The following is a 72,089-nucleotide window of genomic DNA, read 5'->3' as shown; positions in this document are numbered from 1 at the left end:
TGACTGATTACTAGATAGTCAGGTAAGTCTTATGCTTAAGCTGAGTCTTGAAAAACTAACATTTGCTTGTGGAGAGAGAGTGCTAAAAGTAGAAGGAGCAATATGCACATGGACATGGTGAGAACCTAACCTGGCTTAAATAGATCAGAGAATAAGGGACAGAGGAGAACTCAGCATTATCTTAGCAGAAGAAAAGGAGCAGGAGCCAAGGCAAGTTTGTAAAATGATTAGTAGAGAGAGATCTTTTAGCCCTTTCTTCCCACATAGGGGTGGTGAGATGGGTCAGGCAGGGCCTAAAGGTACAATGGCAGAACCTCTGATCCTTCACAAACTGGTGACCTTAGCAGGCATGGCTGAACAGGGACTGGAGGCTTCTCACATGTAATTAAAGCTTCACTAAGTGAGGGAGGAAGGGGTCACCTTCAATTGTCACTAGCCCAGCTTGGTAGATCCTGCTTAACTGGAAAGGCTGAAGACTCAGAATATGCTTGACCTCACTAGGTATCTTCCTTAAGAAACAGAGATTTCAGCATTCTTGCACTGTCAACAACTCTGTCTTCAAGTAGAACACTCTCATCTCTTAGTAATATTACCTAGAGCTGGCCAAGAAGCAGTGGGAGTTATAGGGGGGCCACGCAGAAGGGCTGATTCAATTGTTTTAATTCAATAAGCACTTACTAAGTAACTGGAGCTGGGGATACAAAAGTGAGATAGTTCTTGGCCCTCAAGGAATCTAAATTCTACTTAGAGCTGGCCCGGCCTTCAGGCTCTTTCTGTGGTATGATCTGCAGATGGTTCTTGAGGACTGGTGGAAGAACTGGGGAGTGGATTGTCACTCTTTTGTACCTCCTGGAGTTTGTTGCATTCCATTCCCAGATGTCCTCATGTTTAGCACCTCTTTTGTGTTCCTGCGGTTATGCTGTAATCAGATGGAAATATATACAGAGATTCGTTCATTCATTCATTCATTCATCAGTCAGTTGTCATATGTGTTTACTGACTAAGGAGGAGACATTAGCTTTTTCCTTGGGAGGCCACAATCTGACTGGAGGGTTAAAGCTTACACAGCCTAAAAATGATGAAGTTTCAAATCCCTAATTTTACTGAGGAGGAAACTATAACCACTTTGAGAAGAGGATATCTTTAGGTTACAGTTTTCTCCTCAGTAAAATTATGAATTTGAACTAGATGAACTTTAAGGTAATGTGATCCTAATTTTTAAGAAAGGGGAAAGAGGATAGATTCTTCAAATTTCAGACTGGTGAACTTGAATTGAATTACTGGGGAAAAAAATTAATATGTAAGGGAACTAAGGATATTTAGCCAGGATTAGGCAAGACTTGAAGGGAGAGATGAGGATAATAGCTTTGTTCAGGAATTGGGGGAGTTGTTATGTGGAAGAGGATTAGAATTTTTCTATTTTATTGTACTATGTTGTGGAAATGCTTGTTTTATTCCATAAATTAAAAATTAAATAAAAATTAAAAAAGAAAAAGAATTATTCTACTTGTTCCCAGAAAAGAGAAGTAGCAACATGTCTTTCCAACTCCAGCCAGATTTTGCTTTAATCATTCAGTCAACCAAAATAAGGGGGAAAAAACAAACAAACTTCCTAACAACAAAAATGGTTTGAAATATGGGATGCATTGTATTGGAAGTTCTTGTACTTTAAGTAGAATCTAAATAATCACTTGCCTGGATTCTTGTTCACACATGAATTTGACCAGATGGCACCCAAGTTTCTTAGAGATTCTTTATTATTTCCAATGTGGTGCCAGAGCTCTTCTGACAGTAACCATATCTCCCCACACTTTTTTTTTTTACTTGCCCTAGTATTGCTCTCAAGACATGCAATTATTTATTCATTAATAAAGGTGGGAGATATTTAAGCTAAATTCATTTATTCATCTGACCTGTTCTTCATTTGCTTATTCATTCAATACATATTTATTGAGTCTTTGCAAGTGTTAAGAGGTTTTGCTAACAGCCTTGGGAGTCAGTTTGGTATAACAGATAGAAGAATCAGGAAGCCCTGAATTTGAATTCTTCTAAATATACTTCCTAGTTGGGTGTGTATAGAAGTATGAGTAAGTCATTTAACTCTCTGAGTAACAGTTTACTTATCTCTTAAAAGAGGATAAAAATAGCCATTTTTAAGCTGTATTTTATATCTGATGGAGTTTCTGTGAGGCTCAGAAGAGATAATGTATATAACTACATAAATGTCATTTATTGCCAGTCTCCCCTTCCCTTAACCTCTCCCTTAACCCTACCCCGAGGCATAGTCAGTGCTTTGCAGGTAGTAGGCACTTAATAAATGAGTTTTACATTCATTTGTATTGCTACAAAAATGAGTAAGACAGGTTCCCTGCTTCCAAGGAGCTTATGATTGAATTTTATTGGAGGACACTGCCTTACAGCAGCCTGTTTCTTTTTTCTGATGGACTGGAAGGCTTTTCTCACCCCTACCTCCCACCCCACCTCACTGGATTGCCCTGACTATACCATTCTGTAGCCAGTCACTCTCAATCCATAGCCAAGCAAAAAGTAATCAATAGTTTTGTCCTTAAGAGAACTTGAGTTTTGTTTAATGTCCGATATTCACATCAGGAACAGTGTCCCTAAAATTAGATCATGATGAGTGATGCGGGAGGCCTATCTTGTTCATGATGTTCACTGAAAACAGACCAGCTTGAGAGGAAAGCATGTGATCAGTTGCTCCTTATCTCTGCATAGAGTCTGCAAAGTTTGGGAGGGTCATGGCATCCTTTCTGGAACACTGTTCCAATAATTCATGTCTTCCTCTCTGGCTTTAGCTAAAGAGCTGTCTTCGAGCCTGAGAAATTTTTTTTTTTAATGCTGCAATGAAACAGAACACACAACTAAGGAAATTAAAGAAATGAAAGTGAGCTGCTACCACAAATGTTCCTTAGCCTGTGTCTATAAATAGGTACCTGATGTTCTTAGGCAGTGAGCATATAATTGCCTCTTTATGTTGGTGGTAACGAGCATTCAAACAGAAGTGAGGCATTCTAAACACACTTAAGAGGGAGAAACTATAATTTTTCTCCCCCCTTTGGGGACTCATTTAAGCCACTATTAAGAAAAGTAACTCACAACTTTTCTTGAAATGCCTTAAACTAGTGAAAATAAAGGATCAGGGAAGCTGATACCAGACTAACTTGGGCAGTTCCTTTTTTTTCATGTTTATCTCTTCAATATTTCAAGAAGAAAGTCAAAAGAGATAATCTTCCCTCCCCCTCCCATAATCTCTTTCCTTTTAGTACTTTACGTTTTCTGCTTTGAAATAGCAAGTGTCCCATTAAAGTCCCTTCTCTAATGCCTTATCACATTTTGGAGATAAGCCTGGGTTCTTGAAGGCCATGGCCAGTGAAATACAAGCTCTGGCCATTCAAAGATGGACAGCCTTTGGGTATGGGTCAGGTGACAAACTGTACATCTATTGTTTAAGTGCTAGCCTACTAAAACTTGAGCAGATTCATCATCCATCCTAATAAAACCACAAATCCTTGAAGTATTGAAGAAACAACAACCATTGTTGACAGCAGTGTATTGTGGAGGCAAAAAGTGCTTTATCATTATCTCCTTTCAGGGCAGATAATGTCAGTGAATAACAACATTCATATAGCACTTTAAGGCTTATATACTCATTTGATCCTCACAACAACCCTGTGAGGTAGACGCTATCTTCATTTCTATAGATGAGTAAAGTGGGGGCAGCTAGGTGGCATAGTGGATAGAGCACCAGTCCTGGATTCAGGAGGACCTGAGTTCAAATCTAGCCTCATGCAGATAACACTTACTAGCTGTGTGACCCTGTCCAAGTCACTTAACCCCATTGCCTAGCCTAAATAAATAAATAGATAAGTAAATTGAGGCATAGAGAGGTTAACTGACTTTCCCAGGATCACACAGCTAAGTGAAGGTCCAAGGCAGGATATGGACTCTGATCTTTTTGACTCCAGGTCTTACACAAGATAAAAGGTAAAAGTGGTATATTTTCAGCTTATCATGACTAGGATATGGCTTAGTTTCCTCTCATTTTCCTCATCTCCTTCTCTCTTCTAGTTCATTTGGGCTGGAAATACTAGGCTGTGGCTACCCCCAAGGTATCCACAACATTGTGAGGTTGTAAGTAGACAACTTATCAAGGTACAAAGCTTCCTTGTCCTTTTTTCCCTATACCAAAGGCTCTTTAACCCTGCAATCTAAAATGTAAAGGAAAGAAATATTATATGTAAATAACACCTTTTCAACCTATTAAAATCAGCTTCCTTAACTTTCCCTCTTTTAATATCTTACAAATACTCAGGAAGCCTTTTAAAGTAGGCCTTTAGGGACAGCTAGGTTGCCCAGTGGATAGAGCACTGGCCCTGAAGTCAGGAGGACTTGACCCGATTTGAAATCCAGCCTCAGACCAAACACTTGACACTTGCTAGCTATGTGACCCTGGACAAGTCACTTAACCCCAATTGCCTTAAAAAAAAAAAGTAGGCCTTTACTCTAAGTAGCTGTTTTCAGAAAAAGAGGAAATTGATAAAGAAAAAGTGAAATTTTGGGAGATCTATATTGCCACTTACCCATACGTAAATGACCGAATTACTGATTGCAGGCAAAGGTAGGGTGACATAGATCAGTGAAAGATTTTTAGAGTGACACAGATCAACAATAATTATTTCAGCTGACAGTTATGTAGGATGTCCCAAAAGTCTTGGTTTTAAAACTGCACTAAGATTTTTGGGACACACTTTATAGTATTTTAGAATTTACAAAATACTTTAAATAATCTCATTTGATTCTCACAGGAACTTTGTGAGGTAAACAAGACAAGTATTTTTATCCTCATTTCACAGATGAGGAAACTAAGGATTAGGGATACTATCTTGCCCACAGCCATACAGCTAATAAGGATGGGAGACAGATGCAAATCCAGATGTCTTCTTGATTCTAGGTTTAGTATTCTTGTAACTATTCTAAACTGTCTAAATATATATGTGCTTACAAAATTCTTTTATTTTCCCAATTGTTTTGGAGAGGATATTTGAGATAAAACAGGGAAAAATGACACGCATGAACAAATATTTTATATCTACAGCCTAAAAATGAAATATATCTCAAGGTTTGTTACAATTGGCAGGATTATATATATATATATACACACACACACACACACACACACACACACACACACACATATATATATATATATATATACACATAGTTAAAGAGGAACTAAAATCAAAGTAGATGCTTTTAAAAAAAAACTGATTTCAAGGGGCACCTAAGTGGCTCTGTGGATAGAGCACTCACCTTGAAGTCAGGAGGACCTAAATTTAATTCTGACCTCAGAAACTTACTAACTGTGTAACCTTGTGCAAGTCACTTAACCCCAGTTGCCTTCCCCCCTACCAAAAAAAAAAGAAAAAAAATGATTTCCAAAGTATAGCCTGTACTCTGTCAATAGTCCATCTAATAAAAGTGATTTTAGTCCATTTCCAATTGAGATAAAAATAATCTATTACAATGATATGGTCAATGAAAACTGTGGATAGAGACTATTTATATGTCAATGTGTAATGATGGATTGGAAACTAATCAGCTTATTTTCTAGTGTGGAGAAGTCAGAGAATTGTATAATGTTAATATGTAGGGCAAGCCTTAACACAGTGGTTCATCATTATAAAACACTACATTTTCTTTCCCATTTTATCCTTTAAGCAACCTTAATATTAAGAACTATATTTTTAAAGATGAAGAAACTGAAGCTCAGAGCCATTAAATGATTTTTCCCTAAGGCACAGCTAATAAACAGTAGAATAGAGAATCAAACCCACATGTTCTAATTCAAAGGACAGTGCTCTTACTTTTATGCTGCCTCTATAAAAGTTGGGAAGAGAATTATGAAAAATGAGACCTATTACCATTATCAGTGTTTGTTCCATGAAAAAATGTTAAAAGAAATTTGTTGAAAGATATTATTTTCAGATGATTGGGGCCATAGCAAGGTTGGAAATTGGGGGCTACTGTAAACCTCCAAACCTACATCATAGTGATAGGTATATATGTGGGGAAGCAGGGGAGGTGGCTTCAAAGTTGGCTTCTTAGCTTTGTCCTTTAGTAGAGAAGAGGTCTGCTCTAACTTGTTTCCCCATTTTTTATTGCTTCTCAGAGGTTCTGGAACAGTGACTGGTGAAGATGAAGGTACTGTCACCTGTGCTTCCATATTTATGTTTTGGGAACTTTTTAAAAAAAATTATTTTATTCTAAATGTAAGAAATAAAACAAACATTTCCATAACATAATAGAATAGAAAAAAAAATGATTGGACGTGAAACTACAAATCTATTATGTACAACTTGCTATTCCTTTTAAATTTATAATAAAGTTACTATGCAACTTTTCCCCCCTTTTTTTCTTCCCTCTTTGATCTTTGAGCATCTCAATTGGTTGATGGGGTAAAGGCGAAAGAAAATAAAGGAAGAAGGGAGCCTGACTTGCTGGAAACATTCCCACAGCCCAGAAGCTCATCATACAGCTGGCCATTAGATTCAAAATAGCCCTCTTAGGAAAACAACAACAACAAAAATTGAAGGTTCCATTAAGTTTGTTCGCAGCATGAATTTTGTGCTCAGTTTTAAGCAAGCTCAGTTGTTTATGCTTTCTTTTTCCACATTTTCAAGAGCTGAGCTAGACATCTTTCTTGTTCATGTAATGTCTCAGTGAAATTTTAGCTCAGGGCAGTAGAATAGTCAGGAATGTGCTGATAAATGTTTAACAACCAGCTCTCTAGGAGAGGGGATGTGCTCACCACATGCTTTTTAAGTTTAATCTGCATTATTAACACTTTCTAAGTCTAGACAATCACAACAAAACAATACATCAAGACCTGATTGTAGCATTTGCAGATTTCCAAGTTATAAATGTTCACACTGACAATTGAACTACATTCTCTCTAAGCTTGAGATGACTCTAGTACATCCCTGAGAGCAGTCTAGGACTGTTGAACTAGACACTGCAACAGGATTTCTAGAACTGCTAGATTATATCAGACATAGGTGCATCATAAGCAATCATAGTCAGTGTGGAATAGGAGAAAGAATGATGCATGGAATTAGGAGATCTGAGTTCAAATCTTGGCTTTGGCACTTATATGACAAATGGCATCTCATTTCCTTTCTCTGAGTCTCAATTTCTTTATCTGTAAAATGGGGAAAATACATGTACTCTCTGTCTCACATGGGTTGTCATGAAGAAAGTGTTTTGTCATATTTAAAGGTATTCTAGACATGTGGGCTATTATTTGTGCTGTCGACAGAATGATCTTTTGACTTGTCCATTCTGTTTCATATTTTATCTCACCACTTCAATTTTAAGCCTCTTGGGGTCAGGGTATGTGTTTCAAACATCTTTTTTTTTTTTAAATTTTTTTTTTTAATTCCTCACAGCACTCATCACAGTAGAAGCTCAGTAATTCCTTAGTGACAGAGTTGGACTCTGCTATGGGTATTGAATGTGTCAGACTAGCCAGGGAAACCACCTCCCAAGTGATTGACTTGAGTTGACTGAGGAAAAGGGAAAAAGGGAACAGTTCTGGGAAGTACCAAGAAAAAGAAGGAACTTGAACCATGTTCAGCAGAGTGTAAAGAAGAAGTGATAAGGAAAGTGGAAAAGTTCTTCAAGTCATACCATCGTGAGTAAAAGGGAAATGTGTATTACCATCGGCTCTACAAATGAGCAAGGCGAAGGGCAAAGGGATTCTGGGGATCACTGGCAAAAGATTACAATGAGCAGAATTCCATCTCTCCCTTCCTCTTAAGTCCCAACGCCATTACCCAAGTTTAGGTTTTTATTATACTTCTCTTGGTGTCTACTAGCTTCATATGTGGTCTCCCAAACTCCAGTTATTTCAGTTATTATTCTGTTCTTTCGGGTCCATCCTTCAAAAATCTGACAAAATAATTTTCCTACTGCATTGGTCTACCCACATCACTTCCCTGCTCAACAACTTTCTATGGCTCATTGTTGCCACTAGGATAAACTGCAGGCACTGTAGATAGCTTGGCATTCAAAGCACTTCAGACTAGCTTCATTTTATCTTTCTAGTCTTATGTCATGCTATTCCCTTTCAAGCGCTCTGTCAGACTAAGAGCTGTTCCTTGATCTTGTACTCTCCTGAATCTGTACATTCATGCAGGTCAACTGATACTTAGAATGTAACCCTTTTTCTCCTTCAAAGCTTAGTTCACGTGCCACTTTCTCCATGAAGCCTTTTCTGATTTCCCAGCTGAAAGCAATCCCTCTCAACTCAAGTTTTGCTAGAGCACCTTGTTTAAATCCTTTGTTCCTATTACATTGCACATTGAAGCTAACTAACTATAGTTGTTGTTGCTGAGTTGTTTCAGTGATATCTGACTCTTTGTGACCCTATCTGGGGTTTTCTTGGCAAAGATACAGGAGTGGTCATTTCCTTCTCTAGCTCATTTTACAGATGAGGAAACTGAGGTAAACATGGTTAAGTGACTTGCCCAGGGTCACACTGCTAGTAAGTGTCTGAGGGAGGATTTCCTCACTCCAGGACTAGTGCCCTGTCTACTGCTCCACCCAGCTGCCATAGCTATGGTATCACATGTCTAATATCTTAGCTATAATCAAAGCTGGTGGATCTCTTGAGCTTGGGAGTTCTGAGTTTCAGTGGATTGAGTGTCCACACTAAATCAGCATTGGCATGGTGAGGACTGGGGAGTAGGGCCTATTAGATTGCCTAAGGAGGATCAAACTGGCCTGGGTTTGAGATGGAGCATGTCAAAGCTGTAGTATTGGTCAGAGTGTGATTGGCTCCATGAATAATCCCTGTACTTCTAGCCTGGGTGAGATAGGGATATTGACCCAGTTTAACACAAACAAACAAACAAAAAGCATTGTATCCCGAAGCATATTTGTATACACGTGTACCTACCCTTCTTAGATTAAAAGCTTTTTGAATCCAGGACAAAACTGTGTCATTGTTGTTGCTCTTGGTACCCCTAGAACCTAGTTCAATATCTAGCATATACTAGGAACTTAATTAAAAACCAAAACCAAAACATTTTTTGTTATTTTGAACTTAATAAAGACTTGCAAATATGTATATTTCTACATAAAAATACTTCCATGTACTACTTGAAAGAGTATATAAAACCATGAATCTCTATTATATATCTTGTTTTTTCAGTATATAATACCTTCAGTAAATTAGTAATGAAGCTATTCCTCTTATCTATATTTCCCTCAGAACCTCTTTCTAGTCTCTTCTGCACACTTTAAAAAATGCTCAAAAAATGCTCCGTTGATGTTTTTATTATTCTATTTTTATCACTATCACTTCCCCTCTCTCTGAATTCTCACCACCATCTCCCCCAAAAAGCTCTTTCTCTGTTAACAATAAGTTTAGTCAAGCAAAATAAAACCACACATTGGATAGGTATTTAATAACTACTTGTTGAACTGAATTGAATTATTTGACAGACAAGTTGTATGTGTACCTATTAATAATTGATAGGTGAAATATAATTATGTATATTGTGTGCTCATATTTAGTCACAGCATAGAATGTCACCACAGATGGGATGATTGTGAAAGGGTGGTATAACTACTGCTCAAGACAGTTTCAGACATCCTCCTTCTCCATGGGAGACAATGTTGAAGTGGACATCTGGAATGAGAGCTTGGGTGAGGAAGGGGGTGGGGTGGGATTTTTGCAAGGCACCCACTTATAGAAGCTACTCAGAAAGGGAAGCAAATTTCTATTGGCTGCAACAGAAGGGAAGAGTCAGTGTTGTGAGCAGGACCACGAATCTTAGGGAAAGACCGGAATTCCTTTTTGGGATGAATCTGTGTGTGCCTGAGAGGCTTAACTCTTCTAAACTTTCTTAAGTGGGGGCATTTGTTTGAGAACTACGTTAGGTTCAGGAACCAGCTTTTTTATTTTGTCTTTGTATCTCTCCTCCCAAACTCCAAACCTAGTTTAGTCCCTGGCTCATGGAAGGCATTTACTAAATGGTTGTCAAAATGGGTAATTGCTAACACTCGGGCAAAAGGGGTTTATTCCTGCTAGAACTATGTGCCTATTAAAAGTTATAACTCATATTTTTATAGTTGTTTTAGCACTTTCCTCACAACAACCCAATGAAGTAGATTTTATTTGGCCTGGATTTGCAAGTTCATTGCTGCTGGGAGCTCCTGATGAGGATTTTCCTTTACCATTGGCACCAACTCGGCAATATTTAACCTTAGAATGTAGCCTGATACCACGGAGAGAGAGTCTACCCTCAGCTAGTGGGCATCAGAGTGAAATGGAACCCAGGTCTTCCTAATTCTGAGGCCAGTTCATTATAAAGATGTTGACTTTCATAGAGTATCTGTATTATCACCATTTTTTAAAATGGGCAAACTGAGGCTCAGAAAATATAAGTTACTTGCCCATAGTTCCATAACTAGCACTATTATAGAGAGGATGTGTACTCAGGCCAATCCTGACTCCAAGTCTCACGTTCTTTACACTATAATGCACGATATCACACTCTCTATCCTGAGTTGGGGAGAATAACTGCTTCCACCAAGGCTGCCATTTACCTAAAGGGATGGCCTTGAGGGATATTGCTCCTAGCAGCAGAGATGGGCTACTTTAGGAAATATCTATGATGCCTACTCACAGGGAGAGCTGTATTGAGAAATCAGATGTCTTTGTTATTTCTTCTCCAATATCTAATACATTATCTTAAAACTGGCAGATATGGCAGATAATTATAAAAAAAAAACAAAGGGGTGCATTCTTCATGAATGGGACCACATCATATTACAACTTTAGGAGAGAGGAGAGCAAAGTCGGGTATAGAACAAGTACCCTGGATTTGGAGAGATCAGATTTTAAGGAGTTAAGTAAAAGGAAAGGTAGGATATCATAGCCTAAGATTCTATAAGAGATGTAAGATGAGGAATGATGGATGAGAAATTCTCAAAAAAGAAATTCTAAAGACATAGAAACAATTCCATTGAGTAGGACAAGGAACTATCTAAAGAGACCACTATGGATGCAGAGGGAAATTATCAGCCAAGTTACATTTTTTTTAAAGTAATCAAGGAATGTGGAAGCAAGGACAAGAAAGGAAGGACATATAGAAAAGTCTGCCACAGGTATCGAGCATTAGGGGTGCTAAAACCCAGAGTGGGTTGCAGGAGTCAAGAAAACTAGCAATAACAAAAGGGTAGGTTTTCTTCTTCTTAAAAAAAAACCAACAACAAAAACAGAACAAAGTTATGTTGGGATAAAGAGAAGGATGAAAGAAGGAATAGTCATGAGAATGGCAGGGCATCTAGATAAATTAGAGGTCTGATAATACCTACCAAGGGATATGGTAGCAGTGACTAGCCTTATCTATGCGTGCCCTTCCTTCTCTGCTCCACCTCTGGAAGTATGTGTACCCTTCCTCCTCTGGAATAATTCTAGAACATTTTACTAAAAGGATGACTCCACTTATTGTTCCTAGATCTGCCCTCAGGAATCAGAGTGGAAAAAACTCTAATTCCTTTTTTTTAATATGATAACCTTTTCAAGCTCTTGTAGCTAGCTATCAGATGGACTCATTTCTAATTTCTAATCTAATAATTTCTAATTAAAAGTCCATTGAAGTGATTTAGTTGGTGGAAACTGGAGATGGAGATGCCTTTTTTTTTTTATAATCCTAGTGAAGGGATGTATTAGAAATCAATCAGTTCATTTGGTCAGAGAATTCGACAAAATTAGTAAATATAACCATTGGTCTGCTAGTAAATGTTTAACAACATACTCTCTGGGGGCAAAAGTATGCATGACACACTTTAAGATTAATCTGCATCATTAATATTTTCTACATTACTTTCTTAAGTCTAGTTAATCAACAAAATGACTGATTTGTCACATTTGATAATTTTGGAGGTGTGAATTCTCACACTGAAAATTTAACAATAGGCTCTCCCAAGCAGTTTAAGCTGCCTCCCACACATCCCTGAGTGTAAGCTCATATTGATGTAAGATCCACATTTATAAAACAATTAATACATATTCTCCCATTTTATATTGACAATAACCCTAGGACGCAATTACATTCTGAACACAAACCTTTAAAATGAGGAAACTGATGGAGACGCTAAATCATTTGTTCTAGATCACAACTAATAAGTAGTGGAGTAGCAGCAAGATGGTGCAGTGGATAGAGCACTGGCCCTGGAGTCAGGAGGACCTGAGTTCAAAGCTGTCCCAGACATTTACTAGCTATGTGACCCTGGGCAAATCATTTAACTCTGTTTGCCTTAGTTCCTTATCTGTAAAAATAGCTGGGGCAGCAAATGGCAAACCCTTCCATTATCTTTGCCAAGAAAACCACAAATGGGGTGGGGAAGAGTTGGACACAACTGAAACAACTCAACAACAGTGACAAAAGAGAATCAAATCTAAGTTATCTCCTCTCTAGGCTAAACATCCCAAATTCCTTCAACCAATCCATTCTTACATGGCATGATCTTCAAGTTCTTCCCTATTCTGATTCTTCTTCTTTGGATACTTTCGTTTCCATCTTGTCTAGATGATATACTATCTTTGAATTATTCATTTTTGTATTTGTTAACCAACTTCCCAGGGAATCAAAAGTTTGGTGCAATGTTCAGTGTAACATTCAGTGCTGGGTTTGGGATCAGAGGAGCTAGGGTAAAATCTGGGCTCTACTACCTCCTTTTATGAGTCATTTAATATCTTTGTATTTTAGTTTCTTCATCTGTGAAGTGGACGAGCTTAGACTAAATAACTTCTGAGATCCTTTTCAGTGCCAAATATCTTAAGGTCCCACAAATATCTAGAAAGGAAGTGATAATTACAAACAGCAAGTGTGGCTTGATCAAGACTTGACAGACTAATATTTCTCTTTATGAGGGGGCTACTAGACTAGTAGATGCTATAGCATAGTGAGTATACTACAAGGTCAATATAAGTCAATTAAATGATATGCCAACAAAAAAATTTGAATGCATCCTTGGACTCCAATATTTCAAGCATAGGATCCAGGGCTAGTACTCTTCCCTGCTTGGACTGTATCTAGTGCATTGTGTTCATTTCTGGGAGGCTCATTTTAGGAAGGACAAATATGATTTGGAGATCATAGAGAAGAAGACAGCTATGATGATTAAAGACCTCAAGATCATGCTCTATGGAGCACTAGTAGAAGAGGAGAGAATAAACATTTATTAAGTACTTACTCTGTGTCAAGCACTGTGCTAAGCACTGTATAGATTTATTTAATTGCAGATTTGATTTAATGGCAGAAGACATTAGATATGGTTAGGAGAAGAGAAGACCAGAGGGTAGGGGGAACATGGAAGCTTCTTTCTATTTATTTACCTTCCATTTATCTGTCTATTTATTCATCTATCTATCTATCTATCTATCTATCTATCTATCTATATCTATCTATCTCTCATCTATCTGTTTATTTGTATTAGAAGGACAATCATTGTTTAGACAAAGATGATAGAACCAACAGCAATGGGTAGAAATAGGAAAAGGTGAATTTTGATTTGGTGAAAGGAAAAACTCCAAAATAGAAATCCAGATGTGGAAGACTGAGGAGGTGGTGGATTCCCTTCTCCTTGAAGATATTCAAATACAGACTGGATGGTCATTTGTCAGCTATGCTGTAGAAGGAATTATAGTCCATGTTTATGTGGGACCTACATGTTCTCTGAGGTCATAACTAACTCTGGCATTCTATAATTTTTTGAAAGCCAAAAATGCACAATCTCAAACTATCAAAATTTAATGTATATTTAAAAGAACATACAAGATTTTAAACAAATTGGGAAAAGCCTTTTCTCCCTCTTTCTTCCTTTTAAACCAACTAAATATCACAGAATATTAGAGCTAGAAATAACCTTAGAGGTCATACAGTCCAGCCTAACCATTTTACAGAAGGTAAGTGACTTGTCTAAGGTCACACAGGTAGTCAATAGCAGAACTCATCAAGACAGCATTTTTTAGAAATGCATATTTAGAAGTCTTGTTCACAAGCACTTTTTTTTTCCCAATTAGACTCTATTGGCTCTTTCAGCACAGTTAATTGTACTCTTGAAAGTGAAAGAACTAATAATAGCCCCTTGAGCTCAATGTCCTTCTTTGTGCCAGGATGCTTGATGTAAGAAGAATTCCGGCAATCTGTCTCTAAGTGCTCCAAATTGGACTTTGGCCAGATGAATCTAGAGTGCCATAGAATTGCCCACACTGTTTTCCTCCCCTAGATTCTCTGTTATTTCATGCAACAAACTGCATCAGAAAGAATCTCCGTACTACTGTTTATAACACCTAAAACATCCTCCTGACTTCACTCACTAAAGGTAAATAATAATTTTCTTCAGTTGAGGTAAATAACAGTTTTGCCCAATGGTTGCAACATACAGTGAAATAATTTCCCTATACATAGTTCTACTCATTCACTTATATCAGTCTCTGTATTCAGTACTTTTAAAAAATATTTCATTTGAGTTTTAGATATACAAAATGTTGCTGGGCCCATTAGTGAGGCATTGAAGACTTTGGAAATCTGCCTTCCTCTTAGGGGATTATGGGTTGAAATTCAATTGTAGATTTCTAAACCATTTTCCTATTAAAAGAATCCTGGTCATGTAATCGTATTAGTCACTGACTGGCCTCCATCTGGGCAAGGCAGAATGCCATAGTAATAGAGAAACTTGGCACCCACAAGCTCCAGGGAAGGGTTCATTTTTAAACAGCTTATCCTGGGAACAGCTCAAGCTACAGTAGGGAACAGATGTGCTTGCCCATCCACTGGATAAATAAATGCCTTTGCATGGCATAGCCAGAAAAACAATTCACAACCATTTGCGTGGTTTCTGTGTTCAGATTGGTGCATAACTGAAGCACCATTGTGTATGGAGGATAATATATGAAGGAAGCAATCTCAAGTTGTTGTTTTAAATCAAGGAAAGTTATCTGGGCTAGTTAGAATGATGAACGCTTTCTTTAAAGTTATTAGCTATGGCATTTGACACTGGCAGATCCCAGAGATTATTAGGCATTTTTAATATTCTTTAAATTATGCTAAATACTTAAATAAAGGAAGAGTATTAATAATAGTGATGATGATGATGATGATATCCAATAATGATATAGCATCTATTATGTGCCAGGCACTGTGTTAACTTCCTTACAACTATTATCTCATTTCATCCTCACAATAGCCCTGGGAGACAGGTGATATCATTCTCATCTGACAGATGAGGAAACTGAGACAACCAGAAATTAAATGACTTACCCAGAGTCACACAGCTAGTAAGTGTGTGAGGTTGGATTTGAACTCAGGTGTTCCTGACTCTAGGCCCACACTCTATTCACTTCGTAGGATCAAGGATATATTTGTGAACCATAAACTCTTCATTATTCAGGGACTGTGATTGTACATTTATGGTATTATTCTGTCCATTCTTGCTCAACCTTCTGTCTCTAAAGTTTTTCATTCGGGTCTCTTTGATTAGCACCTGTCTGAGAAAACAGTGAAATAAAATGAGAAGAAACTCAAAGTATTCCATTTTGTGAGCAGCTCTGATGATCACTTTGGTAAGTAGGGGATGGGAATGAATGGCTAGAAAGAATTTTGGGGCCTTAATTGTAGATCTCATGTACAATAACGGCAAGAGACCTGGAGGCAACAGGGAGTCACTAGAGTTTTGAGTAGAGGGGTGACATTAGACCTGCAGTTCAGCAAAATCATTAGAAGGCCATTATAAGAGTCCTTGTGAGAGGTAATGAGAGTCTATAGTAAGGTGATTTTGACAAAAGATTGGCTATGTAAATATGAGAAAGGAGTTGACAATGGCACTGAGTTTGAATGCCCAGGTAATTGAGATCATTCATTCATTCATTCATTCATTCATTCATTCATTCATTCATCCATTCTTTCTCTCTCTCTCTCTCTCTCTCTCTCTCCTCCCTCTCTCTCTCTCTGTCTGTCTCTTCTCTCTGTCTCTCTCCTCTCTCTCTCTCTCTCTCTCTCTCTCCTCTCTCTCTCTCTCTCTCTCTCCTCTCTCTCTGTCTGTCTGTCTCTTCTCTCTGTCTCTCTCCTCTCTCTCTCTCTCTCTCTCTCTCTCTCTCTCTCTCTCTCTCTCCTCCCTCTCTCTCTCCTCTCTCTCTCTCTCTCTCTCTCTCTCTCTCTCTCTCTCTCTCTCTCTCTCTCTCTCTCTCCCCCTTCCTTCTTCTCTCCCCCTCCCTCCCTCCCTTCCTCTCTCCCTTCTCCTACTTTTCCTCCATCCCCTCTCTCTCCCTTCTTTTTTTCTATGTATAGGTATAGGATTTGGATAAGAACCATGATTTCACTGGAAACTCTCTATTAATACTTACTATGTTGGCATTACTTGTCTATGTGTATAGACAGTTGCCTGGGGTATTAAGATGTTAAGTGATTTTGCCAGCATCACATAACCACTATGTCAGAGGCAGAACTTGAATCCAGGTCCTCCTGATTCTGAGGCTGATTCTCTTTCTATGGTGTTTATGTACACATATAAAATCACACACATGTGTTCATATGCATATATGTATGCATAACTATACATATATACTTATATGCACATATATACATATATATATAGATATGCATGTGTGTTTATATAATGAGAGTGTGTGTGTACCTACACATGCACAGACATACACAGAGACCCTCAAAAACATCCCAACCATGATTAGATGGGATATTTGGAATATGTTTGGCATGTAAAGAAAAAAAAGCATTGTTACATAGTAGGTGGAGAAACAGCTTTAGACTTAGGAAGTCCTGGTTCAAGTCCTGACTCTGGTATATTCTAGGTGACCTCAGACAAGTCATTTCACCTCTCTGTACTTCAGACAATTCTTTAAGCCCTAAGTTGCTGAATGAATTCATTGGGTGATGTGTATTGAAATATGAATATATACATATATATGTATATATTCATATTTCAATACACATCACCCAATGTGTGTGTATATATATATGTGTGTGTGTGTGTGTGTGTGTGTGTGTATACACACACACACACAGAGGTGAAATCACAAGTCACATACAGGTGTGTATATAGATGCACACAATTATTTATATAGAGAATTTAGTCATGCATATGGTATATACACTATAGAATATGTATGTATACATAAGTGCATATGAATTCACAATATGTGTTCACACGCATGTGTATACAGATATACAAAAACATTGGCAAAGACCCTGTGAATACTACAGAATATCATATGTGCTACCTTTTGGAGGTAGATTAACAAAGAAAAGATAGGCAATGTAGTATTCTGGATAGAGAACTGGTCTTATAATCAGGAAGACCTGGGTTCTAGTCCCATTTCTGATACATATTACCATATGATCATTAGCAAATTATTTAACCAGTCAGTGCCTCAGGAAATTTTCTAAGACTGTAAATTAAAGAAGAGTAGCTGGTCTGCCTTTCACATGATAAGTTTCTACACCATGGAAATCATAGGTCTGGACCTCTCCCTCAAGAACAATATTACAAAAAATAAAAATTCTCTCTTGATTAGCACAGGAATGATAGTAACAGAAGACTTTTTATGCCATAAAGGATCACCATCACATTCCTGATGGAAGTACAAAACACCAAAGAAAACATTACTTGCTATCATCTGATAAAGGACTCTAATCATTTCATTTCTTGAAGACTTATACTTTAAAACTTGAATAATTGGTTCCTGGTGAGTTTATTAATTGAAAGAACTATTTTACCTGGGGTTAATGATCTGCTCTGTTGTCATATGCACATCTATTCCTTTCTCCTCATCTTTCTTTTGTATAGCTTATTATAATCTACAGTTTAATAAGTTATGGCACCCCCATTCTTTTCTTTGCAAAAGTTCTTATCAACTTTTATTTTCATCCTTTCTCTGTTATAACAAACACTTTTAAGGAATGCACTTGGAAATTACCCGGCTGAATCTGTTCTACATTGTCAGCTTAGCTTATTTGAATCTCATGCCTGAACATGCCCATTTCTCACTGTCATATTCTCCATTCTCTTATAATTTTGTAGCACGAATGTGTGTGTGTATGTGTGTGTGCTGGCATGTGTATATGCTTGTGTGAGAGACAGAAGCATCTGTTATTAGCAGTTACAAATGCCATGTTCACTCACCAGGAAAATAATCCAAAGTTGGAAACCAAAGTCTGTTTAAAACATGTAAGTTTAATTCAATATTCTCCTAATTCAAGGCAAAACAGTCAAATGCTTCTAGCTTTTCATAAGAAAAATTCTCTAATTACTTATATACTGAACATTTGCTCACATGAGCAGTAATGGGAAAATCCCAGTATATGTGGCAGAAGGCAGCATTTTGCAAAGTAGAACATAAAAATAAAATTACCGATACAGAAAATGGCTGAATGCAATGATAGTTTTCAGAGCTATGGGAGTGATTTTCAGGGCTCATTTAGTGGGGAATATAATACAGAGGTGGAATGTTGTTGTCTAATTTTAAGACCAAAAGAAAATAGCTTCACCTCCAAAAATCTACTTAGTGATTTTCACTTTTGAAGTTGTGCTGTACAGTATCTCCTCAACTCCTCTCAATCTGGCTTCTTTCTCTACCACTCTCCTGAAATTGTTCCTTTGGTCAATGATGAATTTTGAGACAACTGTCAAATTCAATGACTTTTTAAAAGTCCTTATCTTCCTTGAACTGTCTGAAGCATTTGACACTGGCTATCACTAGTGTCCTGTCTCTTCTGCCAATTTTTCACCCTCTTCTCTACCTCTTACAGTTCTGCCCTTATTATTCTTCTCTTGAACTTTCTCCTTCTCAACTTATTTGTTCCTGTGGCTTCAATGATCAACTTTTGGAGCTGGGTGTGGTGGTGCACTCCTAGAATCATAGCTACTGGAGACACAACTTTGGGAGTTCTGAGCTGCAATGGGCTTTACTGATTGGTGTACTCACCAAGTTGATGTGGTGAGCCCAGGGGGATGAGAGGCCACCAGGTTGCCTAAGGAAAAGGTGAGTTACCCCAGGTTGGAAACAGCAGGTTCAGTTTCTTCTGCTGATTAGTAGTAGCATCAGGTTGCTTCACTTCCAGGCTGGGCAAGATAAGGAGACCTGTTCTTAAAAAAAAAAATCACCTTTAGGCATTTTACATTATGTATTTATGTATATATGTATATGAACATTTATGCACATAAATGTGTAAGTATACACATATAAGTATACATTCATGTGCAAATTATAGATTAATCTCTGTCTCTGTCTCTTTCTGCCTCTTTATCTCTGTCACACACACACACACACACACACACACACACACAGCACACACACACACACACACACACACACACACACACACACACACACACACAGCCCTTACCTCCCTCTGAGACCCAGAATCACATTTATAACTGGAAACAGCCACATGGATATTTTGTTAGGCACCTTAAATTCAGTATGTCCCAAACTGAAATTGTCTTTCTCTTCTAAACTTTCTTCAAAACCACCATTTCTGTCAATGGTACCAACAAACATTCAGTTTCTCATGTTCAAGAGCTTTTTTGCTACCTTTGATTCTTCCCCCTCCCCACCTTTAATATTCATTCATTTACCAAGCCTTGCCAATTTTATTCCCATTATATCTCACATCTATTCTATTTTCTTTACTCCCAATACAGTTACTCTAGAACAGTGTCTGTTATCTCTCATGAGTATTGCTATGGCCCAACAGTTTTTCCTATATTTGTTCTTTACTTGCTTTAAATCATTACTCACAATACCACCAGATATTATAATAATAATAATAATAATAATAATAATAACAACAACAATAAGCTAATCTTTATATAGCACCTACTATGTGTCAGGCACTGTGCTAAGTGCTTTACAATTATTATTTCATTTAATCCTCACAACAATCCTGAGAGGTAGGTACTACTATCATCCCCAATTTACAGATGAGACAAGGCATTTAGCTAGGAAGTGTCTAAGGTCAGATTTGAACTCAGGCCATCCTGACTCCAGGCCCAGTGCTCTGTCCACTGAACCACCATTTAGTTTCCTTGTACAAATATCTGGTCATGTCGTTCTAATTTAAAAACAAAACAACAAACAAAACAAAACAAAACAAAGCAAACACTTCAATAGTTCCCTACTGCTTACCAAACTCTGAATTCCTTTTTTTCCCCCCATTTAAAGCCTTCCATATCCATTAAAGCCAGGATACTTTTCCAGCTTTTTCATGCTACTCTTCTCCACACTCTAGACAAACTAGATTATTTGTCATCCTGTGTATATAATCTTGTACGTTCTGCCTTTGTCCACGTTACTCACCATTCTTGGAATCCTTTCTCTCTCTCTCTCTCTCTCTCTGTCTCTCTCTGTCTCTTTCTCTGTCTCTCTCTCTCTCTCTCTCTCTCTCTCTCTCCACCTCTCTCTTTCTTTCTCCTGCCTATTGCATCCCTACCCATTCTTTAGCGCCCACTCAAAATCACCTATCCTCAAAGGAGACTGGATCACTACATTATTTCTTCCTTTAATCTCTGATAAAGATGTAGTCTTTCTCTTTACCAAAAGAAATCCTTCTATGTGTGGACTTGATTCCATTCTTCCCTAACTTCTTCAGCAAATTGATCCCACTGTCTTATCTTCAATCTCTCACTACATACTGGCTCCTTCCCCACTGTCTCCAAATATTCCCATGTTTCCTCATCTTTAAAAAGTCTTTGCTTGATCTATTTCTGCTAGTTCTTGTTCTATACCTCTCCTCCTTTTCATGGGCTTGCTTATTTCCCTTTCTTCAAAGTTAGAAACATTTGTCCCTTTTCAGTTCTGAAGTACCTGTCTCAATCACTACAATATATCAAATGTGAATTACAGCACTTAACCTTTCTAGCCTTGGGCTCCTCATCTGTAGAACGGGAATAATAATAACACATACTTCAACAGGTTGTCAAGAGGATCAAAAGAAATAATCTATACAAAGTGCTTTGTAAACTTCAAAGTGTATATAAATGCTACTATTATTATTATTGTCATTAACAGTTTAAAATTCATCCTTTGAAAACTATTTATTGCTATATTTTGGCCATTTATTCATTAATTTTGGTCACCTGGCAGCATTAGTCCCCTAAACAGCATGTCCCAAAAGCTTAAAACTTCACTAAGACTTTGGAACACCCTGTGTATAGTGGGGAAATTTTTTTTTGGTGATGAGGCAATTGAGGTTAAGTAACTTACCCAGGGTCACACAGCTAGTAAGTGTCAAGTGTCTGAGGCTGGATTTGAACTCAGGTCCTCTGACTCCAGGGCCAGTGCTCTATCCATTGCACCACCTCACTGCAAAGGGGAAATTCTTGATGAAGATTTTTAATAAAAACTGAGGAATTAACTCCAACATTGCCTCAAAGGACACTCTGCCCTTGACATTCTTTGGGGTAAAAATTTTTTTCTTTTGTTTGCTCATTTTCCCAGTCTATTTCTTGACCTTTAACTCTTTGTTGAAGTGGGGCTCTGCTTCCAGCGTTTTTGTGCCGCTGTTTTCAGAGATACTTCTAGGGACATTTAAGTCTTCAGTTCTTTCAAGGTGGCATGAACTAAGGAAAGGCGTGTTTACTATTCTCCTGGACTGTAGTATGGTTTGTGAGTGATCACAAACACTTTTTTCTGCCCTGGAACTGTGATGAGGGTCTCTGTTCCATTGCAGCTGCAAGCTCTTCTGTGCTAATGCTCTTCCTCACCCTGGAACTTCCACCCAGATCTGAGTATGGGCAAAATGACAGAGTCATGCCCACAACGGCAGCGAAGAGACCCCAGTCATCTCCTTCTGACCAGTTGTTTGACCCCCTTGCTGTCTCTGAGCTGAGAGCTCTGGAAGCAGCTCTTGCTGCTGCTGATTCAATAGCTCCCAAGTTTGCTGGGCTGGGGCTGTGCTCCACTCTCACCTAGGTGCAACAGACCCTTCCTGCTGAAATTCTAAGTTGCCTTTGGCCAGACAGTTATTTTACCCCATCCTTTTGTGGGTTCTGCCACTTCAAGAATTGTTTCATAGCATTACAGATAGGTGTTTGGAGAAGTTTGGGGGAAAGCTCAGGTGAGTCATGGCCTTTTCTCCACTGTCTTGGCTCTGTCTGCAGCAGGACTTTTTAAGAATGATTTTCAAATTTCTTTCCAGAGTAGTTAAATCAATTCAGAGAGTTCATGAATGTGCCTATCATTCCACAACCCCTCCCACACTGGCTCTTTTTCTCTTTTATCATCTTTGTTCATTTTCTGGGAGTGATGTGAAATCTCTGAGTTGTTTTATTATTTAGAATGGTCGAGACAGGGACTATAACAATGACAATGTGTCCTTCTTTCTAGAAGAGGACCATGACATCAGGGAGGTGACGCGAATGAATTGGATGTAAGTGAGGGAGGGCTGTGCAAAGTTACCAGCCTAACTTTCTCCTCTGAAGCCATCTGGGCCAGATATAGATGAGGACAACTGGAGATGGCCAGGATGCAGTGGGAGACCTTGGCCTTTTTATACTAAGGTCTTTAACACTGAATGTAAAATAGCAATACTTATGATTTCATTAGCATAGAAACTACCAGGTGGCAGACCACCTCTACTAATGGAGGTCAGCATCTTTTCCACAACTTATAACTTTTGAGAGTTGCCTAGACCACTGAGAGATTAAATGATTTGCCCAGGCATCACCAACAGCATTTGTCAGAGGCGAGACTTGAAACCAGGCCTTCTTGCCTTCAAAGCTAGCTCTCTAATGCACCATCCTACATCATCTTTCCACTAACAATAGCTAACTCACATTTACAATAATAATTAATGAAACTTTATAGCCCTCTATTTGGATTAAAAAAAATCTACTGAACAAATGCTCTGCCCTTGTCAGATACATGGAATAGTATGCCAAGTTGGGGGTACTATATTTCATTTATTTATTTATTTTTGTCAGCATGGATTTCTCTTTATTTTGATATGTGGCTACAACAACCTTCACTGGAAAGAAAATTAGCGCCCACATGAATCAAAAGAACAAACTCCAAAAATCTGAACTAGTTGCCATACCTTCCCAAAGAATGGAGTAAAGGACTAGGTTAAAGCAGAGGGCAACTAGGTGATGCACTAGGGGCAGTGGATAGAGTGCTAGGCCTGGAGTCAGGAAGACTGATCTTCCTGAGTTCAAATCTGGCTTCAGACACTTGCTAACTCTGTGAACCTGGGCAAGACTCTTAACCTTGTTTGCCTCAGTTTCCTCATTTGTAAAATAATCTGGAGAAGGAAAAGGCAAACCACTCTAATGTCTTTGCTAAGAAAACCCCAAATGGGGTCACAAAGAATTGTAAACGATTGAAATGACTGAACAACAAAATAGGGAGGGTAGGACCCTACATTTCAGAATCTACATTGACCAGAAGAATACCCAGAGGTATTAAGAGATATTAGCTTCCAGAGGAAGTTAATCAAGATGGTGAGCTGATTTGAAATCACATCATATGAGAATCTTTTAAAGGAAATATGAAGTTTGGCCTGAAGAAACATATAGCAGACATGATGTCTTTTCAGTATTTTGAAAGCTGTCATATAAAAGGATTATCTTTTTAAAAAAATACTTTTTAAAACTGTGAACTTTGAAAACATCAGAAAAGTCCCTTTCAGTATATAAAGTAGAATAGAAAAAGGAGAAACAGAACAGAAAACCTTGGAAACCTTGAATCTCTATTATGTGGTTTGCTTTTTAATATACACCTATCTAGATAGATATGTAATAAATTCTACATTGTACTTTCAATCTAATCCTGTTCATCTGTGATTCCTTCTGTTCTCTTCTTATGAGTAAAAAATAGTTCAAAGACCCTATTTTCTTTATTTTCTCTTTTTTTGGCCATACCGTCCAAGCTTTCTCCATGGGCTGAGGGGTAGAGGAGAGAAAAACACAATCCTTATAATAAATAAGCATAGAAGGAAGAGAGACTATCTTGTTCTGCCTGGCCCCAGATGGCAGAACTAGAAACAGGGTGAAAGTTATGGGAACTCAAATTTAGGCTGAACCTAAGTGAAATTTTCTTGACTGATAATGTAATCCAAAAAAAGAATGTGCTACCTTATGAGGGGTAGTAAGTTTTCTTATCACTGTAGGTTTTCACGAGGAGGGTTAGACTAAATTATATCTGTGTCCCTTTAGCCTCAGAATCTTTAATTTTACTAATCCATTTTAGCCCTTGTTAGTTCTTAACTGGATTACTATAACAAATTCCCAAATGTTCTCCTTCCCTCCATCCTTTTCACTCTCCAATTATCCTTGACAGAGCTGCTAAAATAATTATCCTATTGCACAGGTCTAACCATCTCACTCCTTTGCTCACAAACTTTTAGAAGCTCATTCGTATTCACTGAATAAAGTACAGACTCCTTAGTCTGGTTTTCAGGTTCTCCATAATCTTTCTCTAACTTTTTTTTCCAGATTTACTGCATATTTCTTCACCTTAACCTACAGCCAAACTGAACTACTCATTATGTTTCCTGTGCTTTCTTGAATCTGTTCCTGTAGTCAACCTGCCCTTTCTTGCATCTGCACTTTTATGACTATCAATCTCCATTTTAGTAACAGTGTGTGCTGCATCTCCACTAACAAAAATCTTTTTCTTTTACAAGACTCAGTTCAGGCACCCCTTCCTCCATGAAACCTTCCCTGATTTTGCCCTCTCTGGTCCCCATGGAAGTGACCTCCCTTCCAGAATTTCTCATATCTCCTGGTTTGGATCTCTTCTCTGCATTGATCCCATTATAATTTTCATTTCAATTATTTTTACATTTGTCTTAGCACCTTTCTCTTAGATTGCATTGTTCTATTAATCTCAGAGAGTGGTAAGCATGCATGGTGATAGTAGTGCCCCAGGACCCAGATCATTCTACAGATCATTCCTTAGGTACACGGTGTCTACCAGTCCAAGGCTATTGAAGTAACACTTAAGTTACCCTCGTAACAGATTCACTCATTCACTCTGCCCCAACTACCACCCCATCACTTTGTTCTATGTATACACCTACTGACAAAATGACTATATTCATATCTTTCTTTCTCTGCACTGATTCAGCCACTGTGACCACACATTCCGGCACCTTCTTTAAATACCCTCAGGCAAATCTCATTACACTTTACATCTAACATGCACTCTAGGCTATTTCTTGAGGCTCTTAAAAAGTAAGCTTTTTCTTCTGGCAATCTCTGCCATACCTCAGTTTCTCATTTTCATTTTTGACTGTACAAAGCCTGCAGGGCAATCCACAAGCATATTTAAACATCTACTCTGGGTCAGGTACTGTGATAGAGAAATAAAGACAAGATTGAAACAGTTCCTGGTCTTGAGCTTATTTCTAATGGGAAAAACAAAAACAATAATAATGTTTAGCATTTATGTATGGCTCTAAGATTTGCAGATCATTTCATATCATTTGACCCTCGGAGAAACCCTGGGAGGTAGATTATTATTCCCATTTTTAAAAAAATGGAAACTGAAACTGAGTGAGATTAAGCTATTTAATTTTAGTGTTTTCCTTTTGAGTTTCTCTCATTTTTTGCTTTATTTGTTCATAGTTTGAATAGACTGTGAGCTCCTTCAGACCAGGGACTGTTTCTTGGCCTTTCTCTGTATCTTCGTTTGGAATAATGCTTGGCAAATAGTAGGCACTTAATAAATGCTAGTTGACCTGACTACTTGACTGTGCTTGAAGCATAAATCCCACACAGGTCTTCTTGACTCTGGGTACAACATCATACCTACTGTTACCTAACTGTCTCAGTATGCACATAATATAAATGCAAAGATGGGGGGTTATAAAGAAAGTTACGAAGACAAAAGGAGATCACAATAAGGCATCTGAAAAAAAGAAAAAGGAAATCAGTCTGCCCTGCTCCCTTCTCCTTCTCCCTCCCCCAATAGGGATAGAGACTTCAAGTGCCCAACTTCCCAGGTCCTAGGGCCAGTTCGTTTCAAGGCTTGTTGCTTGTCTGAGGCCAGAGAAGAGGGACCCCTTAATAGGAGAAAGAGAGAGCAAATGCTTCCCCCCACCCAGGGTCTGGGTTGTTACACATAGACCAAGATAAAGTGGTTGTTTTCTCACCTGAAGGTTAAGGGGGTGGCTTTCAGGCGACCCCTTGTCTTTAATCACAATGAGATGCATTCCAGCTGTGCTGGGCACTCTGTGCAGACCAGGCTTTCCCTCTGAGACTCTTCTGTGACTAATATAGCTGAGATGGATGGGAGGGAGCCATATCTTCTCTTCCTTAACATAGCTATATACAGGGGCAGCTAGGTGATGCAGTGGATACAGCACTGGCCTGGAGTCTGAAAGACCTGGGTTCAAATACGGCCTGGGATACTTACTAGCTGTGTGGTCCTGGGCAAGTCATTTAACCCCGATTGCCTCGGCAAAACAAAAAACCCAACCCCCCCAAAAAAAAAAACCACAGCTATATACAAAGCACATATAAAACAGATACAAAGGTAACCTGCAGTGAAGGAGGCAATAGTAACTGGGGGCAAGTAGGGCATGTGCTCTCTGGGGTGGGGGAGAAGCAGAGAGAAGGTGAGAAAAAGCCCCATGCAGAAAGTAGTGCCTGAGCTGAATCTAGAAAGGAGGTATGGATTCTAAGAGGTAAAGATGCATGTGCATGCATGCATAAATGAAATATTTGTTAAGTGCTCACTATACATACATATATCATATATGTATATGTGTATATGCATGCATGTACATGTGAATATACATCCATATACACATGTGTGCACTAACAATATACATGCACATGTGTACACATGTGTGCATATACGTACACACAAATCATGCATATATGTCACTAAACACTAAGACTACCAATAGAAAAGTAAAAAACTCTCCTCTCAAGAACTCCTAATGGGGGAAGATATCACATATGGAAGATTTCAGCTGCAAGTCCTAAGAAAGGTCCCAAAGTCCTTAGAGTGCAGCGGCAAAGCAAATGGTAATGCCTCCTCTTTAATATAATTTCCACTAATAAAATCTTCTGCTGTTGAATCATTTGACAGTGCCAAGGACTCTGGTGACAAAGCAGTTTCTTCTCTGGGTCTTCTGTAGATATGGCTACAGATCCAGCAGAAGCAGCTGCCAGGCCGCGTCTCTATAGGGGTGGAGGGGGAGGGGGGAGCCTTCCAGACACGAGGTCACACAGTACCAAGGCCCAGAGATGGGAACTGAAGGGCAAGTGGGTGAGTATAGCTGCATTGGGGTGGATGGAGAGGGGTGATCATCACGTGTAAAATGGCTGGAAAGGTAGGCTGAGGCCAGGTTATGCAGGGCTTTAAATGCACCATATCATCCCCTTTCCAGATCCTATTTCCCCTCTCTTCTTACCAGAGAGAGCACAACTGCCTCGATGACCTCCAAGAAGGGCCGTTTAGCTGCTGCTAGGCCACTCAGGGTAGTGAGGGTGCTGACTGTTGTAAGTGCTTTCCGGCCCAGTGCTCTTTGTCCCCAGGTTATTTTCCTCACTCCCAGGTGCTGAATCTCATTGATCCCTTTTCTTCAGAGCAGCAGGGTATGGATCAGCTCTCTATTACTTCTCATTCTGGACACTAACAACTGCTCCCCTACAAGACTTTAGGATCTCGCCTCTAAACCCAGAATGGGGTGAGACTTGTGTCTAACAGCTAATAGTAGCTTCCTGTGATGCCTCACCTCAAATTTCCCTTTCCCAATAGAAGTTCATCCATTTGACCCTTCTTTGTGGGCAGATGACCTGCTGTGCTACACTGAAATTTTAGACTGTGACTTACTCTGTGCTTCCAGTCCTGACACACCTGCCTGGGTACTGTACTGGGTGAGTGAACCTCTCCATTCGCGTCTTACCTCCCTTCAGCTATACAGATTTGAAAATCGGTTGTTTGTCCCTGGATCCATCCCCCCCATCCTTGGGCCCTTGACCTCTTCCTTTCTTATCTTTTCTTTCTTTCTTTTTTTTTTTCCAGTTTTCAGGTTTTTTTTTGTTTGTTTGTTTTTAGGCAATTGGGGTTAAGTGACTTGCCCAGGGTCACACAGCTAGTAAGTATCAAGTGTTCAGCGACCTCTTCCTTTCTCTAATGTTATTAAGACTCATCCAAATGATGCAGCATTTTTATCAGACCAAAAAGAATGTCAAGGGCAGAGTGTCCTTTGAGGCAATGTTGGAGTTAATTCCTCAGTTTTTATTAAAAATCTTCATCAAGAATTTCCCCAACAGGGGCAGCGAGGTGGTGCAATGGACAGAGCACTGGCCCTGGAATCAGGAGGACCTGAGTTCAAATCCAACCTCAGACACTTGACACGTACTAGCTGTGTGACCCTGGGTAAGTCACTTAACCCCAATTGCCTTGTCAAAAAAAAAAAAAGAATTTCCCCACTCTACACAGGGTGTTCCAAAAGTCTTAGTGAAGTTTTAAGCTTTTGGAACACCCTGTTTAGGGGACTAATGCTGCCATGTGACCAAAATTAATAAATAAATGGTCAAAATATAGCAATAAACAGTTTTCAAAGGATGAATTTTAAACTGTTAATGATGATAATAATAATAATAATAGTAGTAGTAGCATTTATATAGCACTTTGAGGTTTACAAAGAACTTTGTATAGATTATTTCTTTTGATCCTCTTGACAACCTGTTGAAGTATGTGTTATTATTATTCCCATTCTACAGATGAGGAGCCCAAGGCTAGAAAGGTGAAGTGACTTGCCTTAGGTCAGGAGGTACAGTATGAACTGAACTTTTTCTGAATCTGGTATTTCATAGGCTAGTGCAAAGGGTGGCTTCTCCTACAATATCAATCAATTAATCAGTCTGTCAACACACATTTATTAAGGCTTCTTGAGGTACTTTACTAGGCACTAGGGATAAAACAAACAAACAAACAAAAACCAAACCAAAACCAAACCAGTTGAGTTTCAAGAAGCTTACATTCTAATGGAGGAAAAATATGTTCCTAAATAGGTAAAATACAAGATATATACAGAGTAGATGGGAAAGTAACTTAGTGGGAAAAAGATTAGCGGGGGGTACATGAGAGGCGTGGAGGACAGTAAAGGTCTCATTCAGAAGGTGGCAGCTGGCTGAGTCTTGAAGGAAGGGAGGGATACTAAGACATGGGGGACAACCAGGGCAAATGTACAGAAAAAGGAGATGGAATGTCATGTCTGAGGAAAGCAAGCAGGCCAGTAGGACTGTAACATAGTGTTCATGGAAGGGGGTAGCGTATCAGAAAACTGAAAGAATAGATGGGGGCAGGTTGGAAAGAGCTTTAAATGACAGAGGAGTTTATATTTATTCCCAAAGATAATAGGGAGTCATTGGAGTTTATTTAGTAAGGAGTTGAGCCAAATCAATCCTTTAGGAAGATCACTAAGGCTTGAAGTGGGTAGAGACAAGGCAAGGCCTAATAACTTACTCCACAAACACAGCTCCTCATCATCCACGGCTTAATGGAGACGAGAGTTGTGGATGCACTTGATGGTTAAGTGATTCACCCAGGGTCACAGGGCTACTGAGTATCAGGCTATAAATCTATCTTCCTGAGTTCCAGCCACATACAATTTTATAGAGGAACTTCATATTAAGTAGATAGTTGATATCTTCAATCTATCTTCTCACATCCCCCATAAAGCCCACAGAGAGCTACTTTTATATTAATTTTCATGAGCCTGCCAGCCAGCTTGCAGTTTGTAGAATTGGACTTAGTTTAAAAGGAAGCGGTCACCAATATTAACCAAAGAACACATTTAATTTACCCATTAAAATATTTTCAAGTCTATTCTGACTAGTACCTAGGAAGTGCTATGACATGGTACTTGTGGTACTCTGCTTCATAGCAGTGTCCTGCTTTACCTGGTATTATTCCTGAAAAAGTACATGTAAATACAATCTTTAATATACCTTCATTTAATACAATCTTCAAAGTTTACATGTGTAGCTTGCTACCAAAATAAAGCAAATTTTATCACGAGATCACAGATTTGGCACTGGAAGGAACCTCTTAATTCATGCGATCCTCTTCATCATTTTTACAGATGGGGAAATGAAATACATTAATACTTTATGACTTAGTCAAAGCAGGCACACTTGTAATCACTACAGCTCTAGTTATTCAGAACAGAAATATTTCCACATGTGAAAGCATGGGATTTCTCTCCTTAACTGATGAAGTATAGGAAAACATTTTAAGTTCGTAGGGAAGGGGAACTTTTAAAACCCAAGGTATAATTATTAATGCCTAATCGTTCTATTAAGTAATACCATATAAAAGACCTTTAATATACACCCTTAAAAACTCAAACCACAAAATTAGTTAATCTTCCACAACAAGAAAATTTTACCTTGGACTTGGCAAAATCTTATTCTGAAATCCTTCATTATTTCTAGTCTCTGTTTTCTAAGCAGATATAAAATTTATAATAAAAAATAGACACAACCCATCCCTATCACCTGTTCCCTCTATTTCTTCTTCTCTTTCTGAAGTTAGTCTTCATACTGTTTCTCTGGGCAAGAGATCATCAAAAGGAAATGAACCTAAGGGTGACAAAATACCAATCCTTAAGTAGATCTCAGCAATGCAATATCAGGTCCATGAGAATTTTTTTCTTAAAGCAGTAAGCACACAATGATTTAGGCCAGTGTAGTTCTGACACTTTTCCCATCATTACTAAACGCATTCTACTCTCCAAGGGTGGTTAATTAAGGAGGAAACACATGAAAACTTGAATTAGTGACAACAGGCTAAGGCCAGGCTGGAGTAGGTAGGAGAATCACAGGGGAAAAGAGAAAGAATAAACCTAGTAGGTAACACTTGAAGTGGATAAAGTTTGTCTTCAAAACCTCCATTCCCATATGAGAGAAATAACCATTTCTCTCATATTAATAACCAATTATTTAATTAGAATTAAGATTTTCCCTTCCTATTTCCTCATTCAGAAACTAACTCACCTTAGGTTATTCAGTCAATCTCTGAAGGAAATTGCTGATGGTTGAGATTGCCCAAATCCTCAGGGTACATGCTTTTCAGTTTTGGATGGGACTCCACTCAACCAGAAGACCTTACAAAGAGAATCTCATCTCGGTAGAATTCTTTCCCCACCATTGTTCATTCTTCATTTTTCATTGACTGAGTAGATATGGATGTCTTTTTCCAGATAGCTGGAGGTACTACCTCCTCATCTACCCCATCATTGATTGTTAGGCAATCAGTTGATTTCCACCCTCAGGTAGATCCCCTTTTCCACAGGCTTTTTAAGCATTCAGTGTTCCTCAAGACTTGTTTTTGGTTTCTGAGAGTGCCACTGACCTCATTTTATTAATTATTTGTTAGCCATAAATTAACAAATTGACTATTAGTTACCCAGAAGCTATGTCTCTTGGACTTTTCATTCATCACTCATAATATTCCTAGGACATGTGTAATCTCATTTCCCCTCTCCTATTAAAAGAGCATCTCTAGAAAGTGGTAGAGACTAGATTTGTGGCTTCATTGGTATAGGGAACTCCTAGATAAGGAACTTTTTTTTGCCAATGCAGGCCAGAGCCTTTTCTGAAATTCAGAGCCTTGGAGGGCTGTCAAGTAATGAGAGTTAAGTGAGTGGCCCACAGTCATATAGGCAGTATGAGTCAGCAGCAGGTCTGGAGGCTAGATCTTAGGGAGTTCTGAGACAGGCTCAGTAGCTGTATCCTATGCTGCTTCTCTTAAGAGAGAATCTGGAACCATAGTATGAAAGAAGTTTAAAAGCCCCAGAGGCATTTGCATGAATCTCTAATAATGAGGTTTCAGGAATTAGGGAATATGGGAGATAGTTCTCCTCCCTCTTCACCTCCACAAAGCAATAGGGCCTATCCTACCTATAGCCTTAGATCTGAGAGTAATGAGATTGATCAATTGTTAGAGAAGAACGGACCTAGAATTGTCCAGATTCTAATAAACTTACTGTACAAAAGAAGACACTAAACACCAGTGATACTTTGTGACTTGCCCAAGGTCACAGATAACAGTAGAACTGGGACTTCAACCTAGGTCACTTGACTCATAGCTCGGTACTGTTTCCACCACATCATATGAGGAAGAAAGCATCAGAAAGAAGGGTCATAGAGAAAGCGTAAGCAAAACAAAGGCCTTAGTGTTTGACAAAGGACAAATAGAAGGGATAGGGCCCTTTTCTCTGTTACCAACAACAACAACAAAAATCCCAATGTAAAACATATTCAAGAACAACATATTTTTCACTTGCAGTCTTGGGGTATATGGATATCAAATGGACATCCAGGGAACATATCTTCAACCCAATGAAAAAATTAAATTTTAGAGAATAATAACTACTTCTCACTAATTGATATTATAAGTATTTTATAGCTTTGAAGAAAAGAATGATATAATTTAAATATTTTATTTATTCAAATTTACTTTAAAATATTTTATGCGAAGATTTTCCTGATCCCCCTTAATACTAATGCCTTCCCTCATTATCTCCAATTAGTCCTGTCTCCATCTTGTTTTTACATAGGTATTTTCATGTTGTCTCTCCATTAGGCTGTGAGCTTCTTGAGAACCGGGTCTATTAACCTTTCTTTGTATTCCCAGTGCTTCCTTAGTACAGTGCCTGCCCTACTAGGTGCTTAATAAATACTTATTGAGTGATTGATTAAAAAGAAAAGAATCAAGGATAATTTAAAAGTAAAGTGGCCTTCTACTAACATGAAATGGTTTTGGGGAAAAATCTTAAGGGGAAGTTAAAGCTTAGTGTTTAAAGATTGTAAAGATTTGGGACCCTAGGTCCTGGCTGATCACATTAGTTTCCTCAGGTACTTGTCCGTTCTCAAAATTTTTCCAAGGTTTCTACTTTCGATACTTCCCAAACTTCTCTGCTGTCTAAACCTCAACCCAGCTTTTTGGTTCCTGAGAATTTTTGGTGCCTTGGATTCAAAGGAGCACCATAATTGGCAGCTTTTGTGCATGGGGCAAATGGGAAGAAGAGTACAAGGAGAGAAGGGAAGACCATGAGGTTAATTCTGGGGAGCCTTTTGGGTAAGGCTTCCCTGGAATGTGATTGCTGTGGGGAGGACTTCCTGGGACTTCCTATTTTAACTAATTATTCTTTCTAACTAGGTGCTAAGCTTTGTCCTATGCTATTTAAAAATGCGTTGTTAATACCCACTGTATTTCACAGATCTGCAGCAGAATCCCAATGTCCCATCCAAATCACATCTCAGGTGTAGAGATATGTTGAACCTGATCCCTGGTTGCCATTTCCACTTTTGTTGCTGTTACCACCATGTCTCGGTACCTGATTTCAGCACCCACTCCTCATCATTCCACAATGTTCAGAGGTAGGAAAAACACTTAGGGACACATTTTCTGACTGTTATTCTCTAGGGAAGAAAGTAGCACAAAGAAATTAAAATATTGTAGATAAACAAAAATACATATAAGATTCCATGAAGACGCTAAGCTTCTGAGTTTGTCTGTATAATAATATTAGCTAATGATATACTATGTATCAGATAACATGCTAAACTCATTACAAATACCTCATTTGTTTCTCAGAGCAATACTGGGAAATAAATGCTATTATATCTCCATTTTACAGAAAGGGAAACTGAGGCATAGAGCAGTTAAGTGACCTGCCCAGGGTTACACAGCTAGTAAGTGTTTGAGCCCAAATTTGAACTCAGGTCTAACTGAATCCAGGCCAGGCACACTATCCCATTATGTCACCTAGTTGCCTCTAACTGAACCTCTGTGGACTTCTCTAGGCCTGAAGACCACACCGTGGTACCCAAATTTTTTTAGTCCCCCTAAAGAATAAAACTTTCTTACAACATCAGCCTCTGATTGGGATTTCAGCACATAAATTCTCTAGACTCAGTTAACATGTCGGCTTACAATGCTAAGTTCATTCTCAGCCAATCAGAAAACCTTATTTTGAATGGGCTTTCTATAGCCCTGTGTGATCTCTTAAAGAATCACATCTCTGTTTTGTTTTTTGTTTGTTTTTGTTTTTGTTTTTGGCTAGGCATTGGGGTTAAATGACTTGCCCAGGGTCACACAGCTAGTAAATGTTATATGTCCGAGGCCAGATCTGAGCTCAGGTCTTCCTGAATGCAGGGCCAGTGCTCTATCCACAGGGCCACCTAGCTGCCCCAAGAATCACATCTTCCTCCTCCAAAAAAGGCAAAGTAAAGAACAAAAAACAAACAAAAAAGCTTCTCAAAGAGATATTATAGTTGTACTCTTTACCCCCAAACAAATGAAAACTCAATCTAACACTCAATTCATCTCCAAAAGTCATAATACAGCACAAAAAATGTTTTCAATGAGCTTACTATTCTGGAGGAAAACCAATGAATAATTTAATCTCCAAGGGATTCCTATTCTAGATAGGAAGAAACTATGGCTGCTGCTACTATTACTGTTATAATTACTACTACCACTACTACCACTGCTACTACGACTACTGCATCCACTACTACTACTAAGCACAAAATAGCTAGAATTTACATAATGCTTCAAGGTTTGCACAGGTATGATGAATTCTATATGGAAGGCTTTTATTTCCTTTTCTTGACAGCATAAAGTCAGGAGTGTAGCAGCATGAAGTGGGACCAGGGATGTCAGAATATGAATAAATGAGTAAACACAGTCACAGAGAGAAGCGTGGAGATAGATTAGACACATTTATAGGACCTAGAAGCTGTTGGTCAAAGTAGAATCAACGTTTTGAAATTGTCAGCAGTCTAGAGGCAGCTTACATCAAAGAATGAAAAGTTAGAGTAAAAATAGTAAGTCAGAGCTATGTCAGAGCTATGTTGGTAACAGGTGCTGGGGGACAGATTATATTCCTTGATTTTGTTTTGTTTTTGTTTGACTAATTTTAATGTACAGTTATGATGCTACCATAACTTAGAAAGCTTGAGTTTCAGAAACAAATGCCATCAAATGAAAATATACGCAAAGTGTTTCATAAAGTTTAAAACTCTATGCAAATAACCGAGCAATTATTGGAGGTTGTAGACTCCTCTTCAAACCTTTTGCTTGTCTAGCAGTGGTGGTGGTATGCATCTAACTGTGTAGGGTGGAAGGTAAGAAGCTGGCGAGCAGGATACCTAGTCATTTCCTTTGTTCAGCGCTCCTCCCTTAAAACCATTACTTTCTCTTTAGCTAATGCTTTCGGTGCTGCCCCTCAACCTTTCCCTTAGTTACCCATTTGTTGCAGTACTGGATTTGGAGTCAGAAAAACCTGAGGTGAAACTGTACCTCAGGCATTCTAGCTGTGTGATCCTGGGTTAGTCCCTTAACCTCTCTCACATCTTCACTTTCTTCATCTGCAATAGCAGCACCTACGTCAGAGGACTGTTGAGAATATCAAAATATATATAACCCTCTTTGCAAATCTTAAAGTGCTATAAAAGTACTAGCTATTATGGGTTGTACTGGGTGGTAGAACAGTGAGAAAAGGGAAAAATCTGTCACCTTAGGTACAAGCATCTTCTGTCACAGTGTTTGTTATCAAAACTTCCCTGTTTTATGAAGTTGTCCCAGGAGAATTAGAAACCTTTTAGCCTCTGTCTCTGCCCTTGAGTTTAGGTCATGATTAGAAGTAGCCGAATATAAAAGGCTTTTGCAGATAATTCCATTCATATGCCATTATTTAAAATAAAGTCATAAATAAAGAGAAAGTTTTAGATGTAAAATCAGTTATGAAAAAAGTGTTATATTTCATTACTTTAAAACTTATGGTATTTTGTTTCAAATTAAAAAAATTATTTACAAATTAAATTTCTATTTTTGAAGGTTACTCACATTTTAAAAAATTTCATCCATCTATCGAATAAACATTTATTAAATACCAGCAATGTGCAAGGCACTATGATAGGTGCTACAGGGATACAAAGATGAATAAAACATGGACCAGCTCTAGATCTATGACTCTGTGACCTATGTTCTTTGCGTTCATGGAACTTATGATCTAGTGAAAGAAGTAGATGTGAACATAAACTTAATATTAAAGACAGCATTATTAATTCTTTCACTTGCTATCTGTGTGACCTTGGGCAAGTCACTGTACTTCACTTGTCTCATTTTCACTAGCTGTAAAATGAAGGGATTGAATTAAATCTTTAAGTTACTAGACCTGAGTTCAAATCTAGCCTTAGACACTTACTGTGTGACCCTGGGTAAGTCACTTAACCTCTATTTGCCTCAGTTTCCTCATCTATAAAATGGGGATAATAATAACACTTACCATCCAGGGTTGTTGTGAGGACTCAATGAGACAGTAACTGCTAAGTCTTTAGCACAGTGTCTAACACATAGTAAGTGCTATATAATGTTGGCTATTGTTATTATTATTTATTATTATCTAAGTCTTGAAAACTAGGGACATAAATGCATGAGGTACAATGAAAATGCTGTGAGACTTCAGAGGAATAATTTTGTCTTTCTGTGCTTTCTCTTCTTTCCTTCACTGTCCTACTCTTCATCCTGTGATATCTGACAGCCATAATCATGAAAATCTTCAAAGACACTGAGTGAAATAGAAAACAGGGTGTTTTGGTTTGTCTTATTAGGCATGTTACAGTTGACTCCAGGAAGTCAGATATGGCTGTACAACTATCTCAGTGATGGCCAGGAAAACCAAAACCATAGGTGAAGAGAAGAAGAATAGCACAGGAAATATTTGAAAATATATAAAAAATTGTCTTGATTAGTAGATTCACTTATGCAAAAAATAAAAATATGTAGATAAGTACATTTTTCAGATTTCACATATGATACCTTTAGAAATAATAGGGAGCTGTTGTAGTTTATTAAGAAGGTAGGTGACATATACCTTCTCTCTCTTTCTTAAAAATGATACTCCAGCTCCCCACTTGGACTATTGCTCTGGCTCTCTCCCTATGCCTGAAATGCTCACTTTCTCTCTCTTTACCTCTACCTCAAAGAATCCCTTTCTTCCTTCAGGATACTGTTCAAGCACCATTTTCTACATGAAACCTTTCCTGATACTTTCAACTGTTAGTATGCTCCTCCCCAAACTACCTTGCCATTAACTCCTTTTTTGTATTTTATTTTCTTTATCTTCATTATGGACTATTTTAAATGTGTACTCTTCTCTCTCTCTGTCTTTGTCTCTTTGTATCTCTTTGTCTCTCTGTCTCATTGTCTCTTTTTCTGTCTTTCTCTCCCTTACCCCCTTTGAATGTAAATTCTTTGCTAGTAAGGAGAGTTTAATTGACTATATTTGTATCCACAACACCTAGCACAATATCTGGGCGCTTAATAAATAATTGTTGATTGATGATACACAGTAAATCAACAAACATTTATTAAGTGCCTATTATGTTTCAAGCATAGTGCTAAGTTGGCATGCAAAGAAGTACAAAAATCCTGTCCTGTCTTCAAGGAGCTCACATTCCAATGAGGGAAACAACATGCAAACAGCTGTGTACATACAAGATGCATACAGGGTAAATTGAGGGTAATTTCAGAGAGAAGGAGCTAATATTAAAGAGGCTTCTTTCAGAAGGTGAGATTTTACCTGACACTTGAAGGAAGCCAGGAAACCAGGAAGCAAAAATTAGGAGAGATGTGTATTGTCAGTGCTAGAAAAACAAGTTAAACAAATGTCCCACTGACTGTCAAGCAACAGAATCTGCTTATACATAAGAACCAATACATTTAATCTTGCCCCCAATGGAATTTCCTCCTTTATAGAGCTAGAAAAAGTGTACAGATAAAACAGGGTAAAAATATTACACATTGACAGTCATTTGAAAAACTTCGCAAAAGGACAAAACAACTTCTTTTGTGAAGAAGTAGGAACACTTGTGAAATGAAAGGTGGGCCTTTAGTTGGAGGCCATAGCTGCCCACAATATGAAGCTGTGGGACCTCAAATTCAAACGCCTCATTACTGTTGTCCTAATTCAGTTAAAAAAGATGGTTTTGTTTTTGTTTGTTTTTGCCAAGAGTAGATGACAAATATTAAGTAATAAGAACGAATGGCTGGCGGAGCCAAGATGGTGGAGTGAAAGCAGTGACTTGCTTGAGCTCTCCTCCAAACCCCTGCAAATACTCATAAAAAATGGCTCTAAACAAATTCTGAAGCAGCAGAACCCACAAAAAGACAGAGTGAAACAAATTTCCAGCTGAAGACAACCTGGATGATTGATCAGAAAGGTGTATAGCATTGGGCTGGGAGCACAACACAGCACAGCGCAGCACAGCTTGGGTGCCCAGGCCACCGTGAACCTGGAGCAGGCCTCAGAGGACTGAATCTTGGGCAGCTGTGGAGGTTTCCAGAATACTCAATCCACCAATGCCAAAGACAACTTAGAAGGTCAGTGGGAAAAGTCTGTTTCTGTTGGTGCTGAGAAAGGAAGGCGGGGTTTCAGATCCATTCCCCAAGAGCGTGGTGCTGGGGGGCAGCTGCTTCCTGAGCTTCTGGCCCACAGACTGAGGGGGAATCCAGTGGCTAATCAGAGAGGGATTGCAGGGATCTCTTTGCCAGTGCTGAGGCAGGAATCTCTTGCTTTGCTGTGTTTGGATCTGGGCCACAGTTCTAGGTGGCGGTGCTGGGGTGAGGAGGAGCGCTGGCTTGGTGGAGCTTGTGGTGGCTGTGAAGAGATTCGAATCCCTCCTCACAGTTACAGGACAGAAAGGAGTACTTGTATTTGCAGGCCAGGAAAGGAGTAAACACCTCTCCCCTTATCATACCACCTTGGAAGAACTGAAAATTTACAGGGCCCTACAAGTATCTCTGAAAACAGCTGTACAAACCCCCCGAAGCTTGGGACAGTACATTCTCCACATTGGAAGCAGATTCGTGCCTTAACAAAGATTTTAAAACTCAAGTAATTGGCCGGGATCATGAGCAAGCAGTGCAAAAAGAGTCAGACTATATTATCTTACTTTGGTGAAAAAGAAGATCAAAATATACAACCAGAAGAAGACAACAAAGTCAAAGCTCCTACATCCAAAGCCTCCAAGAAAAATATGAATCAGTCCCAGGCCTTGGAAGAGCTCAAAAGGGATTTTGAGAAGCAAGTAAGGGAAGTAGAGGAAAAACTGGGAAAGAAATGAGAGTGATGCAAGAAAATCATGAAAAACAAGTCAACAGCTTGCTAAAGGAGACCCAAAAAATACTGAAGAAAATAACACCTTAAAAAATAGCCTAACCCAAATGGCAAAAGAGGTCCAAAAAGCCAATGAGGAGAAAAATGCCCTAAAAAAAAAATTGGCCAAATGGAAAAGGAAGTCCAAAAGTTACTGAAGAAAATACTTCCTTAAAAATTAGAATAGAGCAATTGGAAGATAGTGACTTTATGAGAAATCAGACACAGTAGAACAAATCCAAAAGAATGAAAAATTAGAAAACAATGTGAAATATCTCATTGGAAAAACAACTGACCTGGAAAATAGATCCAGGAGAGAGAATTTAAAAATTATTGGACTATCTGAAAGCCATGATCAAAAAAAAAAGCCTAGACATCATCTTTCAAGAAATTATCAAGGAAAACTGCCCTGATATATTAGAACCAGAGGCAAAATAGAAATTGAAAGAATCCACAGATCTCCTCCTGAAAGAGATCCCCAAAGGAAAACTCCTAGGAATATTATAGCCAAATTCCAGAGTTCCCAGGTCAAGGAGAAAATATTACAAGCTGCCAGAAGGAAACAGTTCAAGTACTGTGGAAACACAATCAGGATAACACAAGATTTAGCAGCTTCTACATTAAAGGACCGCAGGGCATGGAATATAATATTCTGGAGGGCAAAGGAGATAGGATTACAACCAAGAATCACCTACCCAGCAAAACTGAGTATAATCCTTCAGGGGAAAAAATGGTCATTCAGTGAAATAGAGGACTTTCAAGCATTCTTGATGAAAAGACCAGAGCTGAATAGAAAATTTGACTTTCAAATACAGGACTCAAGTGGAACATGAAGAGGTAAACAGGAAAGAGAAATCATAAGAGACTTATTAAGATTGAACTGTTTACATTCCTGCATGGAAAGATGATATTTATAACTCATGAGACCTTTGTCAGTATTAGGGTAGTTGGAGGAAAAAAATTATATGTATGTATATGTAGATAGATAGATAGAGGCACAGGGTGAGCTGAAGATTAAGGGGTCATATCTGGAGAATAAAATTAAGGGATGAGAGAGGATTATACTCGGAGAAGAAGAAAGGGAGAGGTAGAATGGGGTAAATTATCTCACAAAAAAAACAGAAAAGTCTCTTACAGTGGAGGGGAAACGGGGAAGGTGAGAGGGAATGAGTGAATCTTATTCTCATAGGATTTGGCTTAAGGAGGGAATAACATACACATTCAATTGGGTATGGAAATCTGTCTTACCCTACAGGAAAATAGGGGAGAAGGGGACAAGAGAGCAGGGGATGATAGAGAGGAGGGCAGATTGGGAAAGGGGGTAATCAGAAGTAAATACTTCTGAGGAGGGACAGGGTCAAAAGAAAGAATAGAATAAATGGGAGGGCAGGATAGGATTAAGGGAAATAGAGTTAGTTTTTCACAACATGTCTACTATGGATGTGTTTTGCATAACTGCACATGTACAACCTATATTGAGTTGCTTGCCTTTTCAATGAGGGTGGGGAGGGAGGAAGAGAAAATTTGAAACCTAAAGTTTTAAAAAATGTATGTTTTAAAAAAATGTTTTCACATGCTCCTGGGAAATATGAAATATAGGAAATGGGGTACAGAAGTCTGTCCTGCCCTACAGGAAAATAGAAGGGGAAGAGGATAAGAGAAGGGGAGAGAGATAGAAGAGAGGACAGACCAGGGGAAGGGATTTTCAGAATGCATGATATCTTCGGGTGGGGGGAGGGGGGAGATGGGGTGAAAATTTGGAATTCAAAAACTGGTGGAAGTGAATGTTGAAAAATAAAAATAAACAAATTTATATTTTAAAAAAAGAAAACAAAAAGAATGAATGGCTAATTATTAATGGTTTGAGTAAAGGCTAATATTGAGACACAATAATTTCCTTTTTTTTTTTTACCCCAAAGGCAGGATCTGGTCCTAGAACAAAATGAAACACAAAGGCAAAGGTAGAAAAGAAAAAAAGCACAGGAGGATGGCAAAGATACTTATGTCTATTACTAGCCATAGGCCTGCTTGTTTATGTATTTGCGGCTATTTTGATCCACATTTGGAGAAGCTGTGGCGAAAAGACATTTTGTGTCCAGTTGACTGATAATACATTCACACATATATGTGTGTGTGTGTGTGTTGTGTGTGTGTGTGTGTGTGTGTGTGTATGTGTGAAAATGTCGTAGGTTTTATCTACATGAATCTAGTGGCTGAGCTGGTTTGATTAAACTCACCAGTTCAACAGCTGACTAATTTAAGGCAGCTAAGTGGCACAGTGAATAGAGCACTGGGCTTGGAGTCGGGAACACTTGAGTTCCAATCTGGTTTTAGGTACTGACTAGATTATGTGAGCCACTTAGCCTTTATCTGTCTCAGTTTCCTCAATTGTAAAATGAGAATAATAATAGCATCTGCCTCTCAGGGTTGTTGTAGGGAACAAATAAGATAACATTGTTAAGAACTTATCCCCCAAGGAATATAGTAGGTACTTGTATCTTTCCTTCTGATGCTGTAAAACAGTTAGATTTTTAAAAGGCAGTGAGTGGATAGAGCAGTGGATAGAATGCCAGGCCTGGAGTCAGGAAGACTCATCTTCCTGAGTTCAAATCTATCATCAGACGTTTAGTAGCTGTGTGACCCCGGGCAAGTCACTTCATCCTATTTGCTTCAGTTTCCTCATCTGTAAAATGACCTAGAAAAGGAACCATTTCAGTGTCTCTGCCAAGAAAACTTTAAAAAGGGTCACAAAGAGTCAGACATGACTGAAAAATGACTCAACAAGATTTTTTTTTAAATGTGGAATTGCCTATTTATTTGTTTCAACTAAATTATGCAGTTATTTGTGCCATGTAGACACAGGCATAGCAGAGGAACCTATTAGTGTCATTCTTCACACTTTCATTTTTACCCTAATCGTGAATGAAACCTTAAGAAGCAGTAACTGTCATTTTAAAACCAGGTAGGGCCTTCATTGGATCTACTATCACATTCATGTCTGTCCTCCTTGCCTTTTTGAATCATTTCAGGCCCCAACCCCTTTGCACTCGGGATTCACTGCTTCTCAAAGTGTTGTGGTTTTGATTTTCCCCCATTTATTTATTTATTCATTCATTTATTTATTTGTAACATTCATTAAAAAAGGTTGGTTTTTTTTGAATTCCAAATTCTCTTCCTCCCCTCCTCTTCCACCTATTGAGAAAGCAAGCAATATAATATCAATTACATATGTGAAATTCTGGAAAACATTTTCATATTAATAATTTTGTAAAAAAAAAAGCAAGAAACAAAGAAAGTGAAAAAAAAAGTATGCTTCAGTCTTCCCTCAGAGTTTATCAGTTCTCTCTCCCTGTAGGTGGATAGCATTTTTCGCTATTCGTCCTTTGGAATTGTCTTGATCAGAGTAGCTAAGTCTTTCACAGCTGATCATTGTTGCAATGTTGCTGTTACTGTGTATACTTTTTTCCTGGTTCTGCTCATTTCACTTTGGATCAGACTTCCCAGGTTTTTCTGAAATCATCCTGATCATCATTTCTTGTAGTATAGTAGTATTCTGTCACAATCATCTACAACTTAATTCAATTATTCTCCCATTGATATCTATCCCCTCATTTCCCAATTCTTTGCCATCACAGAAGAGCTGCTATAAATATTTTTGTGCATGTAGGTCTTTTTTCTTTTTCTTTGATCTCTGTGGAATACAGACCTAGTGCCAGATCAAAGGGAACACACAATGTTATGGCCCTTTGGACATAGTTCCAAATTGTTCCCCAGAATGGTTGGATCAGTTCACAAATCCACCAATAGCTCATTAGTGTACCTATTTTCCCAACGGTGGTCACATGATACTTGAATTGTTTCTTTCTGGCTGCTTGCAATATTCTCTCCTTGTCCTGGTGCTCTGGAATTTGGTTATAAAATTCCTGGGAGTTTTCATTTCACCTCTTTCAGGAGGTGATTGGTAGATTGTTTTAATTTCAATTTTACCCTCTGGATCTAAGATGTTGTGGCAGTGTTTCTTTATAATTTCTTGAAATATGATGTTGAGGCTCTCTCTCATCATAGTTTTCAAGTAGTCAATTAATTCTTTTTTTCTTTTAGTCCAATAATTCTTAAATGATCTCTCTTTGATCTATTTTCCAGGTCAATTGGTTTTGCTGATGAGAAATTTTACATATTCTATTTTTTCATTCTTTTGACTTTGTTTTTATTATTTCTTGATGTTTCCTGGAGTCATAAGGTTAGACTCCTCCAATTCTAATTTTTAAGTAATTATTTTCTTCAGTGAGTTTTTGTACCTCTTTCCCCATTTGGCCAATTATACTTTTTAAGGAGTTCTTTTTCTTTAGTGAATTTTTGTGCCTCTTTAGGGCAATTGTGTTTTTAAGGTTTTTTTCCAGTATTTTTGGTGTGCCCTTTTTTTAAACCAAATTCTTAATTCTTGTTTCATAATTTTCTTTTGTCAATCTCATTTCTTTTCTCAACTTTTCCTATACCACTCACCTTTTTTTAAAAAACACTTCCAGGAATTTTGGTTGCACTTGTGTCCAATTAGCATCTTTTCTTTGAGGCTTTGGGTGTAGGTATTTTTCCATTGTTTTCCTCTTCTGAGTTTGTGACTTGGTCTTCCCTCCCACTGTAGTAGCTTTTTATGATCAAGTTTTTTTTTGTTGTTGTTTGTTCACATTTTCCCCAGGTTATTTCTTGACTTTGAACTTTATGTTAAAGTTGGGCTCAATTCATCTGGAGGTAGGGAGGCAATGTTCCACACTTTGGACCTTTTTGTGTTACTGTTTTCAGAGCTAGTTCTTGGGGTGTGCATGTTTTTGGTGGTTCCAAGGTGATGTTATCCTGGAAGAGGTGTGGTCCCTGCTCTCAGTATCTGCTCTGATCTTTACTCTGCATCTCTATAGCTGCAAGTGCTAGCATTCTTCTGGCCCTGGGACTGTGACCAGGCTCCCTGATCTTCTGTAGCTGCAAGCACTAGCACATCTCTCTGTTTTAGAACTGCAGCCAGGGCTCTTGTTCCCTGGTGACTGACCACAAGTGCTCCTATTGGCCATGGAGTGATGATCCAGAACTGTGTATGGACAACAGAATTGCTAAATCACACCATGCCCTGACCCAGTGTTAGCAAAGGGTCTGGATAATCTATTTCTGACCCATTGTCTGACTCCCTTACCATCTCTGTGTTGAAAGCTTCTGAAGCTGCTGCTGCTGGTGGTATTGTAGTCACCTCCAAGGCCCACTGCTGGTACTGCTATGGCATGTACTCCAGTCTATCTCCCAATCCAATGTCATACATCACTCCTGTCAATCTCCTAAGTTGTCTTAGGCTGGAAAAATGTCTCACTCTGAGCTTTTCTTGCCTCTGCCTCTCCAGAATTAGATTTGTATCATTATTTTACAGTTGTTTAGAGGGGAATGTTAGGAGAGTTGACTGGGTTGCTGCTGTTACTTTGCTATCATGGCTCTGCCCTTGCTGCCTTATTGTTAAGCAAATGTTTCATGTTTAAGAATCTGTGGTACTACTCTGATTTTATAAAAATGGGAAGCACAGTGGTACTAGTGGGGGCTCAGGAGCTACAGTGGTAAGTAGGTAAGTAGTAAGGTAGTAGTATCAAGCTTTTTCCCTGGTAAGGATGAGAAAGAGAAAGAGGGGGAGAGAGAGAGAGAGAAGAGAGAGAGAGAGAGAGAGAGAGAGAGAGAGAGAGAGAGAGAGAGAGAGAGAGAGAGAACCCCTAGGGAGAGTTGAGAGTCAATGCCATGCCTAGGTTACACTGCTTGCATAAGTTGGTCTGAAGCCATATCTATGCTACACAGACATTGAATGAGAAACTATCTTATGATAAAAATTCATGAACTTTGCAACTTTGTTGCACTTTGTTGTTTAATCAAAGAACTCTGCCCCATCTTCCCTTCCTTGCTTTCTTGTTCTTGTTTTCTGGATAGTAGAGATTACCATAGAACTGAGTTTCAGATAGCTGGAACCTTACTGAACAATTTCCATATAATTCAATTCATCAAGGACTTATTAACCACCAGGACAAAAAACTGTGTGCCACACTGGATAAAAGACCAGCTTTGTAGTCAGGAAAACCCAAGCTCAGGTTCTACTCCTGATATATGCTAGTCTTATGACCATAGGCAAGTCGCTTAATCTCTTAATATTTGAGGTAACTCTCCAAAAGACTTAAAAGTTACAGATTATTTGTTAATCAGCATAGGTGGAAGGACTTCCCCAAAAAGATGAGATCACAGTTCCTGAGGAAGAAAACAAAACCAAAACAAAACAAAGCACTATGCCAGTTGCTGGGGCTAAAACAAAAACAAACAAAAAAACCCCAAACCCATTCCTTCCCTCTAAAGGCTTACATTCTACTGATGGATTTGATTAGTTTACTCTTACATGATGGTTGATAGCGTCAATAAGAACAATTTTTCACAAGGTAAATGCAGTACTCTTAAAAGAATATCATGGGTTGTTGTTGCCATTGGAGAAGGGCAAATGCTGATATTACTGAACCGAAATGAAAGCTTTGGAGACCAGCCAAATTCGATGGCTTCTTTGTAAAATGCTTTACATTTTCTTTACAGTGGAAGAGCTTTATGCAAAGTAAGCCTTAAAAGTTTTGAGGAGTTTGGGTTTCCAGGAAATGCCATGGACCTGGACTGGTTTTGCTGTTAAGAATTACCATACACTTTTAGTTCAAATTTAGTATGGATTTTCTAGCAGGCAGAGGCAGAGCATATGTATGGCATTGACTTTGAACCAGCTAACCTCTAAGAGTTCAATATAAAACACTTAAGAGCTGTATTTGGAATTGCTGATAATGAAACAGAGCTTGCCCAGGAAGACCTTATGGAAAAATCATAATTAGTAATGTGGAGTCAGAGGGATCAGTGCAAACCTATCACAAAAAAAGTCTGCAGAACTTTCCTCATCAATAATTTAACTTGATTCCTGGTAGAGTTGTGATAAATTCAAAAGGGAGTCTGAAGCAGAAAATAGCTTCACTGACAAATACAGCCCAAAAAGTCTCCAGTGAGGTGGTGTGGTATAGTGGCAAGAACGCTGAAGTGGTAAGAACACTGAAGTGGGAGCCCTTCTTTCCAGTCCTGGTTCTGTCATTAGGTATACAAATAGAAGAAAGCTATGTAATATCTTTGTCTCATTTTCCTCGTATGTAAAATGAGAGGGTAGGACCGTTAAAATCCCTTCTAACTTTAATTTATGATCTTACAAGGAGATGATCTGGAAAAAAAAAGCCCTTTCAGCTAGAAATTCATGTCTCTATGACTGCAGCAAATGAGGAATTAGAACAATGTCTACTACATTAATGGGCTTAATGCATTCCTTTGTAGTCATTTCCATATTTCATTTTATGAAATTGATCACTGCTTTAGACCAGAGCCTCAAAATCCTTGGATGACATCTAATGAGAGATTTTCATTTGTTTTCCTAACATCTTAAACTTTGAGTTGTTTTTTTCCCTAATATAATTTCATTTTCCTCTAAGTACAGAGCTATTGTTTTAAATGCCTGAAGGGAATCAGACCACAACAAGCTAATTTGGCAAGTAAGAGAGCCCACATTCCAAGTAGTTGAATTTTTTCCCCTCCCTTAAATAAAGTTTTGGTTTTGTCCATTATGAATTAATATTTTTCTGACTTTGAAGAACTGGCCAAAAATTTCACACACAGATTTTTATGGGCTTTCCTTAATATAGTTTTATGTTTAATATTTCATTTTTCTTGGTTATGGGATAATTCAAATTGCAAACAAAAAAAGATTAACTGGTTTAGGAAATACCCCCAAAATGTTTGTTTTGTTTTGTTTTGCCACAGACATTCATCACCTAAAATATTCTGGAATAATTGCCCGAAATAACAAGGAACCCATGGTGATGAGGATTACTCATTTTGCCAAATTTAGAACCCACTGAGAAATCATGGACTTTAAGCTTCAACTCAAACCAAGCCATTTGGGACTTTAGTTCCTTTACTTTCAATTATGATTTTTTCTAAGAAAAAAAGTTTGCCACTCATAAAAAGGGCTCTAAAGGCCTTATTAGACATCAAATAGCTCTTACAACACAACCTTTTGATGAGCAAAAGTTCTAACAAACCCAAAAGACCCATTCAAATTTCCATAAAATACACATGAACTGACATCCCAACCCCAAATCATGATTGGGAGTTAGAAAAAAACCTTTTAAATAGTTTTTAAGCCCCTGTTATCAAATGAATAGTTTGAGCTGCCTGCTAAATGTATGTGGTACCTGTGGTTTACCCACCCCACCTTTATTTTCGAGAGTTAGAAGGGGAAACCTGTATGTCCAGTGGTATGAGAATCAGGAGGGCTTGTTCTGTTCTTCAGACAAGTCACTTCACTTTTTTTTTTGGTTCCTTTTTGGTTTCAGGGGAAAGGACAAATAGTTTCCCCAAACATTTGATTTTAAAATGATCATCTACACAAATCGAATTAAACATACCACCTGGGAGGACAACAGACTGTCTGAACAGATGCCAAATGGTTGTTCCCATAGTCTTTTCTTCTGTACCAACATTATTGCCTCCTTTAGAGTCGTAAATGGGATCTTCCTTTCTTCTTTGATATTTTGAATGATGTGTGAATTCATCAACATAGGTCCTCCATCCAATGGTACTAGCTATGTCTTCTCATCCAATGTGATTCTTGTCTGTTTTCTCTCATAAATTCAGTAATGCAAGTAAACCCAACATAGTGGGAGATTTGCACTAAATCTTTTGTTTTTATATCTTTATGTGCATAAAAATGGGGCATCAAGACTATTAATTGATCCTCCCTCTCCCCCCCTTACCTGCCTGAACTTCCTCCTTTTCCAGTCACACATTTCTCTAATATCCTTTATGCAGCTTCTCCTAGGCTATACTTAATTGTTGATGTGTTGCAGCCTACTCATGCTCACATAAAACATTCTACTATCTTTTGGGTAGCCCACAACTTGAATTCTTTGGATAGTATGTTATGTCATGACTTACAGTGATACATCACTGGAAAAAAAATATTGACATTTAAAGGATGGACCTTTGCTAGATGTTCAGGATCATTAAAAGGATTGTGCAATTTTTCCAAGGCATTCCAGGCTCCTCTCCTTTTCCTGATTTCTACTGCTCTCCTTATCCTGTTTTTTATTGTTGTTGTTGTTGTTGTTGTTGTTCATCTCAATGTCTGTCCAAGATAAAAGTATAGTGGCTTGTCCATCCAACAACATACTGCAGTCTGTACAAAAACAAGGTGACTTCTATATATGTCAAAATTATACATGATTAATTTTGATTACATTAAATTGAAAAGTTTTTGCACAAACAAAACCAATGCAACTAAAATTAGAAGAAAGGTAGAAAATTGGGAAATAATTTTTACAACCAGTCTCTCTGATAAGAGACTCATTTCTAAAATATATAGAGAATTAAGTAAAATTTATAAGAATACAAGCCATTCCCCAATTGATAAAGGGTCAAAGGATATGAACAGACAGTTCTCAGATGAAGAAATTAAAGCCATCTATAGTCATATGAAAAAATGCTCTAAATCATTATCAATTAGAGAAATGCAAATCAAAACAACTCTGAGGTACCACATCACACCTATCAGATTAGCCAACATGACAAAACAGGAAAATTATACATGTTAGAGAAGATGTGGGAAAATTGGAACATTAATGCATTGTTGGTGGAGTTATGAAACGATTTAACCATTTTGGAGAACAGTTTCGAACTATGCCCAAAGGGCTATACCCTTTGACCCAGCAATAGCACTTCTAGGTCTATATCCCAAAGAGATCATACAAATGGGAAAAGGACCCACATGTACAAAAATATTCATAGCAGCTCTTTTTTTGTGGTGGCAAAGAATTGGAAATTGAGAGGATGCCCATCAACTGGGGAATAGCTGAGCAAGTTGTGGTATATGAATGTAATGGAATATTATTGTGCTATAAAAATAATGAACAGGCTGACTTCAGAAAAACCTGGAAAGACTTGCATGGTCTGCTGAGTGAAGTGAGTAGACCCAAGAGAACATTGTACACAATAACAGCCATGGTGTATGATGACTAATATTGATAAACTTAACCCTTCCCAGCAATACAAGGATCTAAGACATCTCCAGAGGCCTCGTGATGGAAAATGCTATCCACATCCAAAGAAATAACTATGAAAGTTGAATTGCTATTTTTTTCTCTTCTGTTGAGTTTTGTTTCCTCTTTCTGATGGTTCCTCCTATTGGTTTTGATTTTTACTTCCAACACCACTAATGTGAAAATATGTTTAATGGGAATGTAAATGTGTAGCCTATATCATATTGTGCACCGTCTTGGGGAGGGTAGTGGTGAGGACGGGGGAGAAAAATTTTAAACTTAAAAGCATATGAAAGTGATAATTGATAAATCAAAATAAGTTAATAAAATTAAAAAAAGAAAAAGAATTATACACGATTCTTTGAAAGATGTAGCAATAGAGATAATTTTGTTTAATGACCTGCTGTTTATTAATGCTTAATCAGTCAGTAGACATTTATTAATCACCTACTATTTGCTAGGTAATGTGCTAAGTGCTGGAGATACCAAAAAAAGACAAAAGAATCTTTGTCCTGGAAGAGCTCCAAATCTAATGGGGAAGGGGCAATACACAACATGCAAACAGCTATGTATAAAACAAACCATGTACAGGATAAATAGGAAATAATCAACAAAGGGAAGACACTAGAACTGAAGGATTGGAAAGGCTTCCCACAGAAGATGAAGTTTTGTCTGGGACTTGAAGAAAGCTATGAAAACCAGAATGCAGAGATGAGGAGGCAATGCACTCTATGCCTGGCAAAAGCCAGTGAAAATGCCCAGAAGTGAGAAATACTGTCTTATTTGAAGAATTGCAAGGAGGCCAGTGTCACTGGATTGAACAATTCATAAGGGGATGTAACATATAAGACTAGAAAGGTGGGTAAGTGAGATAATACGTTTTGAAGGGCTTTGAATGTCAAATATAGGATATTATATGTAATCCTAAAAATGATAGGGAGTTGTCGGAGTTTACTGACTGGGTGTGGTTGGGTGTGTTATGGTTGGACCTGTGCTTTTGGAAAATATCTTTGGCAGCAGAGTGAAGAATGGATTGGAGTGGAGTGTGACTTGTGTCTGGCAGGTTAACCAGAAGACTTTTTCAATAGTCCAGGATGAGGAGATGAGGGCTTGCACCAGGATGATGGCAATGTCAGAGGAGAGAAAGGGTGGTATTCAAGAGATGTTGCAAAGATGAAATCAAGGGGCAACTAGGTGGTGCAGTGGGTAGAGCATTGGCCCTGGAGTCAGGAAGACCTGAGTTCAAATCTGGTCTTTGACACGTAACACTCACTAGCTATGTGACTCTGTGCAAGTCACTTAACCCCCTTGAATAGCCAAAAAAAAAAGATGAAATCAACAGGCCTTAGCAAAAGATTGAATACTAGGGATGAGAGACAGTGGGGAGAGATTTAAAGCCTGGGGAAATAGGAGGATGGTGGTGCCTGTAATAGTAACATACTTATGATATGCATATTTATCTATGTGCTTCTCTCCCACACTAGATTGTAAGTTCATTGTGAATATGAATTCCTTCCTTGGTACAGGTATATCCAGTTGTGCCTGGCATATAGTATAAATACTTATTTACTTCCATCATGGAGCATGAACACAAAATCCAAGTAGAAAAGGGGTTACCTATAGATGGTAAGGTCCTACAGATGATCCTATTTGCAGAGTACATTAAGCAAGTCCTGGAATCTTGCAGAACCACGTAAATGGTTCATAACCACTCAGGATCATTTGAGACCAGGGAAGTAGTGCAGTGGATGATGCACTGGACCTGGAGTTAGGAAGAAATTAATTCAAATTGAGCCTTAGACACTTACTAGCTATATGATCCTGGGGAAGTCACGTAACCTCTGTCTCAGGTTTCTCAGCTGTAAAATGGGGATAATAATAGCATCATAGAGTTGTGAGGCTAAAATGAGTTAATAATTATAAAGTGCTTTGCAAATTTTAAAGTGCTATACAAATGCTAATTTCTAGCTATCCTTGTAAGAACAAACTCAACCAAATTGGAAGGGAACATTTATTTTCTTCCTCTCTAGCTGCTGCTTCCTTAATGTCATCATCCCTACCATTCCATTTCTTATGATCTTAATAACAACAATAGATATAGATAGGAATTGGACTTGGGATTTAATTGGTATAAGAAATTCCCATATGAAGAAATGCAGGAAATTCCTCTACCAATGCAGGTTGGCATATCCTCTGCAGTTTACAATCTTAGCTATCTAGAGCAGCAGTGTCAAACTCAAATGGAAACACATTCCTATGGGCATGTTGACTTAGAGAACCACCAATTAACATTAGCCATCTTGCATTGCAGTTTATACATTTTGTTGTTGTTCAGTCTATCCTTCACTATCTCTTGAAGTTTGTCCAATCTCATGTCCATTACTTCCGTGATACTGTCTTTCTCATCCTCTGCTGTTCCCTTTTTCTTTTGCCTTCCATCATTCTCACTTAGGAGCTTTTCCAATAAGTCCTGTCTTGTCATCATGTGGCCAAAATTTGTAAGCTTTAGCTTCAGTATTTGACCTTCAGACTGAATTGTCCAAGTTAATTTCTTTAAGTATTGACTCATTTCATCCCCTTGCTGTCAAGGGACTCTCAAAAGTCTCTAGCACCACAATTTGAAAGCCATACATTGCTACTGGGGAAAACAAAACAAAACAAAACATATTTTTGACTATACAGACCTTTGTCAGCAAGGTGATATCTTTGCTTTTTAGTATGCTGTCCAGATTTTCCATAGCTTTCCTTCCAAGGAACAAGTATCTTTTAGTTTCATGGCACAATAACTATCTGTGGTGATCTTTGAGCCCAAGAATATACAGTCAGACACTGCTTCTGTTTCTTCTCACTCTATTTGCCAAGACATGATGGGACCAGTTGCCAAGATCTTAGTTTTTTTTTTTGTTTGTTTGTTTTTGGTAGGCAATTGGGGTTAAGTGACTTGCCCAGGGTCACACAGCTAGTAAGTGTTATATGTCTGAGGTCACATTTGAACTCAGGTCCTCCCCAATCTGCTGGTGCTCTATCCACTGCACCACCTAGCTGCCCCTTTAGTTTTTTTGATGTTAAGTTTCAAGCCACCTTTAAAATTCTCCTTTTTCACTCTCATTAAGAAGCTTCTTAATTCTTCTTCACTCTCTGCCATCAAATTGGTAATTATATGCATATTTGAGATTGTTGATATTCCTCCCAGTAACCTTAATTCTGGCTTTTTATTTGTTTAGGGTGGCATTTGCATGACATACTCTACATATAGGTTAAATAAATGAGTTGACAATATGCAGCCTTGTTGTACTCTTTTCTAATCTTATACCAATCAGTTGTTCAATGTTCAGTTCTAACTGTTGCTTCTTGGCCCACATACAGGTTCCTCAGGAAACAAGTAAGATAATCTAGTAGTCCTGTCTCTTTGAGGACTTGTCACATTTTGTTGTGATCCACACAATCAAAGGCTTTAAAGTAGTCAATGAAGCAGAAGTAGATTTTTTTTTTATTCCTGGAACTCCCTTGATTTTTCTGTAATCCAGCAAATCTTGACAATTTGATCCCCAGTTCCTATGTCTCTGAAAACTTGGCCTGGTCTTCTGTTAATTCTTAGTTCACATATTGCTGAAGCTAGCTTTCATAATTGTAAGCATAGCCTTGCTGTCATGTTAAATGAACACAATTTTTCAGCAATTGAACATTCTTTGGCACTGCCCTTCTTTAGGATTGGAACATAAACTGATCTTTTCCAATCCAATGGCCACTGTTGAGTTTTCCAAATTTGCTAGCATATTGAGTGTAACATGTTAACAGCATCATGTTTTACGATTTTAAATAGCTCAACTGGAATTCTGTTACCTCTGGTAGCCTTCCTGTTAGCAGTGCTTCCTAAGGCCCATTTGACTTTATTCTCCATGAAGGCTAGTTCTAGATCAGTAACCACACCACTGTAGTTATAACAATTCTAATATCTTTCTTGTATAGTTTTTCTGTGTATTTCTTGTCAGCTCTTCTTAATCTCTTCTATTTCTGTTAAGCTCCTACCATTTTTGAGACAAAAATGCCCATTTTTGCATGAAACATTTTCTTGATATCTCTAATTTCCTTAAAGAGGTCTCTTGTCTTTTCCATTTTATTGTTTTCTTCTATTTCTTTTTATTGCTTATAAAAGAAAACCTTATCTTTCCTTGCTATTTTCTGGAATTCTGCATTCAGTTGGGTGTATCTTCTTCTTTCTCTTTTCCCTTTCCCTTTCCTTCTTTCCTCAGCTATTTATAAAGTCTCATCCGACAACAATTTTGCTTTCTTGCTCTTCTTTTTCTTTAGAATGTTTTTTGTTACTGCCTCTTATACAGTGTTGCAAACTTCTGTCCGTAGTTCTTCAAACACTACCAATCAGACCTAATCCCTCAAAAGTATTCATTAATTCCACTTCATATTCATAAGAGATGTTATTTAGGTTGTACCTATAATGTCTAATAGTTTTCCTCACTTTTTTCAATTTAAGTCTGAATTTTACAATAAGAACCTCATGATCTGAGCCATAGTCAGCTTCAGGTCTTGTTTCATTTGACTGTTTGGAGCTTTTCCACCTTTGGTTGCAAAGTATATAATCAATCTGATTTCAGTTTTGACCATCTGGTGATGTTAATGTGTAGACTTGCCTTTTGGGTTGTTGAAAATGAGTGTTTGCCATGACCAGCAAGTTATCTTGACAGAGCTCTGTTAGTCTCTGCCCTGTTCCCTTAGTACTCCATGGCCAAACTTGCCTGTTGCTCCAATTATGTTTTGATTTTCCACTTTAGCATTCCAATCACCTATGATGAATGTGACATCTATTTTTGGTGTTATTTCTAGAAGATGTATGTCTTCATTGAACTGAGCAGCTTTGCTCTCTTCAGCATCAGTATTTGGAGCATAGACTTGAATTACCGTGATGCCAAACAATTTGCCTTAGATTCGAACAGCTTTTTGGCTACTCCATTTCTTCCATGAGATTCTTGCTCATAGTAGTATGTGTGGTGACCACCTGAATTAAATTCACTCATTCCTGTCCATTTAAGTTCACTGATACCCAAGATGTCAATGTTTAATCTTCCTGTTTCCTGTTTGACCACATCCAGCTTACCATGTTTCTTAGATCTTACATTCCAGGTTCATTTATTTTGTTAAATATTTCCTAATTACATTTTAATCTGGTTTGGGCTGCACTGAGAAATGCTGTGAGTTTGACACTTCTGGTAGAGCACTGAGAGATTAGTGCCTTGACCAGGGTCATACAGACAATATATATCAGAAGTGAGATTTGAACGGAGGTTTTCCTGGCTCCAAGGTGGGCTTTCTAGTCATTACTCCACACGATTTCTCTCTCACAATAATGATAATGATAATGATAATAACAATAATAATGTCATACTTAGAGTAATAATTAATAACAGCCAGATAGTTTATAAATACCTTTCCTTACAATGGTGTGAGGATATTCTCATTTTACAGAGAAGTAACTAAAAATCCAAGAAGCAAAATAATTCATATAATGCCATAAGGTTCTTCTTGTAGGTGCACATCTAAAGCCAGCATCGTCTTAGTTCAAGTTCAATGTTGGCATTATGGGGATTTTTTTTCCTTTATTGTTTGGGACTTAGGATCATTCTTCCTGCAAATTTTTGGACAATTAAAAGCCTGTTTTAATGTTAACCCCACCTGAACAAAAATTATCTCATAATATGTAACAACGTACTTGGAGACTTAGATAAGAAGCCAGAGAAAGAATCTCAGTTATCCCTGACTCCTTAGTGACATTTAAATCCTTTTTCTCAATCAGCCTATTTGTGAATCCTTTAAATTGTAGTAGCTTATTTATTCCTTAACCTGACTTAGTTTACCTGTAGAGTTTCCCTATGGGACATGTGAGACGATGACTATTTAAGTTTGTTCAACTTTTACGACATTGAAGGAAGTATGAGATTATGAGTCTATGGAAGATACAAAATTACAATATGTAAATGAATTATTTCTTTGTCACTCTGATGTATTTTTATCTATAAGAAAGCTTGTTAGAATCTTAATGATAGTTCAGGTTTTCTGTGAGGCTTGAACCTGTACTTGAGCATAATAATAAAACCTAGGTTTTTACCTCCATAATTTCTGCATTGTGGTAAGTATATATTTAGCAACAGTTAGCCGCCACATGAACTCAGAGAGGAAATATTTCTCCCATAACATTGAGATGAAAAGAGGCATTCTCAAGTCACTGAACATTTAATAAAGATAGTTTAGTTTGCCTTAACACAGCAAGGCTATATAACAAGGGTACAGTAGTACTTAGCATCTCTGGCCCCAATCTTTCCATCTGAAAATACATCTGTTCAGTCGGTCATCAGTGTATTGTGTCTCACAATGTTTTCAGGCACCTGGCAAGTCTGAGAGGTACCAACTTCTTGTTTGTCACTCGTTTTTGAAGAAGACCAATGATATCACTGGGGGCTGTCTTGACTTGTGCTTGAACTGGATTTAAGTGAGGCAGAGCACTCTCTCTTCCAGAGTCATTGAAGTCCAGTGGCAGGGCAAAAATCAGGACAACTGGGGTTGGCTCAGGAAGTAATGGATTACTTCAGTGTCTTCAAGTCTGACCAAGCTGTTCCATAGTGCTTGCTTCAGGTGCCTTCATGGACATAGGAACAAATTGTTCTCATCAGCCCATTCCATTGGAGGAAGTCTGTACATGCTTAGAATAGACACCCCCCCCCCAACTCACTTATGGGTTTGATGTACCAACCATGTGAGGCTTTTAAATCCCCAGATCAGGAAAATGCACCAAGGAAGTTAGAGCCAATCAGGTTGGATGGTAGGGTAGGGGGAGAGCTGGGTCGGGGTATGGCAGCTATCTCAATGGAAATCTCTGGTCCTATCACATTTAATAAGTGGCAGAGATAGGTTGCTGGACTCCAAGTTCAAAGTACTTTTTTTTTTTACTATCCCACATTGCCTCTCCTATACCTATTCCTTGTTACTTGCTGTGTACCTTCCTGAACTTTCTGTTTGATCATCTGCTGAACTTTCCTTTCTTGTCAAATCACTTAGCAATTCATGTCCATGATGAACTTTTACCCTTCCCTCTGTCTCTATACTTAAGTTTTTTAGTGCTCACTCATTTTCCTTCTTCCCTACTTAGTCTGTCTCTAGCTCTCTTTCATATGTGATCTGTTGCTTAGATATACAAGCCTTCATCAACCCCTCACACAAACAGACCCTGTCAATTGAGTGGGGTCCTTACTCTTTTGATGAGGCATTTGGTAACTGGGATAGAGAGCAGCAAATAAAGAAAGGATCAGGAACTGAGCAGATGCTATTTGTGTGTGTTTGACTTTGTGTGTGTGTGTGTGTGTGTGTGTGTGTGTGTGTGTGCATACTTTACTGAAAAACACAAAGCCAGTAACCAAAGCTCCCTTTGTTAAAATAATAAAAACTTTGTTTCTTTAGTATGAAAGATTCTTTGAAATTAAGGCAACAAGTATGAAAGAGGGTGGAGAAAGTGTGGCTGCCTCTTCAAGGGGCCCATGGGCACCCACAAGCCATTGTGCTCTCCTTGGCTGCAGCTCTCTAAAAGCCCTGGGCTCTCAGTTTGTGCAGTAGCTACACTGGGACACCTCCTGCCAGGGCACCCAGGCTGGGAGGAGCTGAGCTGAGGCCTGGCACTGTCTTTCGCCGGTGCTCCAGTGGGGCAGGAGGTACGGGGCTGAGGCCAGGGCTCATGGAGCTTGAGTATCTGCTGGAGAACGGAGGGTCACAGCCTCAGCCTGTCAAGGCTGTGCTGCCTCTCCTGTATAGGAGCTGCCCTGGCCCAGTGGCTATTAAAGGAGCAAGCTTCAGTGGTCATTCTGATCATTATCCAATGTTTCAACAATATCCCTAGTAGTAGGAGAAAACGATAGGCTGAAATCTTGGAATTATGATCTGGGAGTTTCTAATATGTACATTCTTACAATGTACTGCATTTTTAAGAGCATAGAAAAAGTGCTAAATTGTTTTGCAGACATTCTAGACAATGGACTTATAATAATGTGACAATCTACATGTTGCTGATTATCATGAGCAGCACAGAGGTGGATGTTTCCACAATATTCTTGTAGCTAGCCTAATGATTGTTTGACTAAGAAACTCAAGGGGATCAGTGACAGCAAGAGAGACCATACGAGGGGCTAGGTGTGATGGCACAGCGTGCAATCACTGCTACTGGGAGAGGCTGAGGCTGATGGATTATTTGAGCTCAGGAGTTTAGAGGTTCAACAGGGTTAAAGCTTATTGGGTGTCAGCTTGAAGTCTGGCACCTTAAGGTGAGGCTCTGGGAGTGGGGGTGGGAAGAGAGAAAGAGAGAGAGACAGAGACAGAGAGACAGAGAGAGGCAGACAGAGGCAGGCAGAGACAGAGACAGAGAGAGATAGAGAGACAGAGAGAGAGACAGAGAGAGAGAGAGAGATCATCAAATTGTAGCCCATGTTCATGGTCTGGGAAATGTAAAATCCTTCAATCAACAAGTATTTGTAAGATATCTACTATGCACAGGATATACAAAGATAAAAATAAAATTGGCCTTTCCCTCAAGGAGCTTACATTGCCTCAGAAGAGACAATAATAACTAAGATTTACATAGTACTTTCAGGACTGCACAGTACTTTACACCTTTATTTTTTATCTCATTTGATCCTCGCAACAACCCTGAGAGGTAAATGCTATTATTGTGCCCATTTTACAGAGGAGAAAACTGAGGCTGAGAGAGATTAAGTGTCTAGTCCAGGGTCACATAACTATTAAGTGTCTGTGAAAAGACTCAAACTCAGGTCCAGCACTTGGTCCACTGCCTAGCTGCCTCTCACAATAAAGACAATATTAAAACTCGACAGAAGTATGAGTTGATTTTAGCATGTTAAGCCCTTTAACCCTGTGATGGTGTATATACTGCTCTCAGTGACCTGCTGAACAGTATTCCTGATGTAGTGAGACTCTACCTTTCTTTAGCCAAAAGAATGGCAGGAAATCTAGCAGAGCCCCGTTACTGCCTTTCAGTCTTTCTCTGAAGGCAACAAGTTGAATACAAAGCTATAGATGATATAATTTGGTATATAGTGGAAAGAACAATGGATTTGGATTCAGATTACTTGGGCCTAAAAAGTGAGGATGTTGGAGGATGCTAGACTATATGTTTTCTGAAGTCCCCTTCAACTCTAAACAGACTATAATTCCACAAAATTTAAACAGACTCTTTAATAGTACTTATAGAAATAGAGCAAAACATTGATGGACACATAGTATGTGTGTTTTTCCTCTTGCACTGGTCTTTTCAAAAGTCCACACACTTAGAGGTGACATGAAATTTAAATCAAATAGCACAACTACCATTACCATTATTATCACCACCCCACTGCTAACAACTCATATTAGTACAGTGGCTTTAAGCTATAAAAGTTATTTTACCTACCTTATCTCACCTGCTCTCTCTCTCTCTCTCTCTCTCTCTCTCTCTCTGTATATATATATATATATGTATATATATATATATATATATACATATATATATATATACATATATATATACATATATATACATATATATATATATATACATATATATACATATATATATATATATAATATATATATATATATATATATATATATATATATATATATATATATATATATATATATATATATCTATAATAGAATGAAGAATGAATTCTAGTAGATATTTAAATCTGGGATCACAGTGTATAGTGTTCATTAATTTTATTTATAATTATTCTGCTTAAGAGACTTTCCTTCATTAAGTCAATTTACAAAGTTGGGTTCCCTAAACCAATATTTCCAATGCAAATACTTTATAATTAATACTGCATCTCTGTTATTCAAAACTGTAGGTCACTCAAAAAATGGTGAGATGTATGGTGGCTGTAAAAGGTGGTACCAGATCATCATTAGCAGCAGCAGCATCATTATCATCAACAGCAATTTTTTAGTCACCCAGGGTGGGAATACAGTGGTCACTCATGTGCCCAATCCTACTACTGATCAGCATGGATGCTGTAACCTGATTAGTTTCCTTACTGGGCTGATTCTTCTTTTCTTAGATGACCTGGTGCCAGACTTAGTGCAGAGACCCAAATGGCTTTAGCACAGAACTCATGATGGAGGCCTAGCAATATTCCTGAATGGGGCATGAATCAGATAAAAATATAATTGGGAAATATTCAACAGAAATAGATAACATTACATTTTGAAACTAAGTCAATATGCTACCCACAGGGATCCTTACGTGTGGATTATAGTGGCCCCTGTTTCTATTTTGACATCACTGCTTTAGCCTTAAGAACTCAACCTAAACTCAAGTGATCTATTAATTTCTGCCTCCTTCGTAGTAGGATTACAGAGGTTCACCACCATGCGCAGTGATGGCACCAGATTAGTAATGAGTTACATATAATAATCAGCATAAAAGGTATTGACAGAGAGATGTGTGACTGGAAGAGGTGGACCTATAATGTAGCAAGAGCAAGAGATAAAATACAGACAGTTGCTATGCTCATTTGTTCTCTCCTAAGGTACCTAGAAGGTTCCCAAGCATGTTGGATGGACTCCTTGTGGGGGAAGGATGGAGAAGAGCAGCAAGTCACATTGAATGTCCACTTTTCTCCTTAAGGCTTATACTCAGTTTTGCTAAGTAAGTGACTCTTGGTTTTAATCCTAGCTTCTTTGACCTCCAGAATATCATATTCTAAGCCCTCTGATCTTTTAATGTAGAAGCTGCTAAATCTTGTGCTATCCTGACTGTGGTTCCACAATACTTGAATTATTTCTTCCTGGCTGCTTGCAATATTTTTTCCTTGACCTGGGAACTCTGAAATTTGGCTATAACATTCCTGGAGGTTTTCCTTATGGGATATCTTTCAGGAGGTGATAGGTGGATTCTTTCAATTTCTATTTTACCCTCTGGGGTCTAGAATATCAGGGCAGTTTCCTTGATAATTTCTTGAAAGATGATGTCCAGGCTCTTTTTTTGATGATGGCTTTCAGGTAGCCCAATAATTTTAAAATTCTCTCTCCTAGATCTATATTCTAAGTCAGTTGTTTTTCCAACGAGATATTTCACATTGTCTTTTATTTTTTTCATTCTTTTGGTTTTGTTTTACAATGTCTTGATTTTTCATACAGTCGTTAGCTTCCATTTACTCCATTCTAATTCTTAAGGGATTATTTTCTCAGTGAGCTTTTGGACCTCCTTTTCCATTTGACCAATTCTGCTTTTTAAGACATTCTTGTCCCCATCGGTTTTTTGGACCTCTTTTGCCATTGGTCTAGTCTATTTTTCAAGATGCCATTTTCTTTAGTATTTTTGGAGTCTCCTTTAGCAAGCTGTTGACTCATTTTTCATGATTTTTGTGCATCATTCGTTTTTCTTCCCAATTTTTCCTCTACTTCTCTTACTTGATTTTTAAAATCCTTTTTGAGCTCTTCCATGGCCTGAGTTAAATTCATATTTTTCTTGGAGGCTTTGGATGTTGGAGCTTTCACTTTGTTATCTTCTTCTGAGTGTGTGTTTTGATATTCCTTGTCACCAAAATAAGTTTCTATAGTCTGAGTTTTTTTTTCCATTGTTTACTCATTTCCCCAGCCTATTACTTGACTTAACTCTTTGTTAAGATAGGACTCTGCTTCCAGTGTGGACAGCAAACTGTCCCAAGCTTCAGGATTTTGTGCAGCTGTTTTCAGAGATACTTCTAGGGACTTGTAAGCTTTCAGTTCTTTCAAGGTGGCATGATCTAAGGAGAAGTGTTTACTCCTCTCCTGGCCTGTGTTCTGTTCTGTGAGTGATCACAAGCACTCTTTTCTGCCCTGAAACTGATGAAGAGGAATTCCATTCTACTGCTGCCACAAGCTCAGCTACGCTAGTCACTAGCTCCTCCTCATCCCAGGACTGCCACCCTGGACCACGACCCAGATCCAAGTATAGGCAAAGCAACAGAGTCCTGCCTCAGTGCTAATAAAGAGACCCCTGTAATCTCCTTCTGACCAGTCGTTTGATCCCCTTACCATCTGTGGGCAGAAAGCTCCAGTAGCAGCCACCATCGCTACTGCTGTTGCTGCTGCTGATTCATTCATTCATTCCCAAGACCTGATCCTGGTTTGCTAGAGCCAGGGCTATGCTGGGGCTGGGGCTGGACTGCGCTCCTCTCTCACCCAGGTCCAACAGGCCTTTCCTACTGACCTTCTGAGTTGTCTTTGCCATCTGTGGGCTGAGAATTCTGGAAACTGCACTACTGCCAATGATTCAGTCCCTGAGGCCTGCTTCCAGTTTGCTGCGGCCCAATCTGTGCTGGCGTGGCCTTTGCTGTACTGTGCTCCTCTCTCAGCCTGGTGCAACAGACCTTTCCCGCTGACCTTCTGAGTTTTCTTGGGCAGGAAATGTGTTTCACATTGTCTTTTTGTGGGTTCTACTGCTCTAGAATTTGTTTAGTCTTTTTAAAAAGGTATTTGGAGGGGTTTGGGGGAGATCTTAGGCAAGTTGTACCTTTACTCTGCCATCTTGGCTTTACCCTGTCTATAGTTATTTTAAATGGAATTTCTCTGTCTCTTGCTGCTGGGCTTTATTGGTAATATATAGAAATGCTAATGATTTATGTGGGTTTATTTTGTACCCTGCAACTTTAATAAAGTTGTAATAATTTCAGATAGTTTTTTTAGCTGATTCTCTCAGATTTTCTAACATCATATTATCTGTAAAGAGTGATAGTTTCGTTTTCTCATTTCCTATTCTAGTTCCTTTAATTTCTTTTTCTTCTCTTATTACTATAGCTAACATTTCTAGTACAATATTAAATAATAGAGGTGATAATGGGCATTCTTGCTGCACCTTGATTCTATTGGAAAGGCTTCTAGCTTATTATTACAGGTAATGCTTGCTGATGCTTTTAGGTAAATATTCCTTATCATTTTAAGAAAAACTCCATTTGCTCTCTAGTGTTTTTAACAGGAATGGTGCTGAATTTTTCCAAAGGCTTTTTCTGCATCTATTGAGATAATCATATGATTTCTGTTGGTTTTGTTATTGATATAGTCAATTATGTAGATAGTTTTCCTAATATTGAACCAGCCCTGCATTCCTGGTAAAAATCCCACCTGGTCATAGTATATGATCCGTGTGATATATTGCTGTAATCTTTTTGTTAGTATTTTATTTAAAATTTTTGTATCAATATTCATTAGGAAAATTGGTTTATAATTTTCTTACTCTGTTCTGGCTCTTTCTAATTTGAGTATCCACACCATATTTGTGTCATGAAAGAAATTTGTAGGACTCCTTCTTCATCTATTTTTCTGATTAATTTACATAGTATTGGGATTAATTGTTCTTTAAATGTTTGGTAGAATTCACTTGTGAATCCATTTGGTCCTAGGTATTTTTCTGAGAAAGTTCATTGAAGACTTCTTCAATTTCTTTTTCTAAGATTGAGTTAGGTATTTTATTTCTTCTTCTGTTAATCTGAGTAATGTATATACTTTTTAGATATTTATCCACTTAGTTTAGATTGTCAAATTTATTGGTATATATGGTAGAGCAAAATAGCTCTTAACAATTTTCTTAATTTCCTCTTCAATACTGTGAATTCATTCCTTTCTTTTTGATACTAGTAATTTGGTTTTCTTCTTTCCTTTTTTAAATCAAATTAACCAATGGTTTATCTATTTTATTGTTTTTTTCATAAAAAACATAGGTTTATATGCCTATATTTTTATTTAAAACTCTGAGAAATAGCCTTATTTAAGCACATTTAGGGAAGTAGCATGATGCGATAGATAGAGAACTGTCCTTAATGCCAAGAAACCTGGGTTCTGTTCTTGACTCTGGAATCTTTTATCTGTTTGATCATAGGCAACTCACTTCAGGTCTCATTGATTTTTAGACAACTCTAATACTTTAAGTTACAGACAAATTGCTGTTCTGATTCAATAGATGGAGTTTCCATATCAGAACTTCTCCATATAAATGAAAGCATGGGTCTGAGCCTAAATTATAAAATGGCAACTATTTAACCTTGAAATAAAAAATAAACATGATTAATCTGTGTTATTTGTTATTTTTCAAAGAAAGTTCAGGATGTTCGAACTGGAGGAGCTTTATTGTTTAGTTGTTCAGTCAGGTCTGACTCTTAAAGTCCCAATATGAGGTTTTCTTGGCAAAGGTACTTGAGTAGTTTGTCATTTTTTTTTCCAGCGGATTAAGACAAACAGAGGTTAAGTGACTTGCCCAGGGTCACATAGCTGGTGAGTGGCTGAGGCCGAATTTGAACACAGGTCTTCCTAACTCCAGGCCCAGTGCTTTATCTATTGAGCCACCTGCCTGTCTTGGAAGGAATCTTAGGATCATCTAATTAAAAATATCACCATTTAACAGATTAGTAAACTGAACTCATAAAGGTTAAGTAACTTTTCCAAGGCTACACAGCAGTCTATCTATGTATCTATTACTTAGATATATATTTCTATATCTACATAGATAGATATATGTATATACACACTCATGCACACATATATATTCACATATATACAAAGTATATATGGTATATAGCAGAGCTGTGACACTAATCCTGTTATACACACACACACACACACACACACACACATACACACACATTCTATTCTATTACGCTACCAATAAAGTACTATATTAGACAATAGGTATTTTTGTCAGGGATTTTCCTCAGTTTACTTATGGTCAAGATATTATCTAATAATCATTTCTCCCCATCTCAAAACCTCAAATAAATCTGTATTTTAGACAACATACTGTAATGGATATGGATACATAAATATTAAATAAAATGTTAAATGTTTAAAAATTTCAGAATTTCCAGGTTTTTTTTAAAGAAACATATTGCTTTTCTAGTTTTTTTTTCTTTCTTTCTTTCTTTCCTTTTTTTTTTTCAGGCAATTGGGATTAAGTGACTTGCCCAGGGTCACACAGCTAGTAAATGTCAAGTGTTTGGTCTGATGTTGGATTTGAACTCAGGTCCTCCTGACTTCAGGGCTGGTACTCTATCTACTACGCCACCTAGCTGCCCCCTTTTTTAAAAAATTTCAATCCTGGTTTGTTGAACTCTACTTCTTACCAGGTTGTACTCTGAACTTCTAGACATGACTCTGAAACCATTTTATAAACTGGAATCTGACTCCAGTACTGTAATTCACACCTCAGTAGTACCCTCTGCCCTAAAGGGCCCTCCCTTTGATCGTACAGTTTCTTTCAAACCTCAATTTAAAAGGGCTCCCAGGCCAGCCATTTCTCCATTTCTCACTAGGCTGTATCCAGGCTTCTCCATTATGCCCACATAGTAGGCACCTTCCGTGGCATATGCTTCGCACCCCATTTCAGCTTCTTTTTATGTGTGTCTTCTCCCATTTTAAAGTAAGTTCCTTTAGTGCAGGTGTTGTCTTTCTTTTTGCTTAATTATATTGCCAATGCTTAGCACAGTTCCTGGCACTTAACAAAAGTTTATTGACTGATATTTTATTTCTCTCTTTTGATATTAGAAATATTTAGAGATACACATCTTTTCCTAAGAACTTCTATGACTATATCCCCAAAACATTGGTATAATGTCTCATTATTGCCATTTTATTTACTGAAATTTACCAAAATTCTATGATTTGTTCTTTGACCCACCAATTCAATTACTTAGTTTCTATTTATTCTTTCTTCAGCACTGTTTGTTCTGAAAATATAATTTAATTGCATTGTGGTCATTAAAGCATAATATGTCTGCTTTTCTCCATTTGTTTATGAAGCTTTTTGTCCTCAAATATTTTCAGTTTTTGTACACGAATGATACACAGCTGAGAGATATGCATATTCTTCACTACTCTCATTAGTATTTGCCAAAGACGTAATGTGACTTAGAGCCTAAATTCTGTGTTATTTTGTTCAGTATCTCCTATAGCATGAATAAACCAAATTTCCTGAGCAGTTTAAATAATTAGCAATATTCATTAAAAAAATGAGGTACCGTGAATCATAGTTGGTCAGACAAGATAACAGTTGCCAATGCTGCTTATGAAGAGATTTTGCTATTACACAGTCACATAATCTCAGTGTTGGAAGGCACCTTAGAGGCCTTCTAATACAATCTATACCCAAATAAAAATCCTATCTCCAGTGTACCTAAGAAGTAGTTAATTTGATTTTGCTTTGAAAATAATTAGTGGGGGGAAACTTATACCTCTAGAGTCAATCTGATTCTACTTTGTCTACCTCTACCTATTAGAAGTTTTTCTTTTTGTTGATATTTTTATAGCTTCCCTCTGTTGCTATTACTACTGCCCTTTGGAGCCAAATTGAACAAATATTCCACATAATGATCCTACCAATACTCGAAGACAGCTCTCATAATCCCACAAAGCTTTCATTTCTCAAAGTGAAATTGCTCACATTCCTTTAAGTGATCCTCATGTCCCTTCACCATTTTGGTCCCTTTTGAGAGATACTCTTGCTTTTCAAAATCATAAAATAAGTTACTCAGAACTAAAAACCAAAGATACAATTTTGTATGTCCAGAGTACTTACTAAATTAAAATTCTGGGAAAAAAATGTTCGGGAAAGTTCTTGCTTCTTCTTAGGATTAAATGAAGGCCTGCCTTTGTAAATTTTCACTTTGCTCATCTGAAATGGAGTCAAAGTGGGTCCAAAGTATGTACACACACACACACACACACACACACACACACACACACACACACACACACACATACAAACACTGTATGCATACGGACCATAACTCTGATTTCATTGATGCAGAGAACTCATGGATGATGAAACTCCCATTAGTCACGGAGGTCAGCACATTCTTTGTAATTTAGTAGATTTAGAAAGTTGCCTACAGCATTGAGTAGTTAAGCAAATCATTTAGAATCACACAGCCATCTATGTTAAAGAATGAACTTGAACCCATGTATTACTGGCTCTGAGGTCAGCTTTATATCCACCATGCCATGCTGCCTGTCATACTGCATAAAGAAAGTATGCACACCTATACCAAGTGCATTCACAAATATATACGTACATGTATGTGTATACATTTATATATATGTGTGTGTGTGTGTGTGTGTGTGTGTGTGTATGTTTATGTGCATGTGTATCTTTTATGGTATTGTAGTAGTATTTGTGTGAATCTCAAATTTAAAAATTCATTTTTTGTTTGTAATCTCCAGGATGTAAGAAGTCTCAGGGATGCAGTGAATATTTATAATAATTACTAAAAGGAAGATGTAAGAATTAAATCAATGGATTTTTTTTTAGCTTTCCAAATAAGTACAGGTGTTAAAACATGATTAGCAGATTATGATAAGTTTGAAAATTGTAACAAAACAATGTCCTTCTTCCTAAGATCTAATGCTTCAGTTTTCAGGAAAAATGAAATATGTTTTCAGAATTATATTTCATATTAGCAAATAATTATTTCAATGATCTGTACAGAAAAAGTAATTTACTTATAAATTCTAAGTGGTTTGTTCCTGAGTGGATTTATTATTTGCATTATCTCACCGTAGAATCAGACCTAAGAATGTTTTTACTTTATTTCTTGGTAGACTTACACAGAAGTATGAGTACTGAAATCAGTTGATCACTATGATGGTAAGTTAGGGTTATACCATGTAAAATAACCACAGAAGATCCCAATTGTAATTTGGTCATCATGAGAATATGGTTAGAAGAGCTAACTTGTGGGTTTCCTTTCTCAGTAAAGGATGAAGCCACAGTCTTTTGGTAGGCTAGTCAATTTTCCAAATAACATCCTTTGGTTATCATGAAGCCTTTTTTTTTTTTTAGAATTTAAATTAAAATATGAAATACTCCCTTTTAAGTGGTTATGATATACAGAAATATTTTTATAAGGCATGTGTCTCATGTATCACCTTTTTTTTTGTATTCCTTTTGCTTTTTCTTCCAGTAGAGGTAAACATTGACTTTGGTTTTTTAAAAGATAAATTTATTAGTGATGTTTGTTGATTGCTGAAGAGTTTCTGAGGAAGAAATGTAACATCCATGTAACAAAGTGAGAAAAATGCTTTTAAAAAAAGTGGTCCCAACTGGTACTCAGGGGAGACCATGTAATATAAGACCATGTAATATAAGCACTCACCAAGGGCAAAATTATTACCTGATGACCTGAGACCCTCTAAACTTGTGGAGATAGGGATCCTTATGTAGATGGGAATAAATTCTAAAGTATGCTGAAAAAAATAGGTAAGGAAATCTAGAAAAGTTTTCATACAACTGAAATTATTAATAGTAATATTTCTTTATATTTATAATGCGTCTATCCCCCTGAGAATTCAAAACTTTGCAGCTGCAGGATTACAGCTAATCAGTACACATACTGAAGGTCTCTCTGTACTTATAAATAAATGTACAAACTCATACTTTAAGAATTTTACAAGGATGTATGTGTTTATGTGAAAATACTCATGTGATATGTAAACATGTACATGAGGGTATGTATGAACAACATGCAGTTATACACACAAATATACATCAATATGCATGTGTGTATGCATTTGTGTGCATGCATGTATGCATGTATTTAATCTATGTATACATATGTGTGTGTGTTTATGTGTGTATGTGTATCTTTTATGGTATTGTAGTAGTATTTGTGTGAATCTCAAATTTAAAAATTCACTTTTTGTTTGTAATCTCCACGATGTGAGAAGTCTCGGGGATGCAGTGACCAATAGTGGGAGATTCCTGTTGGGGAAATTCCCTCAACTAAGGCAAAGAGGCCATTAATATTTATATTATTGTTTTAGCAAAGTGCTCAAGGGCATTGAGAGATCAAGGAACTTGCCTATGGTAGCTACATAACCAGTGTATGTCAGAGATAGAACTTGAGCTCAGGTCTTCCTCACTTTAAGGCCAACCTTTCAACCAATGTAATACATTTCCTCTCTGTACAAATTATGTACATACATATACACATATGTGTATATATGCACACATGCAAATATGGTCTCTTTTTGTAATTCTCATTTCTTTTTCGTGGTCTAAATAAGACTATTATTTATCACCATTGCCTTCTAAAGAAGAATTCTTCTACTTTTAAAAAATGATTTGTTGTTGAATCATTTCAATCATGTCCAATTCTTCTTGACCCCATCTTAACAAAGTTACTCGAGTGGTTTTTCATTTCCTTCTCCAGCTCATTTTACAGATGGGGAAACTGAGGCAAACAGGGTTAAGTGACTTACCCAGGGTCACATGGCTAGTAAGTGTCTGAGGCCAAATTTGACCTCAGGAAAAGGAACCTCCTTGACTATAGGCCCTGCACTCTAGCCACTGTGCGGCCTAGCTGCCCTGAAATGATCTACTAGATACTTAATCTTAAACATCAGTACAACCAAATAAACGTCCTTTGTAACTATTTACATTGAAATACGTTAATTCAATGCAGAAAGTATCACAACAATTTTTCAGTCACTCCTAAGCCTCTTCCAGATTTCTTTATTCATCTCTTCATTCTCATTTACTTTTCTTCTTTTGGGCACAGTGTACACTCTTGCTTCCTTTCTGTACTTTCAGAAATTCTTTATAGATGCTTTTTGTTTTTCATATCACTATAAATTATCAATAACCTCTCACTCTAAAAGAAAGGTAGATAAACAAAACTAAGTGACATGGATTTCCTGTGACAAAATATGCCACAATCTGCACATGGAAAGGAGGGAAATATGTTTCATACTCGGTTATTTGGAATCAAGTTTAGAAGCATATAAATATGAATTTTGATGTCTTTTAGCATCATTTTCAATTTGCAGGACAGCAGATAGAAAGTTGGCCTGGAGGATCTGGGTTCAAGTTCTGCTTCTGACCTACTGGCTTGGTGTCCCTGGACAAGTTATTTAACTTCTCATTGATCTAGGCAATACTCTAAATTACAAGTTACAGAAAAAGTGTTTGTTTGTATTGCTAGAAGGAATTTTCTCACCTGGGAGTTCTCTATACTAAAGAAAAGCAGATGAAGTCCCTATACTTATCTTTATCCTTATCTACACTTGTCCATAAGAATTATGAGAGAAATTGCTAAATATTTTATTAAAATTTAGGTAAATTCATAATAAAATAACATCATCATCAATAATAACAATAATAGTAATAAGCATAGCTAGAATTTATATAGTACCTACTATATGCCAAGTACTAAGGACTTTACAAATATTATCTCATTTGATTCTTGCAGCAATTCTGACAGACATTTATTATCCCTGGTTTACAGCTGATAGAACTGAGACAAACAAAAGTTAAGTGACTTGCCCAGGGTCATACAAATAATAAGTAGCTGAGGGAAGATTTGAACTCAGGTCTTCCAGGCCCTCTAGCCCCTGCATCACCTACCTATCTAGCTGCCTAGAGTGTTAATATGGCATGACCTACCTTTGAGGATGCTGGTTCTTGGTAATCACTGCTAAATGTTCACAAACATATCCTCAATAAAATGTTCTAGAATTTCATCAGAAATCAGAATCAAGTTCACTGGCCTATGGTTTTCAAGTCTCTTCCCTCCCACTTTTTTTTTTTTAAATCAGGACAATATTTGCCCTGAGTTAGGCCTACAGCACCTCTCCTGCTTTCTATGATTTTGCAAAGTTGACTGAGTGGCTCAACAATTATGTCCCTGTTTTTTTTTTCCCCTTTATCTTGCATGAAGTTTATCAAGACCATAACTGATAGCAGCTTCATGCTTGCTTAATATCTATTTGTCCTGAATAATGTTGTGGAAGAAATTCCTGTTCAGGTACAGCTTGGGATAAATGGCTTTTAACATCCCTTCTAACTCATTTGATGTCATTCTATGTTCTAAGTTCTTTCCCATTCCTATGTTTGTTTGGCACAGGCAGCCAGGACCCCATGTAGAATGTTTCAGTTCCCCTGCACGTTCTGCATGTAGCTCTATAGTTGGTCATTGTTGTTCTTCAAAGATGGGACATAGGGTACATCAAAGAAGGATGGGAGAAAAGATATGATGTCCAGCACATCTGACTCTGTGACTGAGCTCAATCCTTTCACCCCTCTCGAGTGTGCCTAGTGCATGCATGAATTATTCTTAATGAACTCATGCTGGTTCATAGTGATCCTTGCTTCCTTTCTCAGTGCTCTTTTATAATTAATTTTACAATTTTACTAGGTATTGATGTCAAGCTCAATTGCAAAAAAAAATTGAGGAATATATCTCCTTAAAAATAAAAGCAATATGTGCCAATTTTCAGTACTATATTTTGATTATATTTTGATCATTCTCTAAGATTTTGCAAAGATGAGTGGCAACAATTATTTATTCCTTCTCTTGCCCCTCAACATATCTAAGCCACTTTCGGTCTTTAGTATTTATTGCAAGCTTCAACTAAAACTGGGTATTAGATTTTCCAATATTTTTAAAGAACAGTTACACTTCCCCCCCCCCCAATTGTCAGCCCTGGCTACCGTATTATGTAAGTGCTTTTTTAAAATTTGAATTTAAGTATGTTCTCAAAGAGCCATGTTATGCACATACTATTTTGCTCATTGAAACAAATTGTATCTCTAGCGTTTAATTTTTTGGCAACACCCTGCCCCCTTCCCTGTTAAGTTTCATGCTCCTTTAATGTCAGACCATGGAATTCTATCCATCCTGTATGTGAAACTATTGTTTCTTCTTCCAAAGTCAAAGAGGTAAGACTATCCATAACATTCATCTCTTATTTATCAGAAAAATAAGGTAGCATGATTATCACATTTTATGGTTCTTATAATTTCCAGTTCAATAACTAGTTTCTCTTTTCTAGTCCTAGATCAGAAATAGGGTCTAAACTAGGTCTGGAATACTCCCAAATTTGTTATCACCTCTTCTTTTTGAAAGGTGAAATTATCAGCAAGACAGGTTAAAAAAAAAGAACCTGACTGATAGAGTAGCTACTCTACTTTCAAAAAGTGTTTGATGTGTTATCACTGACATTTCTGAGTCATTGCCAGGGTCACAGATCTAGTAAAGTGTTTGAGTGTGTAAAGTATGATGGGAACTCAGGTTGTCCTATTTTGAATTTATCACTCTATCCATTGTGCTACATCAAAATGCTATATAAAAGCTATTGTTATTATTATTTATTACTATTAGCACAGATGTACCTACACGTATATCTCATATATACATTATTTAATGTAAGAAAATAAAAATTAAACTTATAACCCTAGAAGTGAATTATTACATTTTCCATTTAAAAGAGAGTGAAGAAATGGTTAACAATGGCAACAAAAATAATCTGATGCATATAAGAAATACATTTAAAAATACAGACACATAAGCAGAATAAAAATTAGATGATGGAATAAAATCTGTTTTGCTTCAGGGGTCTCCCAAAAAGCGAGTCATAATTGTGATTTCAGATAAAACATTAGTAAAAATTGGTAATGTCAAGAAAGACAAACAAGAAAACCAAATTATCACTAAAGACCCTGTAGATCAGGGGTTATTAATTTTTTTGGGGGTCATGGATACTGTTGGCAGTCTTATGAAGCCTACGTACCTCAGATACATATATGTATATGTATACACACACACACACACATACATACACATATATATATATATATATTTGTAATGAAAGGATATGCTAAATTTCACTTAGAGGTTAGTGAAAATAACCATTTCCCATCCAA

The sequence above is a fragment of the Phascolarctos cinereus genome, unplaced genomic scaffold, assembly GCF_003287225.1.
Source record: "Phascolarctos cinereus isolate Bilbo 61053 unplaced genomic scaffold, phaCin_HiC Scaffold_726;HRSCAF=1367, whole genome shotgun sequence".
In the NCBI taxonomy this organism is placed as follows: Eukaryota; Metazoa; Chordata; class Mammalia; order Diprotodontia; family Phascolarctidae; genus Phascolarctos; species Phascolarctos cinereus.
The sequence above is the reverse complement of the archived record's forward strand: the minus strand, read 5'-3'. Positions refer to the sequence as shown.